Here is a 72,089-nt window from a genome sequence, read left to right on the forward strand (position 1 = left end):
CCGGAATGCTTGGTGGTAGCCCCCCGGGTTGCATCGGGACCACAGGCATGAGACTTCGGAGCTCAGCCTTGTTGGGCTCCGTGGCCACCGCCAGGGGGAGTGGCACGGCTTCCTGAGCCCGTCTGGGTTGCAACACAGCCACACCCGGAAGTGCAGCCAGATGCAGGTTATCAAACACCTGCAGCACTTCCAGGTGGACTATAAAAGGAACCAGCAGCCACCACTCAAGGAGTCCAAGTTGGGAGGAGAAGGAGGAGGACAATGCTTGCCGGGAGGAGTGGTGGTGAAGAGAGTAGTGTGCCTTTAGTTTTGGTTTGTGCTTATGGGACTGTGCTGTGGCTGAGGGGCATGGGGAAGAGGTGTCCCCCAGCTGAAGAAAAATAAATATTTGTGTTATTTTTACACGTGCCTCCCTGTCTCTTTGTGCAGGGTCGGGCGCCTATAAAGCGCCATTTCACAATGTGGTACACTTCTCAATCTGCAGTGGCACAAGGATTAACGGTGCACAAGGTTGCTAGTACCGTACTCGGCCATTCTGCCTTAGGATTTGTCTTTTTGTAATTCCCCTTCACAGAGACCATCCAAAGTCCTCAATTATGTACCTGTTTTGCCACTCTTACAGTTTTGCATGGCTATTTCTCAATTGATATTTAAAAACAATGCAACAGCCAGTAGCTTTTTAAATTTTGGCTTTATTAATCTATTAAAAAGACACTGGGCGTGTATTGTTATCAATTCATGCAGAGACTTGCATTTTGAAAGAACTGGAAAAGTTTTTTTTTATTGGGAAAACCATAAAAAAGTTTGAGGAATAATAAATTAAACAGCAAAGATACATAAAGTGCATTGTTTCTGAGGGTTTTCTTTAATGTTCATTAAACATACTTTTAGCAGCATGGAAAAGACATACCTCTAGAGTCTCATAAGGGTATGGCAACTTGATTAGGAACTTTATATTTTAGCACAAATGCAATACTTTGAGAGTTACTAACCTTATAAAAATATCTTCAGTGGTTTGTTATTTAGCTCTTTTCTCCCTTCCTACACGCACTGCACTTCTCCCAGTTTGAGAGTTTCTCTGCATGCAGAGGCATTCATCAGAAAAAGCAGCACAATATATGAAACAAAATTCACTATATGAAGGTGTGCCAAGTGAATCACAGCAGAACTGCAAGAAAAACATTATAGAAATGTAGTGCAGAAAATGCCTTACAGCTGCTTCATATTAGTTAATGTGTGCAATATTAAAAAAAAAAAAGCAAACAAGTAGAGGTCTGCGAGGCAGTCTCAAAAAGGGAAACAGAGTCAAGAGTTTTACTGCAACTCTCACAAATTAATGTCATGTAGTGTTTTTCTAGATCATACAACCAGTGTCATTTCTTGAGTGACTAGCGGCCCTGATGCAGATACTGCTGGGTAAACATATTGAGCTCGCTATCCAGCCAACCAGCTTTGTTCCTATGAAAGAAAAAAAAAATTGCATTAGTATAAAAAAATGATTCAGTGGACGTGTTGAACTCTGGAACATGCTAATTCTATAAATACTTTTTAGATCTAAAAATGTACTTACTTGACTGACGCCTTTATCCCAGGTGACTTACATTTCAGATACAACTGGTTACATTTCTTTTGGATTTGAAGTGTAAAGCTTTAACCACTATGCCATACTGCTAAAAACAACTCCATCATTGGTCTCTAAAGCAAGACTACCTTTGTTATGCTAGTTAAAGAAATGCCAGACTTCCTTAGGAACACTATTTTAAGCAAATCATTTGAAAACAACAGCAAGGGAAAGTTTACATGCCAAGCAAACACTGGCATCAAAGGGGTTTAAACAAGATAGAACAATCAAGCTGGCTATGTTAATTTACCCCCTCCCTCAGCAAAATGCCAAATATCCTTATCTCAGTCCTTTTTAACTTCAATTTGCAGTCCTCCTTCATTGGTTACTGTATGTCTCACAAATCACATTCACTATAGTTTTCCACTTGGAGGAGTTAACAGTGGCTCAACCTCTGAGAGGCTACTGTAGAATAAGCACAAGGGGCTTCATGTATAAAACTTGCTCACACTTGTAAGCAATTTCTAACACAAAAGTCAGGAAATATAAAACACAAACCTGACATGGAAATTGACCTAAAGTTATAGCATGTTTTGTAAGCCCTACATAGACTTTTTTGACCTTGGCATTTTAGTGACTCCTGGTGGGAGGACAATAAACTGAATACAACATCTCATTTCGCTGTGCATATCAATGACATGTCCATCATATTATGATGTTCTTGAACTAATTATATTACAGGTAATTGACACATTCTCTCACTACAGCTGCCTTCAGTGTTGGCAATGATGCCTAATGAATATGCTTAATGTTGATTGCTTTTAGTGCGAAGCCTATTTTGTTTATTAAAAAGGGTGTGCTGTGTGTTGTAAAACATAACTGGAAATGGCAGCATTAGCTCTTTTGGAGAATATTGCTAATGACAAATTAAAGGAAGTTTTCCGAGATTGCAATGATTTTTTGGCTGCTGATGATGATGTCAGGCTAATAAGCTGATAAAGACGTCCTAGAGCCATCCTCTCAGAGTTGTGTGCTGAACTTGAGACTACATTACAGATGGCATCACACAGAAATTACGCAATCAGTGTTCCCTTTCAGGTTTCACCAACCAATATATTTGGCGATGAAAAATATTCAGCATTAACTGACTGACTGGTCAGGAATCTCGCAGTCATCCCTGAGCATGCCATCTGTATGATATACTTAAGATGCTACCCAGATACATGCAATATCCTTACACACAGTATGAGCAAGCCGACATCAAAAGGCAATCTGCAGTGACTGACAATTTTTCTTAAATAATCAGTGCAATTTACTGCACACATGCTGTGATAAAGGTACCATCACAGAATGAGTTTGCTTTTGCAAACAGAAAGCACTTTCATTCAATTAGTATACAATTAATACAAGATGCTCAAATGTGTCTAACTAATGTTGCTGTGCAGCTTAACCCATGATTCCTTTATTTTATCACATAGCAGTGTGGGAAACAGAGTTCAGGGTCATGCTGTGTGTGATGGTTGGTTTCTTGGAATGTAAGCCTAATTGATAGTATTATGATTGTTTTTTACATCACAGGCAAGGTATAACCTTTCTTTCAAGTGATAGTGAGTACATCATAGTAAAGGACACATAATGAAAGGCATTAATGCACACAATCTGTGATAAAATGGACCGTTAGCTCAATAAAAGTTAGATGATAGTGTTTGGACTCATTGGGTGGCATGCTGGGGTGAAGTCCCACAAAGGTTTGCTTCATTGTGATGACTTGTGCAATACTGTATAGCACAGCACAGAAACATGAATGGCCCTATGACATCAATGCAAAAGCATATCAAAGATGTCTGAATGTTTTACTTGACAAAACGATTCTTTTTTTTTTTTTAAATAAGTTCGATAAAAATGTTCTTAATATCTCACAGTTCTGCACCTACAACCTGTGACAATTCACACTGCGTATTCAGTGGCCTGGGTGCTGCATGATGGCACATTGCCATTGCTGTCTTTTTTTTTTTTTTTTTTTTAAATTGTGACTCCCATAGAGAGACCAGCAGTAAGAATGCTTTTGTGATTCTCACAAGTATCTTAGTAATAACTTAGGCTCACAGAAGTTAGTTTTGTTTTCTGCCTTTTTTTTCCTCTGTTCCTCAATGATTTCTAGCACATGGTATACATATGACTTTCTAAATCCAAATTTTTTTTTTAAGTGCTCTGCTTTTTATTTTTAGAGCATAAGCAAAATTTTAATATGAAATCTAATCATAGATAGATCCCCTGCTTTGAATTTTTCACTAAACATGTTAAACTACATTTATGTTGCTTTCAACATATGATTACTGCCACACACGGCTGAAAGTTAACTTTGTCAGCAACTGTGCAGATATGTAGTCTAAGCCATGGTTTGGTGAACAGAATAAATACAGCTAAGTATGAAGACAGAAAAATACTTCATGAAAGAATACCACCAAGTTGTTACTCTCATTACTTATTGTAGTGTTAAATTCCTCAGCTGGTAACAGTCTTTCCTCACCTGAGCAATTTGGCTTTGCTTTGCAAGGAGTCCAGCAATTCAATCTTCTTATTTAGATCCTTGATTTCATCATCCAGGTTCTGCCGGGTCACATCCACTTGCTGGCAGAGCTGACAGAAGGTTCCTGCAAGCTCTCTAAAGAAGGATTAAAAATAATCATATCTAAATTCTCAATTTTTCCTGTTTTCTTTAAAGCATTACACATTTTGAACGAGATCTTAGAATGCTGCAAGTTAATGCAGCATAGGACTTTTACTACCAAGCAATTTTTTTCCAAAAAACAAATCAGGCTAACATTTGTAAAGCTTTGACTTACTATGTTTTCAGAATGAACACTGAATATAAACCCATGAGACAACTTTTTTGCTATGGCTTTCAACATGCTCTAAAATTTTGCAAATACATTTATGGAGATTTTTTTTTGTTCTTGCATGGATACTAGCTCTCTATCTAAAAAAAAACAAACAAAAAAAAAAAAAACACCTCTGCTCTTGCTTTCTAAGTCTGCTCCTCCACCAGTAATTCAGTAAAGTGAACTATACCTGGCTTTGCACAGTTTCTTTATGTTCGGTTGATGCCCGTTTCCTATTCTGGCCCTTCTAGTGTCCAATATTATCTTCTTGTTTCAAGCTACATTTTTGTATGTGATTGCTGTAATTTTATTTGCTCTGTAGGCTATATATTGTATATATATAATACATGTTTTCACATAAGAAAAACACACATTCAGAAGAGATGAATAATAATAATTCTTTGCATTTTTATAGCACTTTTCTCACTACTCAAAGCGCTCAGCAATTGCAGGTTAAGGGCCTTGCTCAAGGGCCCAACAGAGCACAGTCCCTATTGGTATTTACGGGATTCGAACCGGCAACCTTCCGATTGCCAGTGCAGATCCCTGGCCTCAGAGCCACCACTCCACCACTCTGATCTTAAAGCCCAACCCTACAACCACTGGTTATTTTGTCTGACCCTAGTTTTTAAAATATACTATTTTCATGAAAGCTACATGTGAATAAGGAATGGCAAAGTGGCTCTGCTGGTAGTGCTTCAGCCACATATATAGGGCTCTCGCCTCAAAACCCTGCCCTAGTTATCTGTGTAGAACTTGCATGTTCTCTCCAAGTATGTAACATTTGTTTCTCCTCATGGCAATTCCACCACTATTTACTTAACATTTATTGAGATCATATCTTCAATATATCATGCAAGACTCCATAGTGATACTTAAATTAAGCTTAAAAGGATTCGTACACTATACTGTACCATAGTATTATTTCTGTGCACAAAGTGAAAATGCCTACTTGCTTCACCGTTTAGAAAGTCCAAACAGTGAAAATAAGTTAGTAAAGCAAATGGAAAAATACTTCACATTTATTTCTTTCATGAATTATTTTCTGGGATCTGTATATATACACTATTGGTTTAAAACAGATGATGTTAAAATATTTTAATGATTTTATTCCTACTTTATACATTTGTAACATATAACAATAGAGATGAAGTGGTGTTAAAAACAAAATCATTTGATCTCTAAAAGAACTCTGGCTAAAAAAAATTCTTAAAACAAAGGACATTCCCTTAGAAGAAGAAGAAAGAAAGAAAAGAAAAAAAAAAAAAACAAAAACATGCAGATACATACTGCTGGACCTGGTGGCTACAGTTTGAGCCAGTATAGCTAACAATAAGCTGCAGCTTCTCTGTTGCATAATCTACAAATTGGCGCTTGAAGGCTCGCTCCTTGGCTTTCGTAGTCCATGTGAGGCGCTCATAAACATAAAGGAGACCGTACAATCCAACAGATAGAGCAATTAGTCTCCAGCCCACTGCCTTCCAGATCTGAAGAGGAAGGAAAATTAATCACTGGGACTAACTTTTATCTATGGTACATGTACCCATGTCATATCCTTTTTACAAAATTCTTATATGTATTATTCATAATAAAACCCCTCATTAACAAAGCAATAATTGACCTTTCAAACCTTGAGGTTTAACTTTTCAAATAAATAACTTCTAAGTAAGAATGAAAGACTACTTACTACTCCTCCAACCACAATTATTCCCATAGATGTTCGGGAGGTTAGTGATGCCAGACCAGTTACCATGGACACCATCAGTTCCTCTTGTGTCATTGAACCTTGAGGGAATGGAGGCATGCTGGCACTAACAGGTGTGATAGCAAGAGAACGGGGTACCTATGGGTTCAACAAACAAAGAAGAGGGAGTGATAAAATGCACTTTAGACAATGAAAACAAGATATTAAACCAGCTGGTAACCCTATTCATTAGTGATTTATTGGCATCAGATCGGAACCAGATGGTTTTTCTTCTCAAAATCTGACCAATCACCTCCCCCCATAAAAACGGCTTGTGGGGGTAAAATAAGACATGTGCATTTGAACTACACTTCTAAATCTCTGTTTTTGCCAGTAAAGCAAATGAAGCAATGTCTGCAGTGCAAAAGTATTTTAAAGTGTTTAAAGATTAAAAATTTGCCCACTGTAAAGTATGCAAGGAAAAGTAAGTAGTGCAACTCAAGTTTCACACTACTAATTTTGTAAGACATTTAAGAGTACATAACGCAGCAGAATACGCAAATTATCAACAACTCAGACTGTCAGGCAAAGTGACTACACTACCATAGCTAAAACATAAAACTATTACAAAGATGGGGCTTGTATTACAAGTTCTAGTGTGAGTGTGTTGGCAGATAAAAAGAGAAATTGTCAATTCTGGATATGATAAAAGCAGAACATTCCATTGCGTCTGTGGGACATACAGTAAATATGGCATGAAAAAGTCCAAGGTTCACTACATAATTAGGGATGTCAAGTATACCGATACTGAAACTACCAAAAAAATTTTTTAAAAAGAATATAGTAGTTTTCAAACTCAGTCATTTATTAGCATACCCTCCCATACCTCAAGTGTATGAATTTGTGGGGTATGGGGCTGCAAATAGGTTGGTGGGATGGGGGAACGAGGCAGTTGTGAGGTTATAAGTTACATGCCAAAGTCAACTAGTTATTTACCGAAGTCACATTTTTTTGTACTGATACACCACCAGTAAATAACAAATAAAATGAAGGTTGTTAAAAATTTTCCACTGGAGCAACGAAAGCCGCAATGATGATATCTCTAGTGTGAGACCTGATAGCATTAAAGCCGATCAAGTGAACAATATGTATTGACTAAGATAATATCTTATTTTTGTTTTAACAATGTGCAAGCTGAAATAATTGAGTATGTCACTCACTTTGCAAAAACAATCAAAAACATGCCTTGAGAGTCCATTTTATTCACGGTCTCATGTAACCTAACAGGATAGACTACTGCGCGTGCATGGACAGCACACCACAAATTAAGTTAGCGTAACTGGCTAAAAATGAGTACATAAACAGCGGCAGGGGATAAAACAGCCTCATATTCTACATTGTTAAATTTAATTGCAACATGTGGACCATCCACACTCAGGGGGAGGTGGTTTGGCTTTGAAAAGACTGATGTTGCTAAAAAGATGACAATCTGCAAACTTTGGAGGTGTCTTGGTTGTGGGTCCTCAAATGCAAAGCACATTTTTTTTTCTTTCATTATTTAAAACACTCGCACAGATCCCCACCTCCTCACCCCACTCCACAAGGGAGGGAGCAAAAAAGGTAAGTCTTTTAGCTGTTATTTAAAAAAAAAAAAAAACACGAAATTTAGGGAAGGCTCGTCTCTGCATACATCCACTGAAAAAGAGATCAAGAGCTACATGATGATACCTCAGGTGGACAATGAAATAAACTGGAGTGGTGTAAAACACATTAAGCGTATTTCCCCAAATTGGCGAAACTTGCAAAAAATTACCTGTGCATCCCTGCCTCAAGCAGCCCTTCTGAGAAGGCTTTCAGCACTGGAGAAAATGTTGTAACAGGTAACCATGCTGCTATGAAAAGAGATGCTGTGGACAGACTGGTGTTTCTGTCATACAACTTGAAGTTTCCGCAGTAGATTTTTACAATTGTTCTATTTTTTTCAGATATCTTTGGGCAATTTTGGACAGAACTTTAGGTTAGCAATTTGGTTAAAAACATTACAGGTTTGTTTTTTTGTATCTTTGTGCAATATATGACAGAACTTGTTTACAAATCCTAATTTTTCTTCCTGTGCAGTATTTAACAGAACTTTGGATTTTTACTTTATAGGACAGTATGTTAGATTTTTGTTCTTGCTCGTATGCTGCACAATTCACCTTACAGCTGGGCAGTTTGTTTATCCAGACTCTAATGTTCATGCCCTGTAGTTAAATGATTAGTATTTTATTCTCTTTGGATTAAGGATAAGTGTTTGTTTAAAATATTCTCATTATAAATAGTTTTGCTGGTCTTTTTCTGCAATTTTTTTCATAAATCCTATAGGCCACTTTGAAATGGTTTACTCAAACTTGCACCATTTGATCTCAGTAATACTTTGACTGCTGATTTAAATGCCTATGTTATTTTACTACAGTTTTAAGTAAATAAAGTTTTCCTTAACTGTTATTTCCATTAACCTCATTAGTAATTTACAATGAATATCCTATTAACAAGACCAAGCTAGATCAATAAGACTTTTACAAAACACATTTTTAAAGGATGAAAAATATCATAGGGTGGCACGGTGGCGCAGTGGGTAGCGCTGCTGCCTCACAATAAGGAGACCTGGGTTTCCTTCGGGTACTCCGGTTTCCTCCCACTGTCCAAAGACATGCACGTTAGGTGCATTGGCGATTCTAAGATGTCCCTAGTGCGTGCTTGGTGTGTAGGTAGGTGTGTGTGTGTGTGTGTGTGCACGCATGCCCTGCCCGGGGTTTGTTTCCTGCCTTGCGCCCTGTGTTGGCTGGGATTGGCTCCAGCAGACCCCTAGTGACCATGTAGTTAGGATATAGCGGGTTGGATAATGGATGGAAAAATATCATCTAATCATTATCATGAAAGTCCTAGAGATATATTGAGATATGTTTTGCCAATATCGCACACCCTACAAAACATTCAAAACCACTGCAGATTTTGTTTCAAGAAAGGTGAATACTCCATATAAATGAGAATTTGACTTAGGAAAATCTACATAAAAAGGATATTAAACTGATAAACACCACATACACAACTCTGGGTGACATAATTAGGTATGTCAACCTCTTCATAACACCTGAAAATGAGTGGGTTGAAAAGCTGATTAAATGTAACTTAACACGGCAAACTATACCTGGTCATTGTACCCCAAGAGTGCTCTCCGACTGCTCTTTGGCCCTAGGAATCTATTCACCAGCATGGTCCAACCCAAGGAAAAATGGAAGCTGATATCCTCTTGGAAATCACTGCACAGTTTATCACAGTTTAGGTCATAGCTGAGGCTGAAACACTTCCGAGGAACTAGCATATCCACCTGAGTCCACACATTTGCTGGAAGAAGAGGTTTCATTCCATCTGCAAAGAAGAGTCAAATGGTTTCTTTATTAATTATTTAAACTAAACACCCATCAGCTTCAAAATGAAAGCCCCTTTCTTCAAGCAATACTGTTGTCATATTTTTTCTGCCACCTAACTGTAAGGATGTTTTGCTATTACAATGAACACTGTTAAAAAATATTAGTTGGTGAAGGTAAGCTTAAAGCATTAGCAGATTCTGTTGCCAGTGAAGCAATTTGATTCAAAGTTATTCAGGATCCCACTCAAGACTGACTTTTCTGGTAGTTCATGATATTTAAAAGCAAAGTCACTCACCTATCATGTCTTTCTGAGTGTTCTGCAAAGCTGAAGTGATAGCATTGGAACAGCGGTCAGACATATTACGACCTAAGCCTTCTTCAATGTGCTTATGTAACTCCTAAGAAAGACCAGACACATCTGCATAATTTACATGAAAAAGTAAAATGCTTGCTTACGTAAACAAAACTATTTCAAGCATAATCCTTACATTTTTGTACACTTTGAGAACCACTTGTGAAGAATGAAAATCCATATGGAATTCATCAACTAAAACATGAAGCCGTCTAATTTCTTCTGCCATTGCATTGGAGACCTGCACAATTAAAGCTCACAGTCATAAGGCAGTTAGATGAGCACACTGTACATCTTTTTTACATTTATTTGACTCACACTAAAAATTCAGAGGCTAATTGTTTCTCTTTTACCTGTTTCTCCACCTCCTCAGTGATTTGCTTAATTTTCCTCTTATAATCTTGGGCCAGCAAATCTAGCTGTTTATCTAGAAACTCTAAACGATCCTGACGCTCCTCTTTCATTTCAAGGCAGTGAGCACTAAAGGTGAAGAGTGTACATGAGCACCAAAGTTAAAAACAGTGTCAATTGTAAAGGTCCTCAAAATTAAATTTTTATATTGCTACAAACCTCTGATCTTGTGCAGCCACATGAACCGATTCCATTATCTGCCTCAAGGCTTCAGATATTTGCTTGGCCCTCACAGTATGCTGCTCAAACTTTGTCTTTACGGCCGATTGTGAAATGCATTCCTGAAAAATCAATTTAGAAGAGATGGCCGTGACTTTTCTTCTTAAGAATACATGATTTTTAAATATCAGTTAATAAAAATATTGAACATACAGAAAAAGTGTTTTAATATCATCATGTTTATGAGCAACTACTTAGCAAAGGTATTATTATTATTATTATTATAATATCTAATAATAATACATTTTATTTATATAGTGCCTTTCCCGTGCTGAAAGTGCTTCACAGAAATTCAGAGAAAACAAATCATAATATTTGGGTCCAAGTTATAGTAGTTCATAACAAAAAAAAAAAAGTTAGTATAAGGTAACTTTAGGATTTGTTACTTTTTAGGGGTGTTTGGGTGATCCAAAATATGGCCCCTTTCCCGTATTCTCAAATATGAAAGCCAATCACCTGCTCTTGCACTTTCAGTCTTTGTTGAAGCAAAATGGCCAATAATAAAGGCACAGGAGAATATCAGATTGCTGGTATGCTGGTATATTGGGGTAAAGAAGACATTAACAGAGTTTGCACACAGTAGTGACAGATAGAACGAGAGATAGAATCATGGAGGGAAGCACTGATGTTAGACATTTTGAGCAAGCTGCTTGCCTTAGCCGAGTGTACAAGAATTTGGATAACTCTCCAGAGCAATATGCATTGATATTGATGTTTCATGAAGGAACAGAGACGCCAATGAGTTCAAACTAAAGCAATGTATTGTTAAATACAAACAAGTAATACCAGAGTAAAAGGAACTGAGTTTTGGGTACTCTCTGGAGAAAACAATTAATGCAAATCAGCTGTATAACATGTAATGTATATTTAACAATAAGTGAAGCTGAAAAGGGGGCCTTTGTCAGGGGTTTTGCTGCTAGGGATTAGAGCAACACCTTGGCCGATACCATGAATTGTTAAGTGTATTCAAGTTTACAAAATAAAGAGGGCTATATATTAGAATTATCTCTGTACGTCTGAAATTACAAGCAACTGTTTACAGTCTTGTTGTAGGTGTGAAAACTTTGTTAGGTATATAGTTGTTTTTTGTGTATTTTCCCCAAGATACTTTACTCAGCATTTTAAAATACCAGTTTTTGATAAGTTATATCTACAATACTCAGAAGAGGCCTCATTTTTCATCTATATACAGAGTTTACAGGGGAGGTCGATTTTCATTAACATGTAACCTTGCACAAAGAAACTGGGTAATGACTAAGTTTGCATTGTTTTGCAGTTTCATATCTAAAAACAATACAAACTTACAAAGGTCTAATAAGCAGCACTAGTGATTCAGATCGAGATACTTACATCATTTGGTAAGTCCCATCTGCAGTTTCACTTAAACCTTACTTATTTGCTACTCTTCGGATGCAGTTTAATAGATGACGGTATGAACTACTTAAAAACTAGACCTGTACAGCTACTAGACTAGCTACAGCCTATATTTAAGTAAGCAGGTCTAAATCAAAAAGTTACCAAAATATATAAAGGTAAATTGATAAAATTGAGAAAAGGTGGTTTGGGCGTTCATATGTATGGCCTTTTTTGCATTTTACCATGAGACTTTTTTAAATGCTACATGTGCCTGCAAAGAACCCTATGAAACCCCACCTAATAAGTGAGTGTTAAAACACTCGATAAACTCTACGTGGCCTGCCCTATATAATTATAAGAGACAGCGATGAGGGGTTTAGTACAATATATCCTGAGACTAAAAGAAAGGCAATATTCCTTAGCCATGATAGTCCTGGAAAACAGTTAGCCACTAAATGCAATAATTAATACATTTTGCAGTGTAGATAATTCACTGACCTCAAATCTTCTTTCAAAGTTTTGAAATTCAAACATTCTTGCTTGAAAGCCTTCAGCTAATGCACCACCTATAAGCAGAGGAGCAACAATTACTGTAACGTAAACCAGAATTTAATCATGCAAACACCCTAAATGGCCAAAATGTTATTCACACCAATTGGTTTGTAGTTTTTTGAATTCTATTAAAGCATTTGCTTCTTTTGGACTACATGAACTATTTATTTTATCTTTTTGCTTACGCGAGTGCTTCTAAAAAAGATCCACTTCTTCTACATAAAACAAACTTACTTTTTGAAAAATAAATATTGAAGACTAAACTCTTTTTTATCATTTAAAAAGGTTGTTTTCTGATGTAAACCCCATGTATATCATATGCATGGTTTCATTAACAATTACCTAAAATGAAAAAAAAATGAATTGTGGTACCATTATTGGTGCACCAAAACCTTAATGCTGAATAACATGACTACAAACCACAAAACAAGGACTGTTATCTCAGATAAATACATTTATAATTCGAAGTTATACATCATAATATGAAAGGTCCAATTTCAATAATTCAACACAGGGGAAAAAAGCTTTCTACACCACATATTTTTTTCTTACTCATATTAAGTTTACTTTGCCATTTTAGCACTTTGTAGTTAACTACATTTTGGGGGAACTGTTTTATTCCAATACTTTTAAAATAATTTTATTTATTTTGTAATTGTTCAGACAATTACAAACTACAAGCCCAACCCCCACAGCAGCGATGGTGATGCCACCATACTGGATGAGAGGAACAACTTCTTCGCACGGTTTGAGGCGCAGAAGAGCCTGCAAGAAAAGCAAAACCTCGCTCCACTGACCAGGTACTCTGTCTCTCCATAACTGACATGAAGAAGACTCTATCCAGAGTCAATCCACACAAGGCTACAGGACCTGACAACATACCTGGTCGTGTGCTCAAAGAATATGCCAGTCAACTGGCTGGTGTCCTTACAGACATCCTCAACACATCTCTAAGCCAGTCGTCAGTCCCGGTATGCTTCAAGTCGACCACCATCATACCAGTGCCGAAGAAGTAATTAGTGACATGCTTAAATGACTACCGACCAGTTGCACTCACGCCAATCATAATGAAGTGCTTCGAAAGGTTAGTCATGTCACACATAAAGACTAATCTCCCTGCCTCCCTTGACCCTCTTCAGTCTGCGTACCGGTCAAACAAGTCAACTAAGGATGCCATATGCTCTGCCCTTCACCTCTCCCTGACACATCTGGATAAAAAAGACACGTCAGGATGCTATTCATAGACTTTATCTCCTCCTTCAACACAATCATCCCTCAAAAGTTGGTTGTAAAACTGAGCAGGTTGGGCCTGAACACCACCCTCTGCAACTGGGTCCTGGACAGAGAGGCCCCAGTCAGTTTGGATGGGCTGCAACACTTCCAGCATCATCACACTGAGCACTGGAGCGCCGCAGGGCTGTGTGCTTAGTCCACTACTCTTTACCCTGCTGACTCACGACTGCACAGCCGCGCACAACACCAACCACATCATCAAGTTTGCGGATGATATGATGGTGCTGGGACTGATGAGCAGGGATGATGAAACAACATACAGAGATGAGGTGGAACGGCTGTCCGCATGGAGTGAAGACAACAATCTATCTCTCAATCTCGACAAGGCAAGAGAGATAATCGTGGAGTTCAGAAAATCACATCCTGCCCACATCCCACTCAGCATCAACGGTTTAGTACCAAGTTCCTCGGTGTGCACATAACTGAGGAACTTACGTGGATGCATAACACCTCATCACTAATCAAGAAAGCCCAGCAGAGACTACACTTTCTGAGGTGGCTGAAGCGAGCAAGTCTTCCCCCTTCCATCCTCACCATGTTCTACAGAGGCACCATTGAGAGTGTTCCGACTAGCTGCATCACGGTCTGGTATGGCAACTGCAACATTTCTGACTGCAAGCGCCTGCAAAGGATAGTGAATACAGCAGAGAACATTATTAGGGTGCCTCTCCCTTCAATACCGGACATATTTTACAAACGCAGTGTCCGCAAGGCATTGTGCAGGACCCCTTATACCCCTCACATGGAATTTTCACACTTCTGCCATCCAAGAAAAGATACTGCAGCATCAGAGCCAGATCTGCCAGCCTGCAGGATAGTTTTTACCCCCAAGCTGTCAGACTCCTTAACACCATGCTGCCCACTGGGATCTTCCATACTGCCTCAACCACCTCTAAAAACAGAACTTTTATACATGCAAGCCACTTTCCTGGAAAGACTAGTGTGCATGTAGAAAAGAACTGAAAATCTCATACTGACCTTTAAGTATTTTGACATTCTTGACATCCTTCTGCTGTGAAACATTCTGACCTGTCATTGTTTACACATGTCTTAAACAACTATTATCATACACTTATAATTTCTGTATTAACTATATCTTTTATTTATTTATTATATTACATATCTATTGACTATACTTATGTATCTAGATTACAAATACCATACATTGCATCAATGTTCATATCGCTTACTACACATCAATATTGCTGCTAGTTCTTTGTCTCATCTTTGCACAATGTCCTGTCTTGTTTGTGTTTTAAATTTAAATTAAAATTTTAATCCTATTTGTAATTTATTATTTGCACTTCAGGTTGTTACACTGTGGACCCGGAGCTTCACAATTTCGTCCATCTGTCCATCTTCGTCCATCTTGCCTTTGACTATAATTATAGTAAACTATGTAAAAATACTGCGGTGGGTTGGCACCCTGCCCAGGATTGGTTCCCTGCCTTGTGCCCTGTGTTGGCTGGGATTGGCTCCAGCAGACCCCCGTGACCCTGTGTTTGGATTCAGTGGGTTGGAAAATGGATGGATGGATATGTAAAAATAGGCAACAGCCAAGATAAATACAATGGTCAGAAAATGCTTGAAGTCTATATAGCAACAAACACAATGAATGCTTGCCTGATGCTCATTCCTACAGAGTAAGACATAAAAACTAATACCTGCTTCTGGCATCCCTTGTGCTTTCTGAATCCTTGCCTGCAGTACCTCTTTTGCCGACACAAAGAAGATTCGATCACTGGCTTGAGCTCTGTCCACCACACCAAGCTCATCCACCAAGAAGCTACTACAACGGTCCATGTGTTGCCGCCGCACCTTTATACAGAATACCATAGGACACAGAAAGTCAAAATCCAGGTGCCATACAAATACTAACAGACACAGAGGTAAAACTGTCTTCACTCACTTCATCCATATACTCTGGCTCTGATGCTGACGCATCCCATCTGTTGTTCAAGATGAAGATATTTGGCCGGGACAAGCGGTCATTCACCTTGTGGAAGAACTGTTTCTCCTAAACACCAGTGGAGGGAAAAGCAATACTGCAATTAGAATGAAAAAACTTCTTTCATGTTAATTGTGATTTTCTTTATTAAAACCTGTTGTATTATAGTGCCCACTTGAGGGATGATGTTAAAGCTATTTAAAGTCTGGTGTTGAGCAGAAATTTGGAACAGCGTGGGGGAGCTGCTAAGGAAAAACCTTAGAAAACACTGGTCTACAGTGATCCCTCGCTATATCGCGCTTCGTCTTTCGCGGCTTCACTCCATCGCGGATTTTAAATGTAAGCATATGTGAATATATATCGCGGATTTTTCACTGCTTCGCGGATGTCTGCGGTCTACAGTACGTGTGCTTCCTCAGTTGATTTGCCCATTTGAATTCAAACAAGGGACGCATTTGAATTCAAACAAGGGACGCTATTGGCGGATGGCTGAGAAGCTACCCAATCAGAGCACGCGGTTAAGTTCCTGTGTGCTGCTGATTGGCTCAGCAACGGAGTGCTGCATTAACCAGGAAGTATAATCTCACTCATTCAGCATTAATGCACGTTACTGCTAATGCTTCAGGATTGCAGAAAAGGTAAAAGTTTTGGATATGTTGAAGGAAGGAAACAGCTACACTGCTGCAGGACACAATTACAGCATCAATGAGTCCACGATTCTTTTTATTTAAAAAGGAGGAAAAGCATATAAGATCTACGGCCGCAGTGTCCTTTAATCAGGGCGCAAAACGAGTTGCAAGTGGACGTGATAAGGCAGTAGTCTGGATGGAATCTGCTTTAGGGATTTGGATTGAAGAGTGATGGAAGAAGAACAACGGCGGTGCTAAACAGTCGCCTGAAGAGGCTCCTTTAGAAGAGCTGTAACGCTATCCTTTGTTCTGCAGTAAAATTAAACTCATCGTTATCGGACAAGTCGTCGTGTCATTGTTGGTGAGTAACCATAATTAATTATTTACGTACAGTACTTATTACATGTACATAGTTTAGTGTCGCTGTACACACATTTTACTGTATACAATTTTTCTTGCATTGTACGTATTTCTTGCTGGTGGCCTGTCTGTTGTAATGGCTGTAACGTATGTGATATCGGAGACGCTCGATATCTTTAAAATAATATTTAGGTGTGTTTACATACATAATTTCAACGAATCTTACCTAATATCTAAGAGAATACAAAGGGTTTATGCTGTATAACTGTGCGTGAAATGTTTATAATAGTGTGGGAGAGTTTATAAGGGCTTGAAATATATAAAAATAACCATATAAACATATGGTTTCTACTTCGCGGATTTTCTTATTTCGCGGGTGGCTCTGGAACGCAACCCCCGCGATGGAGGGAGGATTACTGTATACTGTTTTAGCCGGAGTTTGATGGAGAAGAGCAGAGATAAAAACAACATGGCAACAGAAGCAACAGTTGCTGCAAACTCATAATTCTGGTTTCACCAGACACTTTGTGCATGTATTTATTTTAATTGCATAGAAGCATTCGATTAGGTATATTATTTATTATCACAAAAAACATATAATCAGATTAATACACATGCATGTTTGATGAACACAACATTCATGTATTATATTTTTGGAGGGGTTGCATTTTATGCTCCTTGTATAAGTATGAGAACACTAAATATTTAGTCAATGTATAATCCGGGTGTTTCAGTTCATTTAGATTTTCAAAGTTTCATTGTTAAGACAGAGCTTTACATGAAATCATATAATTTGCAAAAATTGTCATATTAAAATGAAATTCTCCAGCATACTGTAGACTGGAATCGGTCTGTCTAACTACAGCTTTTATGTACATTTCAATGCTGATTTACAGTTTAGAATACACAACATTATGTACTGAAAGAGGAAGCAGAAAAAGAAAAACAGCTGAAATTACATTTCATAATCTATCTCTTGCAGAAGCTGTCTTTATTTCCATCCTAGGCCAAACGTGTTTGCCATCAGAGCTGCAACAAGGCTCAATGAGAAAAAAAAAGTAGACACAAAGCATCAAATGATTTTTTCCTGCATGATTAACTGTCTTTGTGTAAGGTCAGTTTTCACAACATAAAAACCTAATTGTCATTCATTTAAATGGTAAGCAGTTTTCAGAGTTCCCTGGCCCCAAAAAATGATCCCCTTGTTTGTTCAAACTAGTGCTGGGTGGTATGACCAAAATTCTATATCACGGTATTTTTCAAAATTATACCGGTTTCACGGTATTGGACGGTATTTTTTTTTCCCCATGCATGAGTGGATGTTAACCACATTTTCCACTGCAATTACTGGCTAAGAATAACCTATTCCACTGTCATGAGAATTGTACATTGTACAAAAAAACATTGTAATGTGCACACAATTATTAATACAGGTTTGCATGGCCCCATAAAGTGATAGTTTTCGAGGATAGCACTAATGAAGAGAAGGAATCACAATGCATGATAGATGCAGTCAAAATATAGAGCCTTTTTATTGAACAAAGTTTGCAAACAACTTAAACTAAAATTTTGACAACATATTTTCAACCATCCAAAGAGGCATTTAGACTTAGTAAAATATCCAGAGGTGCTTGTCAAAAGTTGTATTGCACTGAACATGTCTTAGAAAAGGAATAAATAGTAAATATTTTTTGTAAACCAACTACACTTTGTTAATGTTAACAATCTCTGTCCACTGACACGTTAAAGTGACTTTTTAAACAACTTTACAATCATTAAACTGCATAATATTTAAACTAATAAATAATAAAATACAATAAATAATAGTGCAACTTCCAGTAATAATACTATTACTTCCAAGACTTCAAAGCCCAGGTGCATTACACAGTATTCACCAAATTAAAATAAAATAAAACAAGTGCAACTTGGTGATGACATCTTTACCAACTGAACTATCATTAAGGCAAACTGCATTAATATGGACCTTGCTTCAAGCTAAGCTATATACATAAATAATAAAAGTACAACTTGCATTTATAATGCTATTTATGGTATAGCCCTAAGGAAGCGTATTAGGGCCACGATGAAGAAAAAAAAAAAATACGGACACAGTGAAGAAGTAAAAAAAAAAAAAAAAAAACACTATGTCGAGATTAAAGTCGACATTTCCACTTTATTCTCATAGTTTATTTTGTCATTAAAGTAGAATGTCGTAAACTAAACTTCATCCTAAAATCAATGCTTAATTTACTAGATTTTCTCAAACCCCATCATAAGTTATGTAGCACATTAAATGCTTTGTGTTAAGTGTTCCCCGACCCAGTTGTTAAATCGCTACAAGCTTCATAAACTGACTTCCTCTGCGCTAAGAGGAGGCGCCAGCAGTGATCGCCGCACAGAATACATTCACTTCATGATATTCCTGCTCTCTGAAAATGTAGAATGCCAAGATAAATTTTCATGATGAAATGCATTAAAGCAGGTATTAAACATGTATGGTAGTGCTGCTCCCTCGCAGTAAGGGGTCCCCAGGTGTACATTCAGTGTAGAGAACTTTATGGCAGGTGTGACGAGGCTGCAAAAAACTGGATGTATGAATGGGTATCGCACAGGTTTAACTTAAATACTGTGTAAATATTGGGTTTGTGATCTGGTGGTCGGAGACACAAACACAGAATTCAATGCATGTTCTTCTGAGCGGGCTTTCTTTATTGCATGCGTGCTGTCTCTGTCTGACGTACCAAACCCGCAGTTCCTATCTTTCCTTTTTCTTTCTCCACATAACCAATCACCACATGATAAATGTCTTTGTGAAATTAAACCTAGTTATAAACTTAGACCACTGAGTGTTCAGAACTTATGAGTGTTACATGTTTAATTATGCCATCCATTCAGGGTTGCACCCATCCCAGCAAGCATTGTGTGCGAGGCAGGAGCAAATCCTGAACGTGGCGCCAGCACATCACAGGGTGAATACGAGCAATGTATACACTAACAGGATCAATATAGCCTTATAAATCCCCACATCCTACATGACTTTGGAAAAAAAACAAACAAGCCGAGTAAAACCACCAGAAATACATGCAAATTCAAGGCAAGAAACACCAGGGACCCCCTTACGGCGACACAGCAGTGCACCCTTAACGCCACCGTGCCCCCACATGATTAATACATGCTTTAATGCATTTCATCATGAAAATGATATCAAGTATTTATCTTACCATTCTAAATGTTCAGGGAGCAGGAATATCATGAAATTAATGTATTCTGTGTGCTGCCTGCGCCTCATCTTAGTGCAAGAGGAAGTCAGTTTAAGAAGCACGTAGCAATGAATATGGCACAGGGAACACTTAACACAAAGCATTTAATGTGCTACATAACTTATGATGGGGTTTGAGAAAATCTAGCAAATTAAATATTCATTTTAAGATGAAGTTTAGTTTACGACGTTCTACTTTAATGACAAATTACGAGAATAAAGTCAATACGTTGACTATAATCTCGACATAAACGCCGAGAATGAAGTAGAAATGTCGAGAATAAAGTCAACATGTCAACTTTATTTTCGTCATAAGCGTCAAGATTAAAGTGGAAATGTCAAGAATAAATTCAACATGTCATTATCCAGTAGTATAGAAACAGTATTCACACATTTGAACATAATGGTCCACATTAGGCCTTTTAAAACCAAAGTATCTACAGACAACAGACACGGCTCCTTTATTCGGCAAAAGTTCTTCTGTGTCATCATGTTCAACTTTATCGTCTGCTACAGCTTCAGTTTCAGAATGTTCTCTGTCCGTTTTCACCGTTCAATATCTCCATTAGAGTATGTACTCCACTACATTCGTGTTAAGTGGTGCAGCAGTGAAAAAGGTCCCCCCTTAAACAGTTTCCCGCTGAGCCACGTTCCAAACGTTGTTTAGGCTATTTAAACCGGTGTTGCGGTATAAGAAAAATCCATATCATAACAAAAATAAAAAACAGTTTTTGGTATGAACCGGTATACTGCCCAGCACTAGTTCAAACAACATCAAAATACTTTAAAAACCTACAGAATCAGTTTTTATAATATTAGTTACCACAACAATCCCCAACAAGACACTACCCTATATTTAATATTGCATAATAAGACTGTTTACCAATGCTTTGTTGATTTATTTTACATACAAAGGAATGGCCTTTCTGTCTTTCTTAGGTTTTTTTCCAACAATCATGATCTTTTTTGGAGCAGCTATGCTCAGGATAATGCACAAGGACATGTGAGCAATAAATATGGCAAACAGATTGAATAATAGCATTTGAACACACAAGTATGTCTCATTGCAGTCTGCTGAACAGGCTCTATCTGATTCAATAGGGTTTCAACAACAAGTTTTTATATAACACATTTTCATACAAATGATGTAGCTCAAAGTGCTTTACAAGATGAAGAAAGGAAAAAGTTTAATAAAAATAAAAATATAGAAGTCTGAATGCAGCATCGACTGTGAGAATAACTCAGATTATGATCTTGTGTCGCCAACATCTAGTTCAGTCCCAAATATTCAGCCATAAAATGATAAAAGGTATCAAAAAACTTTTCTGGATAAACAAATTTTCATAAAGTGTTTTTGTAATTTGGGGGATGCCTGCACAAATAAAAACTGAATAGTATTCAACATGTATTGTTTAAGTATGAAAGCTTAAACAAGATTATAAAGATGAAAAAACCTACATCCCCAAAAATGTGCATAACAGAATAACTGGCTATCCTCAATTGACCTCTTTACAATCTGGGTATGTGTAAGTGGGCCCTGAATTATTATGGTTTCCTGCCTTGTGTCCAGTTCTGCTAGGATAGGCTTTGGTTGCACTGGATTAAGCTTGTTTGAGAACAGTATATTAACAGTTCACATCACAAAGGTTCACCCAGCAGAAAATTCATGATTATGTAACAATGTGTTGTGTGTGTGTAAATGAATATTATTCGATAAATTTTAACTTGAACTATAGAAAACTAAGATAACTGAAATCCATTTAAGCCTCTAAAAAATTTAAGTGGGGTGGATTGAGTCAAGGACTTTCCTAATTAGGTACAACAGATTGATATTTTTGTCTTTAATGATAGGACTTCAACTTAGACTTAAGTCAAAACCTATGCACCTAAAAAATGAGTCAGTGCAAAAGCATTGCTGAATAATTATCATTTTACTCACTGCTATAAAGAGTCACTTTTTTGTAAAATATATGTTGTGAAAGATACTGTATATATCCTTGCAATATTGTGGACAAAAATGAAAAAGAATTACATTGGCTTTGTGACATTGGCCAATGTAGCATCTAAATACAGGAAGTGCTTTCTGTGAATAATAGGTTTCAGTTCAATCAACATCTTTAGGAAATACTCTTTGATTTTCATGTTTGTAAAAAAAAAAAAAAAAAATGTTAGTGCAGCCTAAATAATTTGAGTGAGAGACATTCTTACCGTCTGCATCAGTGTTGATTCAGAGTTTGCCACCAGTACAAAAACATCAGCATCAAGACAAAATTTATCAATCCAGCTATCTAGCTCTGTAGTTACATCAATGCCAGGACTGGAAGAGAACAGACAAACATATACATTAAATTAACAAAGATAATTGTGTCTCCTAACAGAAGGTGTACTAAAAAAATGCAAAACAAGATAACAGAAGGAAACATCTTCAAGATAAATCCACTTACAACAATCCCATAATTACACTTGCAACTGGTTGCAAGTCATAGAGAATTCAAGGAAACTACAGTTGACATAGCCTGTACAATATTTAAAATTTGAAAAACATTTTACAATTTTTTTTAAGATGGATAGTAAGTTCAAGTTATTATCTCATAACCTAAGGGAAAAAAAAAAATCAGATTCATGCAACTGAGTTAGGAACCAAAACTAAATTACAGTAGGATTTATATACCTGTCAACCAGAACTAGATCATCTCTCAACAAAGCACACTTTGCTTTTGGCCACATTACACACACTAAGCTGCCAGCATTCAGATTTTCATCCTGATGGAGGGCGTGAGCCAGCTGATTTACTGTCTGTAGATGGGAAAAGAAGAAATCATAAATTTAATACTTCAAACTTCAATTTGTGCTTTAAGAAAGAAGAAATACAACCGATCTAAAGTTTTTTTTAGCATCAATGTCTAATAAGGGCACATTTTACACGAAGGAAAGATGCTAATTAGATAATACATTTTGTTTAGAAAGACTGCTTCAATAATAATTGAATTGCCAAACACATTGAGCTTGTTGATGAAAAAACTAAAAACCCTAATCCATGCACCTGTCACTATTGGATTACTGTCCCTTACTTGATCACAGAGAAACTGACATAAATAGGCCAATTTAAGCACCTTAAGTGGAAGAACACATCTACTTAAGAGATATCCTTTTAAGGGTTTAGAAACACCTGTGGAATCTAAGAGGTGTGAAAACAGTATCTTGAAACAAGCACAAATGGGCAGCAAATCTTAAGAAAGAAACAAATCAGATTATTGATTCATTAGATATTTGGCAGAAGACGATGGTCTTGATATATGAACAATATGTAATATTTATTGCATATAAACTAATGTTTATGGTTCTTTAATTTACAGTAATTTACATTTTTCATTGAAAGTGTTACTGTTGACTGAGGTAAAATGTATTTGGGGAGCTGAGAATTATTTAATAAATCAGTCTTTATTTACCATAATGCCTTTCAAAAAATATAGTAATACAAGATGCTGTAGAAAGTGTGCCAAATACAATTTACAACACAAGATAAAACTGCAAAACAAGATCATTCAAAATATATTTTAAAGCAGTGGGAAATGCACAATAAAAAAATCCTGCACAAGAGAAAAATATGGACTTTGTAGTATATAGAAATGAAATGACAGATAAGTGTTAATAAGGAGCCTAGGAAGAGTTAGCATTACCTAGGTACTGAGCAAATAATGAATTATCAAGATAGAGCTGGACTTCATTTATATTAATCTGTTTGAAAGTATTTTGTATCTTTTATCTTTGCATCTTCATGTGCTCCATCATATAATTAACTCTTTTAGGGCGGATGTCGACTTTTGTTGACAGGAGGGGTTGAAGGCGAATGTCGACAAAAGTCGACATCCAGGGATAGGGGGCGACAATCAGCTGTTAATGGCGACAAATCTCACTGTCACGTCACAGGCATTCCCTCTGTGCTTGGAGGAATGCTAGACTCGTTGACTCGGCAACTAAACCTTGCGTGTGCGTGAGTTGCGAAATGTAAACAATGGCAAGATGGCACCGACATGTGAAAAGGCAGCGAAGCGAGTGCAGAAAAGAAAACACTCGGCAGACGATGTTTTGCGCATTATCGCGGAGTCGGACTCTTGATTTTTCAGAATCGGATTTTATTGGCAGTGATCAGGAGATCGAGCAAGAGAGTGAGAAGCAGGCATCAGCTGATCAGACACCAGACGCGCCAGCGGATCAGACGCGCCAGCGGATCTGCTGCCAGTTGAGTGCCTTCGCGCAGCCGATGCATCTACGGCAAGGTTTGCATGGGTTAAATACACAGACATTGATCCGTTGAGAGCCGATCTGGCTACCGGAGTTTACAAGACGGCATGGCTTGCTGTTGGACACGACAGATCACCAGCTGCTGTACTTCAGGCTGCTCTCTCCTGATGCTGCTTTTCAGCTACTGTCAGACGAGACAAACAGGTAGGCAGAGATTTTTTTTGAATCGCGGGCTGCGTTTGCATCGCATTCTCGTTTTTCAAAGATGGAAACCCACAACGAAAGACGAGATGAAGCGCGCTGTAGCATTACAAATAGAGATGGGACAGAACTGATGATATAACTTCAGGGAGCATTGGTCCAAACGTGTTTTGTCCCCTGGTGGCTTAGGTACGTGCTGCTGCAAAGTTTTATTCACTTCTGTAATAAACAGAAGCAAATCCCATGGGGTGAGCCAGGCTATAATGCCATACATAAAGTTCATAAAGTTTCAGAAGATGAAAAGAGGTGACAATACGGTTTTCATGCAGGCAGAAAACTTGGTGGCAGTGGCATGGCACGATGGCAAATGGGTGACTTGTCTCTCTACAGTACACACTAACAATACAGTGGTGTGAAAAACTTTTGCCCCCTGCCCGATTTCTTATTCTTTTGCATGTTTGTCACACAAAATGTTTCTGATCATCAAACACATTTAACCATTAGTCAAATATAACACAAGTAAACACAAAATGCAGTTTGTAAATGGTGGTTTTTATTATTTAGGGAGAAAAAAAAATCCAAACCTACATGGCCCTGTGTGAAAAAGTAATTGCCCCCTGAACCTAATAACTGGTTGGGCCACCCTTAGCAGCAATAACTGCAATCAAGCGTTTGCGATAACTTGCAATGAGTCTTTTACAGCGCTCTGGAGGAATTTTGGCTCACTCATCTTTGCAAAATTGTTGTAATTCAGCTTTATTTGAGGGTTTTCTAGCATGAACCGCCTTTTTAAGGTCATGCCATAGCATCTCAATTGGATTCAGGTCAGGACTTTGACTAGGCCACTCCAAAGTCTTCATTTTGTTTTTCTTCAGCCATTCAGAGGTGGATTTGCTGGTGTGTTTTGGGTCATTGTCCTGTTGCAGCACCCAAGATCGCTTCAGCTTGAGTTGACGAACAGATGGCCGGACATTCTCCTTCAGGATTTTTGGTAGACAGTAGAATTCATGGTTCCATCTATCACAGCAAGCCTTCCAGGTCCTGAAGCAGCAAAACAACCCCAGACCATCACACTACCACCACCACATTTTACTGTTGGTATGATGTTCTTTTTCTGAAATGCTGTGTTCCTTTTACGCCAGATGTAACGGGACATTTGCCTTCCAAAAAGTTCAACTTTTGACTCATCAGTCCACAAGGTATTTTCCCAAAAGTCTTGGCAATCATTGAGATGTTTCTTAGCAAAATTGTGACGAGCCCTAATGTTCTTTTTTGCTTAACAGTGGTTTGCGTCTTGGAAATCTGCCATGCAGGCCGTTTTTGCCCAGTCTCTTTCTTATGGTGGAGTCGTGAACACTGACCTTAATTGAGGCAAGTGAGGCCTGCAGATCTTTAGACGTTGTCCTGGGGTCTTTTGTGACCTCTCGGATGAGTCGTCTCTGCGCTCTTGGGGTAATTTTGGTCGGCCGGCCACTGCTGGGAAGGTTCACCACTGTTCCATGTTTTTGCCATTTGTGGATAATGCCTCTCACTGTGGTTCGCTGGAGTCCCAAAGCTTTAGAAATGGCTTTATAACCTTTACCAGACTGATAGATCTCAATTACTTCTGTTCTCATTTGTTCCTGAATTTCTTTGGATCTTGGCATGATGTCTAGCTTTTGAGGTGCTTTTGGTCTACTTCTCTGTGTCAGGCAGCTCCTATTTAAGTGATTTCTTGATTGAAACAGGTGTGGCAGTAATCAGGCCTGGGGGTGGCTACGGAAATTGAACTCAAGTGTGATACACCACAGTTAGGTTATTTTTTAACAAGGGGGCAATTACTTTTTCACACAGGGCCACGTAGGTTTGGATTTTTTTTCTCCCTAAATAATAAACACCATCATTTAAAAACTGCATTTTGTGTTTACTTGTGTTATATTTGACTAATGGTTAAATGTGTTTGATGATCAGAAACATTTTGTATGACAAACATGCAAAAGAATAAGAAATCAGGAAGGGGGCAAATAGTTTTTCACACCACTGTATATGTGAGAAAGTGCAGCAACAGACAACTGAAAAATAGGCACCAAAGCAACACGTATTGTAAGGAGTGTAATGTGGCAATGACTGAAATTGGCTGCTTTGAGCGAGATCAGACTTTGCTGTGTAAAATGTATGTGATATGTATGTGAAATCATAGAGTATGCAGGCTCATACAACATGCAAGACAGTAACATTTGTCAAAAGTAAATATTTTTTGTTGATTTGATATGTTAAACAATTGCTTTGTGTTCTTTTTTAAAAAATGTTAGTTTTTGGAAAAATATTCAGCCCTGGGAGAAAAGAAACAAAAAAAAAATTAGCCCTAAAAGAGTTAACAAAATTTATAATTGAATTTTACCCGAGAACTTGCTGAATGCACTCACCACCTGCATTCAATGAAGAGAGCTGTACAAAAATAACCTAAGTTGAACTGTACATACAGAGGAGTCAGAGAACAAGCTAAACTATAAAAGTGAAAGGGTGAACTTTCAGGCAAGATGTTAACATTAAATAGGACAGAGCAGTTATTGAAAACAGGCCAATGTTACAGAAACAGAATCTGACTTTTTGCCCTAAAAAACCTGGTGCATTCAATTCGCACTCACTTTGATGCTCTTTTTCTCTTCAGAACCCTCTGTCAGAAGATACGATTCCCTTCCATCTGTCCCCTCCACTCGCAGGAAGCAGTTAGTCGTGTGCCCAATTCCAGATGGGAGAACTTTGTCCCATAACATTGCATTAATCACTGAGCTTTTGCCATTGCTTGTCCTATTAAAAACATAAAATTTAATTTTTGAAAGAATCTCAAATATCAAGCATTTGGGCAATGTAATTTTGGCCAAGACACTAATGAATCTGATATATTAGACACACACACAATATTAGAGGAAGCACACTTGAGAAAGGGAGACTTGGATTATTAACTTTATTGACAGTTAAATTGATTAATGTTTGTTTCAAAAGGATACAGTGAGACATAGTACTTGTCATCACTACGATTTATCTGTTCCTAGTTTTGAAATCTTTGCTTGAGTACTGGTACTAAAAATACGACATTCAGTTATACAACTATGTTAAATATGAGAAAAAAAAAACATCTCTGAGTTTTGTACAGGAATTATAATTGTCTAAGGCTATAAAAAATTGTCCACAATGATTACATTTTTCCGACTTGATGACGTTTCACTTTCTTGATTTTCATGTAAAGACATTTTCTTTTCATTGCTAGACAGAATATTATAGGTCTGGCGTCTGTCAGAGTTTAGTCTACTGACTAATCCTAGCATACTTGTGTGACAGTTTTTTATTACTGGAAACCTACTGGGAGCTTCTCTATCATTTCGACTTTGAGTGGGCCCTTACTAAAGTGTTTATCAAAATTGGATTCCTTTCAACCTTTGATGCAATCATAAAGTAAAGGAATCAGAAACAGAATTTTGATTCTGTGCCACAACAAACTGAAATTGGAGGCATAAAGCTGTTCATTATGCTAATACAGGGCGAGTATTTTTAATCCGAAATGCCCAGGACCAGAACTATTTTGGATATTTTTCAAATTTTGGAATATTTGAACATACAAGTAAATCAAACATTAAAGACAATAACCACAAATAATAGAAGATGACGCAGTATAACACGTTTGCAACGGCCTATGTGTAGTGTGAACACATGCAGTGTAGCACTCACCTTTAGTCTAGTTGAAGCGCAGGTCAAATGAATATGAATGCTCTACTGTGGGATTAGACCACTGTTGAACAATACATCATAGTAATCTTCCTTTGGGCAGAGGGCATGAAACCTGCTGAAAGGTGAAAGCTGTTTCGATATGTGCCATGGTATGTACAGATCCATAGCTGGTATCCACAGTGGGAAACGTAATCCATCAGTGTTCTCTAATGAAGTAATTCGCTATGTTGATGTGGGCTTGTGTGCACAATGTTTATGGTTGACCAGATCGAACATCGTCAGTTTCATTAGTTGTTCCTGTTTAATCCTTTTGACCCATTCAGAAACTTTCCATTGAGTCATGCTGTTTTCACTTTTGCGCTGAGCCAAAATCTTTCGATGAATTTCAGCAGGTTTTACTCCCTCTGCTCAAAAAAATCTCACAACAGCGTGTTGTTCAACAATGGTGTAATCCCACAGCGAATCATCCATGTTTATTCAACCTTGGCTTCAACTAGACAAACAGCACTGTGCGTGTCTGAACTAACAATAAGCCATCACAAACCTGTTGCACTGTATCGGCTTCTGTCTGTTGAGTTTACCACATAATGTTCAAACTCTCGGATATACCCTCACACATAATGACATACCTTGAGAATACACTTGATCAAGTACACAAATGCAGTCAAACCAGCTAAATGCCAACTCACACATACAGGGAGGTTCACTCAAAAGATCCCCAAATATTGTGTAATAACTCTCACTAGGACGAAGCAATCTGAACGAAACAATGTGCTACTCAGTAAATGGAGCTTCGAACAAGCCAGGATGCCCCTGCGTTGGAGCGACTAGGTAGGCGCCAGACAGCCGTTGCAACGTTTAACCTTTGTTTACAATGTCTGGGTGCATACCGCTAGTACCCCTTCACTTAGTCACTCGACTTCTCATCAGAATGGTGGTGTACAGTATTGAGCAACATGTCTTCATGGTGCAAACCTACTGGGTCACCAATTCATTTAAGCGATGTCAGAATCAACTTGATGATCGTGAGTTAACAGAAGGTTACTTCCAGCAAGACTGAGCAATGTGTCACACATCAGCAAGGAGCATGGCAGAAATTGAGCCCTTCTTCGGCAACAGGGTAATTTCAAAGGGGCTTTGGTCACCATGGTCACTGAATCTTGACACCACCAGACTTCTTCCTTTGCGGTATGCTCAAAGGAAAAGTCTATCGGAACAAGCTTCGCACTGTGGAATTTGCAGTGAAATTGCTATCCCCCACCTCCCAAGAGATGGTTGCTGATACATTCAGGAACATGGGGTGCAGAGTCAAAATGTGTCTGGCAGAAAACGGAAACCACTTCCAGCATCACATTTAATGCAATCAATTACACATACATTAACATATATAGCTTATTTTTTTGGTTCAGACTGCTTCATCCTAACGGGAGTTACAACAGAATATTCAGGGCCTCTTTCAAGTGAATCTCTCTGTAAAATTCTTATCACTGAACTGTTATTATAATGTGCGTTAACATGAGAAACTTAATAAATCTCATAACTGATAAATATGACGCATAGTCTGCATTTTAGTTTCCTTTCAAAAGGGTCAATTCTGTATATTTGCACTAATTTAAAGCAGTGTCTGCTTTTCCTAACATGATTGGAGCAATTTACTGCATTCCTATTGCAATAAGGGCACCTAGTGAAAACGGAGCTTCTTTATTAACTGTAAGCAGTGACATTCCATTAACGCAAAGTGCAGGTGTTGTCATCTTGCTCCTAAATCCCCTGTGCTCATACTGAAACTACACACAATATCTATAGAGCATCACAACATCTCAAGGGGAACAAGAACAACACCCCCATTTAGTCAATCGAGTGATGGTGCATCATGGTGCTCACTGCTTCACTTGGGACCTTAGCTGTCTTAGCTTTGTGGCACCCCACAAAGGACAACCGTCCCTCCCAAATGAGAATGAATAAATTATAATAATAATTCATTACATTTATATAGCACTTTTCTCAGTACTCAAATTGCTATCTGCGCTTAGAATCTGCACATAAAAAATAAAAAATTAGACGAAACATAGTTGGCATCATATTGGCGCTCAACAGAGTTTTGGATTTTGGACCGTTTTAGATTTTAGAATTTTGGATTAAGGAAACTCAGTCTGTAATTGGCTTTGTATTGCTCTGTCAGCTTGAAATATCTGTAACTAGAATGTTAGCAGCACAATGAAAAAACAATTTTAAAATACAGAAAGCTTGTTTCTGAGATACATAGCATAGCATAAAGAATTCAAGAGCCAAAGTAAAGGCGCTGCACCTTTCTGCAGTCTTATTAGAATTTTTGGTTATGTTCCAAGTGTAACACGCCAAACTTATCTCACAATGTGGCAACTCCCCAGGGGCCTCATGTATAAACGGTGCGTACGCACAGAAATGTTGCGTACGAACCTTTCCACGCTCAAATCGCGATGTATAAAATCTAAACTTGCCGTAAAGCCACGCACATTTCCACGGTAACTCATTCCTTGGCGTACGCAATTTATCCGCCCGGTTTTGCAGACTGGCGGCACCCAGCGTCAAAGCAGTGCTACTGTTCCTGTGTGGTTACTCTTTCTTAGATCCACATCCACGGCGGCGGCTTTATCAAATACACTGAAATTAACCGCATATCGTTCATAAATTTAATGCATCTGATTGTAATTAACCTGTAGCAATATAATGGTCCACAGAATGGTCAAACTACTGTTCCTGTGTGCTCATCCTTTCTTTCTTAGCTCCACATTCCTGACGCGGCTTTATAAATACACTGAAATTAACTGCATATTGTTTATTAGTGTAATGCATCTGATTGTAATTAACCTGCTGCAATAGAATGGGCCAGGGAATAGCCATAGTATTCCAAATACCAGAACTGCTTTAGCGTTGTTACGCTCACTGCATCTTGTTCTTCTTTTTGCTGTTCCCGTTAAGGGTTGCCACAGCAGATCATCTTTTTCCATATTACTCTCACTGCACCACTCGGAGTATTTATATCACTGTATTTGAGTGTGAATCACAGATCTACATCGATCAGAAAGAGAATTATCGGTATACAGTTTCAAGTACACACTACCTCAACCACGGCAAAAAGCGTCAAAGCCTTTCCTGTACGGACCTCGCGTTTCAGAAACAGTTTCATCCCAAGAACTATAAACGCACTCAATCACCTCACTGTAAACTTACACTACAGTTATAATATTGCACAACCTGCGCTACTTTATAAAGCGCGTATGATGGCAATATCATTTTTAAGATGAAATGCAGCAAAATGTGTTGCTTATAGTATACAGATAAAACTTTAACTTCATTTAAATAATCTGTATTGCTAATAATTAAACATGTGAGGACACGGTGCCGCAGCGTATAGCTAGTTCAAGGATAGCTCCGGCCTTGCGCTGTATTCTTGCTGGTGCTGACGCGACACTGGAAGGATTGACGAATAGAATAATTAAACATGTACTATTGTACGAAGATATTTCAATGTTCCTTAAAAGTTTTGAAGAATCGGCATTCTAAGCTTACAAATGGCTTAACGTCTATTACAGAGCTGATTGTGTGGTGATTGGAGAAAGAAAAGTATGGACAGGAATTGGAGGTTAGTACGTTTGAAAGAGACAGTACTTCTGTAATAAATTATTTCATCGAAGATCACACATGGTGCAGCAAGCCTCTTGCGTGAGCTATGAACAATCACTGCGCCACTGTGTTCCCATGTTTAATAACATGCTTTCATTCTGATCATCATGAAAATGATATCACGTATACATCTCAGTATTTTAATTATTCAGAGAGCTGTAATATCTCGAATGTAATGCATTCTGTGTCCTGTCGGAAAAAGAGAAAGAACGGAAGCACGTAGTGATTCACACACATAGAGCACATAGAAGATCAAACACAGAAAAAAGCATTTAACATGCTACTTGAGAAACTAGTAAAAAAAACGATTTTAAGATGAAGTTTATAATGTTCTACTTTAATGGCAAAATAAACTACATGATTAAAGTGGAAATTTCGAGATTAAAGTTGACATTTCGTGCTTTTTTCCCACTGTGTGCCTGTTTTTTGTTTGTACCCTAATACGCTTTCATATGACACTCAGACGGTGGGCTACAACTCGCCTTTTCACAGCGACTTTGATATGTGACTTCTTTTTTATTTCGGGCACTGTGCGACTTTGTGAAGTTGATCTTTCGAGTTTTTCCGACACTCTGTCACTCGATCAACTTCCTTTTGTTGATTATACCACTGTTTAAACCAACAAATAGTACGTTTTTCCTTTGCCTCCACTTGGTATTCGCTGAAATTCTTATATTTTCCCCTGTGCTTTTCCCATTGTCTTTTCACAGAAGGCTATTTATATTGATTTGCATATTCAAAGAGGCGTAATTCTGGGAGGAGTTGGGGCGGGACAGAAGGCGCGTGCACGTGCGTTACTTTTCACGCAAATCGGGATTTATGTAGTAGAAGAACGTGAAAGTATGCGTGCGCACAGATTCCTGCATCTGGATTTTTCTGTGCGTACGCACAATCCCGCTTTTGTGCTTACGCCATGTTATAGTGTGAGTTCTACGCACGGCGTTATACATGAGGCCCCAGTTGTTTATGTGAATTAAATTTTGTAGTTTATAATTTTCAGAATGGTTTCACTATATAGGATTCGTCACCTTCATTCTCTCTCTTTCAGGCCACACCTCTTTGGAATAGCAGCGAGCAGAAGCACAGAGCAGTGGCATCTCCCACAGGCACCTAGCCCTTCCAAACACCTGAGTAAGTTCAACTGAAGTAAAGCAGACAGCTGACCAGGAGAAATAACCAGCAGTGAGAAATCAAAGTCGATCACTCAGCGGGTGGTGGAAACTTAAAGCCCATGGTCTCTTAGTGATTCAGCTGAACGCGGAAAACGCTGAAGCACCGAAGTTATTACAAAAACAGAGAAGATGATATCAGCGTTAAACGTAAGTTCTATCTGTTCTCTGCCCGTTCAGGGCACGTTTATATGTTGTGTGTTCTGCAGCATGTACAGTTCAGGTTTTCCAGCCGACAGTGTAGACAGTGTAGAACTTCTTCAATTAGAAAATTAAAAATATAAGATCCTAGATCTCAGCATCATAGTACAAACAGCATACTAGCTTAGCAGACTCTGCCTCACATTGCATTCAGCACTTTAGTAATTTTAATCCAGTAACTAAGCAGGAAGTCTTAACTTTAATTTTTAAAATGAAACTCACTACTTGTTCCCTAGATACAGTGCCAACAAAACTAGTAAAAAGTACAATGGATGTTCTTGCAGCGCCTATTCTAAACATTATCAATAGTTCATTATTTCATGGCACAGTACCTGATGCACTAAAAGTGTCAGTCATTAAACCATTATTTAAAAAGTCAGACCTAAACCCACACATACTAAATAATTATAGGCCTATTTCAAATTTACCCTTTCTCTCTAAAATACTAAAAAAAGTAGTCGCCAATCAGCTTCTGTCACACCTTATGCATTACAATTTATTTGAGAAATTCCAGTCTGGTTTCCGCACTGGTCATAGTACAGAAACGGCACTAACGCGGGTTGTAAACAATATTCTGATATCCTCTGATGAAGGAAACTCCACTGTAATTATGTTGTTAGACTTAAGTGCAACATTTGACACCATTGACGATTCTATTTTACTGCACAGGCTAGAAAATGATGTTGGGCTTACAGGCACTGTGCTTGCTTGGTTTAGTTCTTATTTATCAAATCGATTCCAATATGTACAGAAATGTGTTGACAATACTCCATCATTATACACAGAAGTGAGATATGGTGTCCCGCTGGGCTCAGTACTGGGACCTTTACTGTTTTCACCTTACATGCTTCCACTGGGATCTATCATTAGGAAACAATGTTAATTTTCACTCGAATGCAGATGACACCCAGTTATACCTTTCATTTAGATCAAATGAAGTTTCTCTGATGTTGTCTTTAATTAGTTGTGTTAATGAATTAAAGGAGTGGATGGATGACAACTACTTGTCTTTAAACACAGATAAAACAGATATGTTAATTGTTGGAGGGAATGATGCTGATCACAACAACATTTTGTCATCATTTAACTCAGTTGGAATCACCATTAATTTTACTGAATCAGCCCGCAATCTAGGAGATATCTTCAACTCTAGCATGTCATTTAAAGCGCATATTACAAAGTTGTCCAAATCATGTTTCTTCCATCTTTAAAGTGTTGGGAAATTAAGCTTTTAAATCCCGGCTGAAGACTCACTACTTCAGTTTAGCATATCCTGACTAGAGCTGCTGATTAACTGTACAGAATGCATCTCTGTTGTTAGTCATTAGCACTAAAACATAAGTAACATGATAGTTATAATTTGTTACTAACCCTCACCTATTCTGTTTCTCTTCTCGGTACTCAAATGTGGCACTTGGTGCCACGGCCGACCTGCCCAGATGTTTTGCCTGCCTTGAGCATGGGAAAGGCACTATATAAATAAAATGTATTATTATTATTATCCCTGATGGAGGATCACAGGAATCATGGGGTAGAGGGGTCCTTTCATCGAACTGGCTGGCCCAGCGCTGTTTCAGTTGTGGAATGGTCAAATGGGGGAGGCAGCTTGATGGCTGAGGTCTCCAGGACTCTAAACAAATCCAAATCATGTTATGTGATAACATCTACTGTTAAATTCTGGTCCGTACTTGTAAAATTTTTATTTTTATACCGTATTGTGGATTTGTTCTGTTATGTGTATTGTATTGTATTGACCCCCTTCTTTTTGACACCCACTGCACGCCCAACCTACCTGGAAAGGGGTCTCTTTTTTAACTGCCTTTCCCAAGGTTTCTTCCATTTTTTCCCAACAAGGGTTTTTTTGGGAGTTTTTCCTTGTCTTCGTAGAGAGTCAAGGCTGGGCGACTGTCAAGAGGCAGGGCCTGTTAAAGCCCATTGCGGCACTTCTTGTGTGATTTTGGGCTATACAAAAATAAATTGTATTGTATTGTATTGTATTGTACTATGTCCCTCCATCTGCCTTAGCCTGTCTACAAATTGAATATCACTGGAACTAATTAAAAAGTTTTTCGGATTTTTGGTGTCGGACAGAGGAAAGTGCCTAACTATACACTCACACTTTTTTCTCCAAAAGATAACATTAAAGTTTGCAAGAAATTCAAAAGTGCATTGTCAACTTCACAATATCTAAAGAGTGCCTCACTTGTAAGCTTATCAATGAAATCTGAAATAAACACACTAAGACTCAACCAACACATCTTATTTTACATCTGTAGTAGTGACAGAAGGCTGTTGATAATTGGCAACAGTTGTGAGGTCATTTCTTATTTTTGTGATAGGATATTGGTTTAACCAAACAGATAACAATTGTAATTAACACTTCATAAATCATACAAATTAAATATTCACACGGAATCATGGATTATCTCATTCACAGCATATGTTTTGTACATCCCACTTGCAGTGTTGGAAATGATTAAGGGAAACAATGAATAGGACTGCAACAAAACTACAAAGTTAACCTGGTTACATCTAGAAAGTGCCAGTGCCTCATGCAAAAAAAAAAAAAGTACACACCTGCCAAAAAAAGCCACTTTCATGTGCCGTCTTGCTAAGACCTCCGCAATACCTGCCACATTAGACAAGAACCCTTTCACCTCTAAAACTTGCTCCTCTGTTGTGACTGGGTCCAGCTCTTCATTTTTGTAAGTTTCTGTAGAGCAAAGAAAAAACATATACATTATATGTCCATTAATGAAAAAAATATCTATAAACAGCCGTCAACTTTAAAAAGTGGGAAACTGAGCTGAAACGTACATGTAGAACTATTATTATTTTTGATTTAACAGGAAGATCACGAAAAAAATATATTTTATAACTTTATAAAACTGCTTCCACTATATACTTAAGACACATTTTTAAACATTTCAAGAAACACTATGTACCCGTCAAAACCAAGCTAATCTGGTTTCTGTTTTGTTTTCACCAAAGAATATTCCATAGGTCCAATTTCACAGCTCAGTTGTCAAGCAGTCATTGATTTTGTTCTCATATAACATGGAAGCTTTGATCCATTACAAATAATATCATACAGATAAATATCTAAGAAGATAGAAGAAACAAACACTCTGTGCATTATAAAACTTCCATCCATTTTAAAATCTGTTTAATGCTATTTGGGACAAATGGGGTCAGGTCTTATTTCAGTAGTACTATGGCATCAGATAATCTACAATTCTTTGGAATGTGTAGTTTTGCAATAAACATGTAACAAAAAATATACGGTTCAACCCTACTTTGAGGCACAATAAATTAATTACTAAACTCAAAATTATTTTATGCATCTCCTGTAGAAAATGCTACTAGGGCTCCTTTATACCAACAATTTCTTCTTATATAATACACTACCGTGGCTGTCCGTTTGTCTGTCCTGGATTTGAAATCACCTGTAGCTCGCAAACCATTTGAACTATTGACCTGGAATTTGGTACTAATATACTACGTGATGTCTACTATCCGCTTTCGGGGTGATGATTGACCTCCAAGGTTATTCCTCTTTTTATTTTATTTTAATGGAGAATCAACTCTCGGCAGTGGCCAGCAGGGCGTCCGTGTGCCATTCTCATCCCTACCACCTTTGCTATCAGTTCCTCTACTTCTTCATATCTTAAATCATTCTTGAGGCAGATTGATGACTTAAGTGCCAGCTTAAGTGAAAAATTAAGGAAAATGTACCAAGCAATTGCAACACAAACACTGACTTAATTTTAACGCAAAAAGATGCTGACGAAGTAAGAGAAGAAGCAGGCCGTTAGGGTGGAGAAAAGAGCCGCCGCTCAGGAAGCAGCAAGTGCATCAACCTCTGAGCAAACGAATTCTAAACGTACAGAGAAAGAGTATGAAAACTATGAATGCTCAAGTTAAGTGTATTCGCAGTGCACCGTTACTGGTGCCTTTATAATGCCTCACTATGACTGTCAAGTAAGAAGTTTTCTTTTAATTTTTCTTTCCTTTTAGGCATTCTGATCTGTGTTCAGACCATATATTTACTTATTTATTTATTTAAAGTGCCAAATTTCCACCAGGGGTCAAATAAAGATCTATCTAGAATTGTAAACAAAAGTAAGAATAGAGTAAGATGTACGTACTTATTTCAGTGGTATGACGCCACTGTCTGTCACCATATTGAACTTTCCAACGGTCTTTGTTACTTATGGGCCCATCTACAAGAAATTTGGTACGCGGGTTCCCAATGCTAACTGAATCCTACTTACGTACATTTATATGTCCATAGCCCGCAGCTCGGTCGCCGTGTGAGGCGGCGTTGGGTCCCCCATCCCCACACCTCCCACGTAGTTGGCTGCCTGCCTATATAAGGCCATCCGTCGCTCCGGTCTCTTCATTCCCTTCCTTGCTTCGCCACGGTATTCACGTCTCCCTGCTGATAACTGCAGCCTTTTTATTTAATCCACGGCTTCTCCGCTGTTTTATTGTTCGTTTATTACGATTATAGCTATTGTGTAGGTATTTTAGACTTAGTTTACATTGTTCAGGTACCCATTTCCTTTATCGTTCCAACTGTACCCCCATTAACATGTCTATCGAGGTGATCACCATCGATCAAAGAACTGTCACTTACCGAGTGGTTTCCATGCCCAGAGATGGCGTCTGCCTTTTCCACTCTCTGTGTTACATACTGCACAGCCATATCAGGCTCACTCTTGATATCCGGAAGAACATTGTGTCTTATGTATTGAATGACTGGGACAGGTTCAAGGTGTGGACTGATGACAGTACAGGAGATAATTATACTACACAGGAGCACTATAAGAGTGAAATGCTTAAGCCCTTCACCTATGGTTCTGCATGTGAGTTGATGGCTGCCGCTGAATTGTTCGGTTGTCGCTTTCAAGTGTACTGAAAATATTTTACACCTTTGGACAACCGTCAATGCCTCTTACAAAGCCTTCTTCAAAATGTTTACCCCAATCTACGAAATCTCCACGAAAATGACATGTCATGGTTGAGGGAGAGAGCTATCCCGACACCAAGAAATGACATGACTACGACTATAAACCACATTTTACTTCAAGAACTACCTTTACAACCGAAAACATATCAGTCTGTGGATTCACTTGTAGAAGTGGAAGACGAGGTGCACTATCCGGTAGAGTTTCTCCACAATCCTACAGGCACTCCTGAGCATAATCTAATTTTGAAGGTTGGGGCACCAATAATGTTACTGAGAAACTTACAGCCACTGAAACTTTGTAACGGCACGAGACTTTAGGTCACGTGTCTGCAAAAGAACCTAATTGAGGCAACTACTTTTACTGGCAGTGGCTCAGGGGAGAGAGTTTTTACTCCTCGCATCCCTGTTATATCCTCTGATCTCCCATTTCAATTCAAACGCCTCCAATTTCCAGTAAGGCTCTGCTTCGCAATGACAATTAATAAGTCTCAGGGACAGACCCTACAAAAGGTTGGCATTGATTTGAGGCAAGATTGCTTTTCACATGGCCAACTGTAAGTTGCATGCGAAAGAGTAAGCTTAGCGCACAGCTTGGTCATATTACAACCGGAGGGCTGAACTGACAACGTGGTATACAAACAGATCCTTAACAAATAATTATTGGTATATTTTCCCTCAGTATAAAAAGGTTTACTTTTCTTCTTAATAAAAATTTTAAGGCAGTACTTCGCCGCTGCGAAGCGCTGGTATTTTGCTACTTGTAAATAAAAGTAAGAATAGAGTAAGATGTAGGTAATAAACAGAAAGAATCATAAAGTGAGGATTTGACAGCCTGAAGTAACTGCAAACCCAGTCTTCACCTGTTGCATTCACCTGCACTCACTCATCAGTGGCTGCCCATCTAAGTGCATATTTCTCTCAACAGCAAGAGACAAATCAAGTGTCCAAGGATTTAACATTTATATACAGGAATTTCTTATGTTATGTTTACTGTTGTCTTGTATTATTGAGCAAGGAAAATAATTAACTAATTTAAAGAACCAGGACACATTTATGGTGAAAAGGAAGTTTACAAAATTTTGTCCTAATATTAGTATAACAACTATTATCTCAATTTCCTTCTACAGTAATCCCTCCTCCATCGCGGGGGTTACGTTCCACACTCCCCCGCGAAAGGTGAAAATCCGCGAAGTAGAAACCATATGTTTATATGGTTATTTTTATATTGTCATGCTTGGGTCACAGATTTGATCGAAACACAGGAGGTTGTAGAGAGACAGGAACGTTATTCAAACACTGCAAACAAACATTTGTCTCCTTTTCAAAAGTTTAAACTGTGCTCCATGACAAGACAGAGATGACAGTTCTGTCTCACAATTAAAAGAATGCAAACATATCTTCCTCTTCAAAGGAGTGCGCGTCAGAGAGAGAGAGAGAGAGAGAGAGACAGAAAAAAGCAAACAGTTAAAAATCAATAGTGCTGTTTGGCTTTTAAGTATGCGAAGCACCGCCGGACAAAGTAGCTGCAAGGAAGGGAGCAAGCATTTTTCAGCATTTTTTAGAGGAGCGTCCGTATCCTCTAGGCCAGTATGCGAACAGCTTCTCTGCTCACACCACCTCCCGTCAGGAGTAGAGAATGTCAGAGCAAGAGAGAGAGAGAGAGAGAGAGAGGAAAGCAAACAATCAAAAATCAATACGTGCTGTTTGATCTTTTAAGTATGGGAAGCACCATGCGGGAAGCATATCGCTTGCAAAGCAGCCACATGTAAGCCCAGCAAAGAAGGGAGCACTGTGAAGGTAATCTTTCAGCGTTTTTTGAGGAGCGGCCGAGTCCTCTAGGGGTGCGAACAGCCCCTGTGCTCACAATATATTTGAGGAGTTTTATTTAATACATAATACGCGCTGTGGTTGGGTAGCTTCACAGCCATCTGCCAAAAGCGTCCCTTGTATGAAATCAACTGGGCAAACCAACTGAGGAAGCGTGTACCAGAAATTAAAAGACCCATTGTCCGCAGGAATCTGCGATATATATTTAAATATGATTACATATAAAATCCGCGATAGAGTGAAGCCGCGAAAGTCGAAGCGCGATATAGCGAGGGATTACTGTACTTTAAGAATATTTTTTAACAGAATAATTTAACAAAATGCATGCAACTTTTCCCCTTCACGAATATTGTTTCCATCAAGTTGTACAAAAAACGTAAACTTATGATTATGTATTCATTTGCAGGAAGTAAATCACAATGTTTGCTCTATTATATAAAATTGTTTCAATCATCCATCAATGGTGACCTTGTGTATTACCAATTTTCATTCAAATGGGACTGAGTTCTTAACTACTGAATAAAGGGGAGCTGTGAATCTTCAAACAGAACCAAGCTTTAAAATTAAACACACTTCATATTCATACGCTACTCCGATTTTTCAGAAGCATTACTTTTTAATAATAATTTTAAAAAATATATGTATTTTGGACATTGTGAGCATATGACTTGAACAACTAACATATTGATTATGCAACTTGGGTAACCTGAGATTTTCTTTCATGGACATTTTAATGTTCTTTGCTGTTGTTCAGTACGGTCAACATAGCAAGTAAGCATTGAAGACTGTGGTTTTAAAAATTTTAAGATCTCTATTCTCCATGAAAGCATTAAATTAATTTTCTCGGCCATCACTACAAACACAGGGTAAACGAGAAGTTAGGGGTGTATGCCTTCAAGAAATTGTGCTGTTTCATGACAGACATTCAGTTCTTTATATATTAAGAGTAACACAAATTTTACAACAAAGCTAAAATTGCCTCCTCTTCATTACCATATTTCCTAGTCTTAATGGCTATATAGTGTATTTTACCATGAACATATTTCCAGGGAAAGTGTGGTCTAAGCTGGATACAAAAAACAAAACAGATCGTTACTACATCAAGGGGTTCAGTATTAATTGCACTGCTTCATTATCCACAATACATTGCATATATTCATTGTGCATTATAATAATCATCAACTTTTAGTCCAAAATACTTTATTTAAATTTGGGATAGCACACAATATTGGCTTGCCTCCAGTAATCAGCCATTGAATTGCGACACATATCTGAAACATAATTACAGTATATATGTCCTATTAGCAGTAGCATAGCGTGGGTGTCAGCCGCCCGGGGTGGAGGAAAATTCTGCCGCCCCCTTATTTTGGTATGGTTCAAATTTTTACAAGATATTATTATTATTTATTGTGAAATTTTGCCGCCCCCTAAAAGTGCCGCCCGGGGCGGGCCGCCCCTACCACCCCCACTACGCTACGCCACTGCCTATTAGAAACTCATTCTCACTGAACCAAATAATTGAAAGAAGGGGAGTAGGTTAGTACTATTAACCTTTACTATGGAAAGAACAGCAATGGCTTTACTGGGGTGAATGTCTGTAGCACTACAAATATTTAAAGTCAACTTTACTTCTCTGCAGATACAGTGATGCATGCACAGCATGACAGTTGCTACTTTCAAATAAATCTTTCCACTACAGGGTCCAAAACTTTTTTCTCCTCCAGCACAGAAAACATATACAAAAAACTACAATCCACCAATCCACTGAAGCCTTACAGGTCCTCATTCAGCTGCTTCCTTATACAATGGAAAGAAAATGATAAAATGAGCAAACAATACAAACTGTGGATGATGAATTTCTGGGTGACTTCAAACATTTGCCCATTTAAAATTTTTCTTTTTATTTGGCCAGTTTACGATATGGCTTTTTCTTTGAAAATCTGCTTTACTAAGGCCAGTATGCCAGTATCTTTTCATTGTTGTAGTTGAGGCTGTTATTTAGCAAGTATCATTTAAGGAAGCAGCCAGCTGAGGATCTCTAAGGTTTCAGTTTCTCAAACCACAGACTCAAGTATATATTATTTTATGCAGTTGTGAATCTGGGCTTTCTGCTTCTTTCTCTATCCTGGTTAGATTCAGTTTTCCCTCTTCCCTCAGGACAGTAGTGAACACCTTCATAGGAAATCTTCAGTTTCTCAGTAATCTGCTGCAAAACAACAGATTGATGCATTTCTTGAGAGTGTAATTTCCTTTTGACCATTTTGAACCCAGGATTGAATTTTAGAACATTAGAACAATCTAGACAAGAACAGGTGATTCAGCCCAACAAAACTTACCAGTCCTATACACTTAATTCTTCCAAAATAACATCAAGTCTACTAGTGAAAGTCCTACTGTTTACCACACTACCTTGTAATTTTTTTATGTGTCTATGGTTCTCTGTGTAAAGAAAAACTTCCTGTTTGTGCTATTTTTTTTTTAATTTTATTGTCATTATTACATACAAATAGATCAATTTTTACAAAAAATAGGATTGAAAACAAATCAACCCATCAATGTTTGTGCTAAATTTGCTCTTAAGTTTCTAACTGTGTCCCTGTGTTCTTGAGGAGTTCATTTTAAAATAACGATCAACTGCCCTAATTCCTTTCATAATTTTAAACACTTTAATCAAGTTTCCCCTTAATCTTCTTTTGCTTAAACTTAAAAGGCTCAGCTATTTTAATCTCTCTTCATCATTCATCCACTGTAGCCCTGGAATTAGCTTAGTGACTCTTCTCTGGACTTTTTCTAGCACTATGTCCTTTTTGTTGCCTGGAGACCAAAAACTGTTCACAGTACTTGAGATGAAGCCTCACCAGTATATTATAAAGGCTGAGCCTAACCTCCTTGGAGTTGTACTCTAAACAATGTTCTATATAACCTAACATTCTGTTAGGCTTCTTAATAGCTTCTGAACACTGTCTGGAAGTTTATAGTGTTAAGTTTACTACGACTCTTAAATTCTTCTCATAAAGGTGTTCTTTCAATTTTCAGATATCCCATTGTGCATTCAAACCTAACATTTTTACGTCCTACATGTAATACTTTTCATTTACTTTCATTAAATTTCATCTGCCAAAAATCTGCCCAAGTTTGTATGCTATCCAAGGTCCTCTGTAATGATTTAACAGAATTGAGATTATCTGTCAATCAACCTATTTTGGTATCATCTGCAAACTTAACCAGCTTATTACTTATATTCCTATTCAAATCATTTATATATATTGACAATAGCAGTAGCCCTAGCACTAACCCCTGTGGAAAACCACTCTTTACGTCAGCCAATTCTGTGTTCCTCAAACCATAATCCTCTGCTTCCTGTGTCTGAGCCAACTTTGTACCAATTTGCAAACACTCTGAACTGCCACTTCATTTTGTTTAGGAATATAAATACTTTACAACCCAGGGAAAAATAATGCACTTACTTTACTGAACACAGTAACAGATTTCAGCTATGCTAACACAATTACAAATCCTTCTCTAATAATCAATTAGTATTTAAACATGATGAATTCAAGATAAGCTATGAGAGTTTTTTTAGGGCACAGAAGTAAAAGTGTGGAAAGTGGGGATTTGCAGTTTTATGAAAATAATAAATTATAAAATGAGTAATTTCAAGAAGCTGTAGCCATTTGCAACATTAAAAATACAGCAAAGACATTGCGAATCAATTTAATGGTACCTTTATAAAAAGTCTGAATTACTAGGGGTGGGGGTTGATTTGTTTTCAATCCTATTCTTGTAAAATCAATCTTTTTGTATGGAATGTTGTGTGATTTCAATAAAAATCAATAAAATTAAAAAAAAATAAATAAAAAAAATAAAAAGTCTGAATTTCTATCAAAAACAAACATTCCTCATTGATTCCAAACACTAGCACATGACTATTAGGCTAAACCTGTTTTAAAATATTAAATGTTTCCCAGTTTGACACCTTTTCCGCTTTCTTATTTTTTCAGTTTGGGAGCTTCTAGATTATTCAAATTTTTTGTTTTGAGCCATTCATAGTCCTTTAAAGACAAAGTATGCCCAGGAGTATGGCAAAAAGTGTGCTATATTTGACTCCTAAAAATAGTATTTAGCTCTGATAGATGTTTTGTCTGTAGCATTTTCTCAGGAATGCAACTTCAACCTCTGGCCTAACACAAATTTTCTATAGTTTCTTATAACGTATAGTCAGATGGTTGATTACTGTATACAAGTGCAATGAGGTATTGCTTAATTTTTCTATAATATTCATTATCGAACACTTGTAACAGTACAAATATTTTATCCAACTTTCTCCGTTTGCACAAAGTCTTTGAGCATTTATATGTGCTTTGCTTTTCATTACTTTTTCCTTGTAACTCTCTATATATGTGAATTTCTACTGTGTGTGATAGTTTTGGATTGGTTGACTTGAATGCTTTCTGAATTATTCCCCTCTGAAAACTGCTATAAGAAAAATTAAACTGTTCTATTGGTTATTTTTACATACTGCATAACTATTATTTTAATGAAAACAACTATACAAGCATTTTAATCATACAGTTTATTATACCTTCTAGAAAAGTGGAGCTTTCCTTAATGTAAGCAGCAAGCTGTTCAAAGATGCCATTGATCTTCTTCTTGGCAGTGACAAAGTGCTTAAGAGGGGAGGCGTTGACCTCGGCCATTAGTCTTTTGTCCTTTTTGCTGACAGATGTGATGTTGGAGCAGGAAAACATCAGAGACATTGCGCTAAAAAAAAAAATAAATAAATAAAAAATAAGAAGAAGAATAATACTTGTTTAAAATGGCTGCAGAAATAGAATCAAGCATATCAACTGCTTTTTATGCATTAAGCTTCCAGTTCTGGGTAGCTCACCGATAGAGTGAATTTTTGTACAAAAATGTAAATCTCCTAGTTGGGGAAGCCCAAAACTTATCCCCATTAAGGATCTGTTGCATGATATGAAAATTACAATTCAGACTGCTTTCCTAGACACTTGAATGAGATCATGCAAATCCATAAAAAGGAACTGTGAAAAATAATTTTTAACTGAAGTGCGAATCCATTGGATACCTAACCAAAAAGATTAACAGCCGATATTGAGGTAAAGCTATCACATAATAAATCTACTAGGTACGAATACTTGGGCAAGCAGCTTTAATGGAAGTTTTAAGATTTAAGCAGACAAATATGTTAGAGTAATTAACCTTTATTTTTCCTTCTATACAAACAGAGACTGCAGCCACTCAGGCAAGTTTCACTGGTACTCCAGAAAAATTGGCAAGGATTAACGGACAAGTTCCAGTAAGAACAGTACGCTGCTATGCTAACAACAAGCCATGGATTACAAGTGACATCAAAGGCCTTTTGAACCAGAAGAAAGGGGCTTTTAAAGGCGGTGATCAGCATTAGCTCAAGTGCGTGCAGAAGGACCTCCAAGTCCAGCTCAGGGCCGCGAAGGAGAAGTACAGGAGAAAGCTGGAGAAGTTGCAGAATAACAGCATGAAGGAAGTGTGGGATGGGATGATGATTATCATTGGCTACAGCTTGAAGCGGGGTGCCACAATCGAGAGAGACATGGAAAGAGCAAACCAGATGAACAACTTCTTTAACAGGTTTGACCACCCTAACCCACTCTCACCTCGGAGTACTGCACCATCCACCTATCCTTCTGCTGATACCAGCATAGGGGAGTCCCTCACCAACCCCCCCCCCCCCACACACACACACACACAATTACAGAAGCCCAGGTAAGCAAAGAACTGAGGAGACTTCGTGCCAGCAAAGCAGTGGGTCCAGATGGAGTATCACCATGACTGCTTAAGGCCTGTGCGTTGGAGCTGGGGAGTCCACTACAGTGTATCTTCAACCTGAGCCTGGAACAGGGGAGAGTCCCGAGGCTTTGGAAAACATCTTGCATCACCCCAGTCCCAAACGTATCACGTTCTTGTGAGCTGAATGACTTCCGGCCTGTCGCTCTGACGTTACATGTGATGAAGATCATGGAGCGGCTGCTGCTTCACCACCTGAGGCCACAGGTCCGCCACGCCCTCAACCCTTTGCAGTTTGCATACTAGGAGAAGGTGGGAGCGGAGGATGCCATCATCTATAAGCTACACCGATCCAACTCCCCTTTGGACAGAAGCAGTGGTACTGTAAGAATTATGTTTCTGGACTTCTCTAGCGCCTTCAACACCATCCAACCTCTGCTCCTCAGGGGCAAGCTGACAGATGGAAGTAGATTCATACCTGGTGGCATGGACCATGGACTATCTTACAGACAGACCTCAGTATGTGCGTCTCGGGAACTGCAGGTCTGACATCGTGGTCAGCAACACAGGAGTGCCGCCGGGGACTGTACTTTCTCTGGTCCTTTTCAGTCTATATACATCGGACTTCCAATACAACTCTGAGTCCTGCCACGTGCAAATGTTCACTGACGACACTGCTATCGTGGGCTGCATCAGAAGTGGGCAGAAGTAGTATAGGAACCTAATCAAGGACTTTGTTAAATGGTGCGACTCAAACCACCTACAACTGAATACCAGCAAAACCAAGGAGCTGGTGGTGGATTTAAGGAGGACCAGGCCCCTCATGGACCCCGTGATCATCAGAGGTGACTGTGTGCAGAGGGTGCAGACCTATAAATACCTGGGAGTGCAGCTGGATGATAAATTGGACTGGACTGTCAATACTGATGCTCTGTGCAAGAGAGGACAGAGCCGACTATACTTCTTTAGAAGGCTGGCGTCTTTCAACATCTGCAATAAGATGCTGCATATGTTCTATCAGACGGTTGTGGCGAGCGCCGTCTTCTACACGGTGGTGTGCTGGGGAGGCAGCATTAAGAAGAGGGACGCCTCACGCCTGGACAAACTGGTGAGGAAGGCAGGCTCTATTGTAGGCATGGAGCTGGACAGTTTGATATCCGTGGCAGAGTGATGGGCGCTGAGTAGGCTCCTGTCAATCATGGAGAATCCACTGCATCCACTAAAAAGTATCATTTCCAGACAGAGGAGCAGCTTCAGCAACAGACTGCTGTCACCGTCCTGCTCCACTGACAGACTGAGGAGATCGTTCCTCCCCCACACTATATGTGACTCTTCGATTCCACTCGGGGGTAAACATTAACATTATACAAAGTTATTGTCTGTTATACCTGTATTTTTATCACTATTTAATTTAATATTGTTTTTTATCAATATGCTGCTGCTGGAGTATGTGAATTTACCTGTGGGATTAACTCTTTTAGGGCTAATTTTTTGTTTTTGTTTCTTTTCTCCCAGGGCTGAATATTTTTCCAAAAACTAACATTTTTTAAAAAAGAACACAAAGCAATTGTTTAACATATCAAATCAACAAAAAATATTTACTTTTGACAAATGTTACTGTCTTGCATGTTGTATGAGCCTGCATACTCTATGATTTCACATACATATCACATACATTTTACACAGCAAAGTCTGATCTCGCTCAAAGCAGCCGATTTCAGTCACTGCCACATTGCACTCCTTACAATATGTGTTGCTTTGGTGCCTATTTTTCAATTGTCTGTTGCTGCACTTTCTCACATATATTGTTAGTGTGTCCTGTAGAGAGACAAGTCACCCATTTGCCATCGTGCCATGCCACGGCCACCAAGTTTTCTGCCTGCATGAAAACCGTATTGTCACCTCTTTTCATCTTCTGAAACTTTATGAACTTTATGTATGGCATTATAGCCTGGCTCACCCCATGGGATTTGCTTCTGTTTATTACAGAAGTGAATAAAACTTTGCAGCAGCACGTACCTAAGCCACCAGGGGACAAAACACGTTTGGACCAATGCTCCCTGAAGTTATATCACCAGTTCTGTCCCATCTCTATTTGTAATGCCACAGCGTGCTTCATCTTGTCTTTCGTTGTGGGTTTCCACTTTGAAAAACGAGAATGCGATGCAAACGCAGCCCGCGATTCAAAAAAAATCTCTGCCTACCTGTTTGTCTTGTCTGACAGTAGCTGAAAAGCAGCATCAGGAGAGAGCAGCCTGAAGTATAGCAGCTGGTGATCTGTCGTGTCCAACAGCAAGCCATGCCGTCTTGTAAACTCCGGTAGACAGATCGGCTCTCAACGGATCAATGTCTGTGTATTTATCCCATGCGAACCTTGCCATAGATGCATCGGCTGCGCGAAGGCACTCAACTGGCAGCTGATGCCTGCTTCTCACTCTCTTGCTCGATCTCCTGATCACTGCCAATAAAATCCGATTCTGAAAAATCAAGAGTCCGACTCCGCGATAATGCGCAAAACATCGTCTGCCGAGTGTTTTCTTTTCTGCACTTGCTTCGCTCCCTTTTCACATGTTGATGCCATCTTGCCATTGTTTACATTTCGCAACTCACGCACACGCAAGGTTTAGTTGCCGAGTCAACGAGTCTAGCATTCCTCCAAGCACAGAGGGAATGCCTGTGACGTGACAGTGAGATTTGTCGCCATTAACAGCTGATTGTCGACTTTTGTCGACATTCGCCTTTAACCCCTCCTGTCGACAAAAGTCGACATCCACCCTAAAAGAGTTAATAAAGTATCTATCTATCTATAAAAGGTATTGACACAAATACCTACATAAATGAAGGCTAAAGAACGCCTACCTACATAATGTTTAATGAAATCTGAGGGAGAAAAAAAAACAAATAACAGCATTAAAGATTAATTTTCATGTGTACTAACACATTTAAGTCAAATGAAGAGAAGAAAAACAAAGTACAAATTAGACTTGCAGAAATTTAAACATGGCAAAAAGCCTCCAAAGTAGGCTTGCTACTAGCAACCAGGAACCATGTACAAGGAAAAGCCTAGTTCCCATTTTGTTTACATTACCCTTTTCCCTGCAAATTTGTGCATGAAACTTTTCTTTTCTCTTTTTGTAAACGTTTGCTCTGTTAGGACTTACTTTCTGTTGTACTTTACAGTTTTATATACAATTTTGTAACAAGACCAACAACTGCATTTTCACACAAGCTTTCATCTCAGTTGAATTTAAACACTCCTTTCATCATATGATGTGATCATAGCTTAGCCCTTACCTTTTGGTAATAGTTTAAATCATTTTTTGTGGGGCATATCTAGTAAGAAAAATTTGATACTTAACCTAGTATTCCTGAGATTGCACATTTCTACCACTTTAGGATAACAAGTCAATGCCTGCTCAGTCCTACAGTGCTCACAATTCCTATCTTAACATAAGTAAATGTGTGCATAAAATCAGCCTAACATGTTTGAGCTGGGTTGTAAAAAAAGGCAGCAGACTTGAATTTTGTATTCATACATCAAGATTTTCATTTTAAAGTGCATCTGGTATTACACAATACAGTATGTTTAATATTAAATCTTTGCAAATACAGATCACAGGATAGATGTTTTTATTTAAAGAAATTCAAACATAAAATATATGAGAAATAAGATAATACCATTTGGTATTCTGGCTAGCCAATTGCTAAATTGCCACAATATCATATCCAGATACTTCATAAAAAACAGGAGGTTTTTTTCTGCTTCGTTTAAGTAAGCCTGTTGTTTGTTCCACATTATGACGACTCTGCATAACGAATGACTTCCTGGCTTCAGACTTAAATGTACCTCTATTATAATATCCAAAAGTACAGTATACAATTCACTAATTAATGGGAATGATTACTGCTGCATCAACATTATTAATGTCTTTGAAAATTCTGAAGACTGTCGTACATGGCTGGGGGTCAGACCCGGCCGGGACGCCTGGAAGGACTAGGTCGCGGCATATTTGTCTTCCGGGCCACAAGGGGGCAACCACCCTGGAGTAGAAGAGGCCCACGGAAGGAGAGCAGGGAGGCTCAAGACTGTTGGGGCCTCTGGTCACCGCCAGGGGGCGCCCCGAGGCTCATGGAGCCCGGGACTTATTTACCTCCACCACACATACGGAGGACGATCCTTCCAGGGTCACCCGGAGTGCTTCTGGGTGCTCTCCTGATGTTTCCGCCACACCAGGACGTGATGTCAGGTAGAACACCTGGAGTTCATCCGGGTGAGGATAAAGGGGGCTGCCATCTTCTCCTGTCAGTGAGCTGGAGTCGGGAGCAGGACGAAGCTCCTGGAGAGAGGAGACAGGTGGCCCAGGGACAAGGAGAGAGAAGGCCCAGGAGAAGGGTCACTGGGGCTAGAAGCACATTGTGAGTTGTGCGGGACTGAGTTGTGTTGTGTGGAGAAGAGAAATAAAGGTCTTGTGGATTAAGATGTGGTATCCGGGCAATTATCACAAGACCTAGATTAGATTCAAGATTTCCTTCTCAGTTAAAATATTGCAAGTGCAAAAAAAGGAAAAATGGACATCACTTGATAACTCATTGGACTGCTTCCTTCATTGTTTTTGGCAATGTTTTACAGCTGGATGCCCTTCCTGACACTAACTCTCCCAATTTATACAGGCTTGCAACCGGCACCAAGCTGGGCTAGTTTGGACCACTGGACAATCGTAAAACCAGCAATGATGTATTGAGCTGAGACATGGGCAATAAAGTGGGCACAGGAGAAGAAATTAGAAATGAGAATGTTGAGATGTATGTGTGGAGTTACAAAAATAGACAGAATAAGAAATAAAACAATCAGAGTTCAACAAAAGTGACAGATTTCTAAAAAAGTACAGGAAAGTACTTGAAGTGGTATGGACATGTGATGAAGAAAGATAATGAATATGTAGGAAAAAGATTGATGGGAATGGAAGTATAGTGGAAGAGAAAAATAGGCAGACCACTGAGGAGGTGGATTGATAAAGTAGAAGAAGATGTGAAAGAAAAGGGTCTGACAGGAAAGGAGGTACAGGACTGGGTTGAAATGGAGAAGGCTGAGCAGACATAACATTACATTTTTTAAATTTCTATCCTTTTAGCCTATAATGATGTCCAGCCCCTACTCCTGTAACTGAGATACCAAAGATCAGAATGAGTAGTTCAATGTGGACAGTTTGTAGTGCGTAAATGAAGAAAAGCCGACAAAGCAGGAGTTTAACAACAACCCTTTGATTCTCCAGTGTGTTCTACTCTCGATCAAGCCTTACCCAACACTCCCCTAAAAGAGTATAATACTCCATTTTATATTGCAGTAGATAGATACAGTGTTGCCTGTGTATGTATTGTTAAGCTCTGGTCATTTTGTCTGCTAGTCTGGCTTCTGTCTGCTTGGATGTGCCACTTGCTCTTAGCCAGAAAATGTCTAAAGGTGTTTTTTTGTTGTGAATTTTACTGCAGTTTTATTTGGATTATTTTGAGTATGCAATCCAGCATCTATATATATAATTCACTAAGCCGCCACCAGCGCAAGCAAGACACCCATGAAAGCACGCAGGACAGAGCCACGCCCACCAACTCTAAGACCATTGGATATGATGACAACTCGCAGAGCCACGCCCACCATCTCGCATGCAGCAATTCACAAAACACGGCGTCATTGGATACAACGACAACTCGGTGAGCCACGCCCACCAACTTGGACGCAGCAACTCACAAAACAGGGCGTCATTCACGTTCGTCTCTGCTACACTCCACATGCACCTCTGAGCCACGTTGACTTTTCATTATTCTTTTCGGTTATGACGCACGACCGCGTCCACCATCGCAAACTGTTTTACACGCCATGGTCTTAAGAGTTGGTGGGCGGGTCTCCGTGAGTTGCTCTTGCGAGCGGGAACATGACCAGGCAGTGTGTATGCTTCGAGAACGAGGGTGAACGCGGCAGGACCATCTAAGAAGAGGCATGTTTGTCGCGGATGTGAATCACTGTATGCAGCGTGTAAAACAGTTTGTTTGTCGCAGATGTGAATCACTGTATGCAACGTGTAAAACAGTTTGCAAGAGGTATCCCATGGTCTTAAGAGTTGGTGGGCGGGTCTCCGTGAGTTGCTCTTGCAACTGGGCACATGACCAGGCAGTGTGTATGCTTAGAGTGCGAGGGTGGACGCGACAGGACCATCTAAGAAAAATCATGTTTGTCGCGAATGTGTTCCGCCCTCTGCGCACGCCCACCATCCAGCCCCATCCCTCGCTCTGGGAGGTGGGGGCGCGGCGGCGGTCCTCCAGTTTTCAGTCACGGACAATTGTATGTTGCTTTCTCCAGAGTTCCCTTACAATCGTATCCTCAAACCCACCCCATAAGAAGAAGCATGTTTGTCGCGGATGTGAATCACTGTATGCAGCGTGTAGAACAGTTTGCAAGGGGTATCCCATGGTCTTACAGTTGGTGGGCGGGTCTCGGTTAGTTGCTCTTGCGAGCGGGCACATAACCAGGCAGTGTGTATGCTTCGAGAGCGAGGGTGGATGCGACAGCACCATCTAAGAAGAATCATATTTGTTGTGGATGTGAATTGCTGTATGTAGCGTGTAAAACAGTTTGCGAGGGGTATCCCATGGTCTTAGCAGTGTCTATGCTTCGATGTGAATCACTGTATGCAGCGTTGTAAAACGCTGTATTGTATGTTGCCCTCTCCAGAGTTACATCTTTTCATTCACCTACAGTCATATCCTCAAAACCAACCCCATTTGGACAACTGTGTCTTTCAGGAAGTGTTCACCTATCAATACATAATAATGCGGCGTATGCTACGCCGCGGGTTGGCTAGTATTGTATATTAAGGCTAATCAGCATCGGACTTGGAGATATAAACAACACTGCAAACCACAACATCTTCATGAAACAGAATGAGTAGTGCCTTTGCCTAAGATAGCCGATCATCTTTACTATTTTGATAGAAGCAGTTAAAATATTTGAAGATAAAGTAAGGAGATCCCATCACTCTCTTTCTGAGGTTTAATAGCAGGCATGCCTTGTGACATCTTCCAACAGGACAATGTCCTACCACACAAATGGCTTCCATATCATGAGAGTACCTTACCTGCATTTTTACCTGCATCTATTCTGTGTATAGTATGTATGGTGCATTCTATGACACTAACTAAAAGTCTGTTCTACATCTCTAAATATCACTGCCCCTACAGAGGAACAATTGCACAATGCTTGGTTGAAAGTTCTACTGAGCATTATTTAGCATTTCTATGACCAAGTGCAACAACTTGGAATGGAATCTACTTGTATCATAATAAAACCATTGAGAGTTTTACCCAAAAAACTTGATCACCTCAATTTAAACTCTCAAATGTTGTCAAAGAGATATATCTGCTGGTTAACTGACAACTTTAAATTAGTAACTGAGGATGGGTATGGTGTGTATTCAACAGTGCCCTGCAATTAGACTGGTGATCTGTTAAGTGTTATTTATTGCCAGGTGCCCAATAAAGACACCAGCTCCCTGCAACCCTGAGCCATAGGCAAGTTAGAATATGGATGGAGAGATGTTGATGTTAGGCTTAACATTTACATTTCCAAGATCTAAAATCAATACATGCTTTTAATTCCAATGCTACTAAAGTTTTGCATTATAAAATACAAAGCCTGATATGGACTGCACCCTGATTAACCAATGAAAGAACAGTTTACTAATGGAAACCAAGATATGGAAAAGTACTGCATCAATGTTTTTTCTTTATTGCCTTAAATTACTATATTTGCAAAAATAAAAAATTACTTGAATTCCCTTGAAATAAACAAATATCCCTCTTGAGATAAATGTAGCTGTCTACCCACATGCAACACCGAGCCAACCTGGACCAATAAATTTTTCCTTTGCTCTAGTTTTAGAATATATTTTTGACTCTTATCTGAAATGTTCAATATACTAGTTTTCAGGAAAGGTGAAGCAATGCTTCTAAGTGCAGCAACTATTTCCTCTATTAATTTGCCTGAAGATAACATGCACTGCTTATTCTGCCTAAAGTGTCACATTACTAACATAATTTATATCCATGGTTTCTTGTGTTGTTGAAGACAGATACATCGTGCAGTTTAGGTCATTCCAGAACTTTTGAGGAGACAGGAGCAGATACTCTTTACAATAAACTGATACATTAATTGGTCACATTTCAGTTGCTTTTCTGTCACCTGATAATATGCACTTTGTTGTAAATATTTAGTTTAAAAAGTTAATTATCTTTACACTTCAAAAGGCATCTGGGTACTATAAAGGCATTTGATCAAATTGACAATGTATGTTATTAAATTTGTATTGCTTGCAGCTGTTCCCTAATATTTCACATTGCTTGTTTAATAGTTACTAATTTTTAAAATTACCTTTAAAGTAAATTAAAATAAAATTTAGTTTTACAAAAGCCTACTATTACATTCAAGTGTCGAAACTATCATACTAATTCCAATACAAATTAACAACATTAATTTTCCAATAGCAAACTAATATTGTACTCTACAGATATTCCAAACATTTTGTATTTTTGCAGTTATCTAACCAAACAAGTTTCTGATCTAAAAATATCTAAACCTATAAAAAATCAAAGAATGCTTAAAGATATCCCTTCCTCTTTAATTTGCAATCATCAACATTAATATATAACATAAAAATACAAAGTTTTATTATGCATACCATTAACCATGCAGCAAAACCATAGAATCAGAAGACAAAAAGTTACTTGCCTCTTCAACCTAGTCATACCTGTCTGGGGACAACTAAGAAATAAAAATTTACAACAAAAAGTTTTTGATGATCCCTGTGTTAATAATGCTCCTTATTCTAAGTTTAAAATGAATGTACATGTGAAATTTCTTCTCTGTGTGATGAATGATAAATATCTTACCTGGCTGGCTTTCTTTGAAGATGAGAATGAAGTATTTAAAAGCTGCTTGTTTGACTTCAGCTAGGTTGGGATTTTCCTTCCTCCGTGAAAGAGTCCAATATATTTTTTTCTGTGTGAGGTTTATTTTTTTAATTCAGATGCCTGAGTTGTTAGGCACAGGGTGCATTAAGCATTTCTGTACTTCCTTCCTTGAGCTTCAAAACACTTTGTAGATTGTTTGTTATCAGTGCAAGACATCTTTATACTATACATAAGCAAAGCAAAATAAAGACATAACGCCATACATAAAGTGTGGTTCACACTCCAATTTTCATTCACATGAAAAAAAGCTAATGTGAAAAAAAATTAAACAACAAGCATTGGATCACACTCATATTTCTTAGTTAAAACACCAGAAAAAGCTCTTTTTCAAGCTGTTTTTATGCTTTTTCAAAGAATCGCAAAAAAAGTGAAAAAGCAAAATACTGCATTTTCCATTAAATTTTGTTCTTTAAATCAACATTCCACCTTTCCACAGCTGTTATGTGACTTTCTTTCAGCATGTCATAAACCTTCACTAAGCACAGCTCAGCTTGTGTACACAGTGCTCCTCTCTCTGCTGCTTCTTTTCAAGGACATTACAGGGAAGGACATGTGTCCTTCTACTTTGCCTATGGCGGCAACCTTTCACCCATATTCAAGAAGGCAGGAACATGTAACAGAAGCACCCTCCTATTAAGGTGTAACCATTTAAAGATGGTAATTTGACACTACTGGTAGAAATAAGTACTGTACAGACCTGACAGCTCTGTTTCTTTCTTCAATCCAGCACAGATTTCTTTTTCAGTATTTTTTGATTTCCTCTTTCCTTCAATAGTTCACAGAACTGAAATATAACTATTTTCAGCAACATGTGTCTGCCATCACAATTCCTGAATTTCGTGCTGATTTATGGTGCTGCTTCATAGTATGTGAACCACAAAATATATTTCTAGAAAATTACACATTTCTATCATTAAATCATGGTAAAATCACTTCATGAGAAAAAGAGCGGCCTCTATTATAGTAAATGTATAAGAGCCCAAAAGAATCTGTTAGGTAGTCCTCTAATTGGTTTTTAGTGATACTTATGAGTGACAAAGTGACTGTGACTGCTGACATCTTAATAACAAAGGTGTTCACATTGCAAGAGAAAACTGCTGAACATATCAATACTCATACAGACCAGAGTATTTTCAAAACAAAGTGATGGGATTAAAAAAGCAAAAACTGAACTTTCTAACTACAATTAGCAAAGATGATACATGTGCATAAAAGCAGGTAAAGCAGTTGAAAAAATGAACAATTTGCCAACTGTTAACCATAGGGTTTTGGGGATGGTGCAGTAGCTGGTGGCAAAAGAAATATTTTGCAGTCGGAGGGACGATGGTATATAAACTAAGAAGCAAAACAAGCTGAAGCTAATGTCTTATGATATTATTAAAGAATTTCAAGCTAAACAGAGGTTGAATATTTTCGCAAAACATTGCTCAAAACTTTCCTTAAAGTCAAACATGCAATACTTTTAAAGGCCTACATTTTCAATTCTTGAGTAGGGAAGATTTCACAGATGCAGTGCATGCTAGAAGACCTTGGGATATTTCATTTATCTACTTTTTATCTCTTTAATCCATCACAGGCTAACTGGAAGTTAATGTTCACCCCAATAACACTGTGCAGGATACAAGTATACTACGTGCCAGGCCAATTTCTAAACACCAAATTAAGCTAACCTGCAAATTACTCAAATGTGGAAAGAAATCAAGTAGTTCTTGGGAAAACCCACATCAGCCCGGGGAGACAGGCAAACTCCAAACAGCATCAAAGAAAAAGACTAAGAAATGGTATACTTTAAAGATGCTTTGCAAACACCAGTGATGCTATAATAAGCGACTACTCAAGCAGTTTATGGTTTTACAATCCAGTCTAGTTTCTGTTGAGATATGGTTGCCACTTTTTCAGGTATTTAGCTTCCAGACAAGAGTTTTACTTTTAAAATTACTTCTTATTTAAAAGAAACTGTGTAATGCTATTCAAATAAACAATGCAAATACATCCTATAAATTATTATATAGTGTGGGTAAATTTTATCTCAAATATATTAACCAATAATTTCCAAATACTCCCCAATAATTTCTAAGATTTACAAATTAAAGATTACATTTTCATTAAAACCTATGATGTGAAAGGTGCGATTGTAAGACTTAAGTAATATATAAACTTTTCAGAACTAAACAGTGTAACTGACTAAATCAAGTATAACACAAGAGTGCATAGCGTACTTTTTGACACCACTCCCTATAACCTTCATATACCAATTAATACTGTAATGAACAGTCTTCGGATCTTATTGATTTTTACGTTCATTTGCCCCTCATCAATACCATGAAAAGGCAAAAAAGCTCTCGTATAATACATCCCTTCTATAGCAGTGATCTTATTGCTTCGCACTCACCCCATTTCACTGGGCACCGTAAATCGATATGCAAAAATACAGTTGCACTTTTTGGGTACCTGTACATTTGACTTCCCGTTTTCCAACCTGTTACTGCCTTTCAGTTCCGATTTCGTTTCCTCATCAGTAATGTGCTGTAATGTTGCGGATCATTTGCCACCCTAACCTTCCTTTGCCCTGCCAAATATAATCAGTGTTTTTATGAGCTCAGTGGTTCTTCTGCCTCTTAAAGAGTTTTTTTTTTTTTTTTACAAACTGACGGAATCACATGCTTCAAATATGAACTGTGAGAACTGTACTGCCCAGCTTATAACAAAACACACATTGCAAATTTGTAAGATATTTATATCACATAAACCCCTTTCGCGCTCAGCCCCAAGATGTGAGGACTTGACGGTCACAGACGTCACGGGCACGGCTTGGCTCGGCCACTGCTAACCACCCCGACTGCCGTGCATCTCCATCGAACCCATACCTTGCAGACGGAGCCTTGTTTCAGATGGACGGCATCCTGCACACCTGACACCTCCGTCTGTTATTTCGTTGTTGCCAAGGTCGAAATGTGAAGCAAATGGTGGAATTATATTATTGCTGGTTTCTCTTTCACAACGTGCGTCACCACAGCGCTTCGCTGATCTTCTTTCGCTTTAGTCTCTTCACTTGTTTCACTTACTTCAGGTGTTTCACTTGCTTCTGTTACAAGACAAAATGTTCCAGTTTATATTGTCTTTAGAATATGAATTTTAGTTGACATCCTTCGCTTATATTTTTTATTAATTTTATTTAGAAAATTACCCTTGGTGTTCTTTGGATCCCGGCGTGAATGACGTCATATAGAAGAGGACGTCTAACTAGGAAGTGACGCGAACAGATTGCGTCTCCTTAACGAGAATCGTGCGTGCACGGTCACGTTTTAGACAGAGGCAGATTTATTTGTATGCCACACTTTATCTCCTTGTCACATCCACAGTATTTACTTAGGTGACTCTGAGTAGAAGGGAAATTGAGAGTTGCTCAGTGATATAAATGGTGGGCCGACCTGGACTTGGCTTATGCTATGCATACCATGCTTACGGGATATGCTTGTTAGGTTTATACTGAAGAAGAAGAAAAAAAACAGACGGATGGTACATTGTATAATCCTCGCTTTATTTTGATATTACTATTTGTCCATGGCGACTTACAAAGCAAATTATATATATATATATATATATATATATATATATACACACACAACGAAGACGCAAGCATTAAAAGCAAGAGAATAGGATTAACAAGCGAGCAAACGGGAGAACTGCTACATAATCATACCTACAACTAGACCAGGGGTATCGAAACCCGGTCGTGGTGGGCCGCATTGGCTCCAGGTTTTCATTCTAACCATCATCTTAATTAGTGACCAGTTTTTGCTGCTAATTAACTCCTTTTGCCCAAATTTCAATTAACGTGACCAATGCCCCTTTGTTGTTTCTTTTTCCTTAATTAGCAGCCAAACAATAATGAGACACAAAACAAGCCACCACATGACTAGCTAACCTGTGCACATCACAAAACAGCTGAAAATAAAGAATGGTGAAGGTATCAGTGAGGATGATCTCCCAGGTCACCAAAACATTTTGTTGGTGTTGTTAGAAAAAACAGAAAATCAACAATTTGGAAATGTCAGTTGTGGCAGAATGCGCAGCAACAAGCCATGTTATTAAATAACAAGTTTAATTAACAGCAGTAATCAACATCTAATTAAAGTGGCTGGAGTGAAATTGGGTGGAGTTTGAAGCCCTGATTTAGCTGGTCATCTTTTGGCACCTTTCTTGTCTCATTTCTGTTTGGCTGCCATTTAATGAAGAAAAGAATCAATTCAGAGGACCGAATCCTTAAAAACATGGCCATTAAAATGAAGGGGAATGAAGTTAATTATCAAAGAAAACTGGGCACTGATTAGGAAAAAGAGTATGAATGCAAACATGCAGCCCTCTAGGCCCGGAGTTCGACACACCTGAACTAGACTAAAACAAAAATCTGTATACTTTATGGTGACCTGGAAGTGCAATGCGCAAAAACAAAATAAATCCTGCAAAGACAAATCGGAAAACATAAAAACAAAATGAATACGCAAAAGCAAATTAAGTACACAAAAACAAATGAGAAAACGCAAAAAACAAATCAGAAACAACAAATGCAAATGGTGCAGCAAACTGAGAAGTGTGAAAACAAAATGAGCATCGCGTTAGGCCAGCGAAAGGCAACCTTTTTCGAGTTGCGGCACACTAAGTTCAAAAATTTTCTTTCGCGGCGCACCTGTGGGACTGCCCATAAATAAAGTCGTGATGATACAATCTATGGACAATCGCCAATAAAAACAGCTAATTTTACAAGTTTGAAAGACATTTTATTAATAAAGGAATCAAAGGATAAATCTTAAATTTAATTAATGTGAACGTTGAGATTGTTTTTCAGCACATGAGATTGATGTGAGGATCAATTTTCGAAAGACAGACGAGCATTTCCTTGTCGATCATTTGAAGTCTCTCGCGTTTCTTAGACTTAATTTCCGTAAGTGTTGAAAAACCTTGCTCACAGAGATAAGAGCTTCCAAATGGTAAACTGGAAAAGGTCACTGAGTTTACAAAGTTTACTGTGTTGATCAGCGGTGTCAGAGCGAAAATAAGGTTAATTTTTCCATAGTAATACTCAGACGATTAAGTGGTGAGAGCTGCAGCTACAGCGATACTCTGTCGTCGGCAAGAGCTGAAATGTAGCGTTAGTATTTTCTCGTTCTATATTTGCTCCGCCTTCTTCTATCCGTACAGTGAGCGAAATCTTCTAACAACAAGACTTTTTAAGTCTCACGAGATGCGTTTTTGACACCGCTGGTGTTGATATTATGATGAATGGTGAACAGCGAAAATTTTAACTTGCATTCAAAATAAATACATTCGTTTATTCAACAATCTGATTAAGTGTTATCTGTTTTTCCAACATAAAATATTTTTTTTAAACATTATCTTTTTAATCAACCAAAAGTTCAAAAACACTGGCAATTTTAAATATTTTACAAAAGTTTTCGCGGCACCCCCAGAAAATTCCACGGCACACCGGTTGCTCAACAGTGCGTTAGGCAAATGAAAGCAGGAAGAAATTGTGAAAGCTAAACGTATATCAAAGGTTTTCAATTAGTGGTGTGGTGGAACACAGAACGCTGAAAGGTAAAAGGGATCTCATCTTTTTTTAGGTATTTTTATATACTGTACTTTGGCAGAAATTATAACGTCTGCATAACTTCGAGCATTCTCTACAGAGCAGTGTTTAAAGTGTTACAAACATATTTCAGTATTTTAATTGGTAGTGAAACTATAACTTAATGCCGACACAGCAGCACTCCGCATTGAAAAACATTTGATATTGGCCCTTTTTATTGCTTTAGTATACATGCTGCTGACATGTATTATATAACCTGTACATAGTGTTTGTATACTGTAATAAGCTCTGGTACGTGCAGTCAGAAGAGGCAGGTTAGGGTCATCGTGAAAAGTAAAAAAAAAAAACTAATAATGATAACATAAATGTGCCCACTGGTCTGTGCTGTAAACTTGTTTTCTGTATGATTCTAATAATTTTGATAAAATTAATAGTCAAAATCGTTCCCTGTTCAAATACTGCGGAGAAACGTGAGGTGCAGCAGCGACGAGTGGAGCCTCCTCTCGGATTGGGCTATCCCTCACACATTGGGTTGATGCAAGCAATTGGCGCGTGCCTGTTGCAGTTTCTCTGTATGTTGCCAATATAATGTTTGCATTTTATTATACACCCTGATTTTCCACAGTCTGGCAAATATCTTTAATGAATGAGTGTGACATATTTAGTGTTGCTGATTGGACATAAAACTGCAGTGAAAAGGCACAAGGTAAGAAAGACAGTACCGTACTGCATCGAAGGGGGCGGATGTGAGCCAAACAGGTACAGTACTGTATTTGTAAACTAGACAAAGAGCCCGTTTCGACAACGTAAGATGAAACGAGCACGAGTTTGTGTCAGCAGTGTATGAAGAACAAATGATAAGTAACGAAGAAGTTATTTTGTAATGATTGTAGTCCGCTTTACTCATTACTGTACAGGCTTGTACTGTTAGTTCATGAATTTTCCAGGCGTATAGTATAATATTGAATGATGAATGTTCCAGTACAATATGGAATAGTAATAAGTATAAGCACCACAAACCTGATATAGGTGTATTGAGTGAATGCGTAATTGAATCAGAATGCATAATTAGGCCTCGAGCCTTTCGGGCCTCTAGAGCTTTAATCGAAGTCTCCTTTCTCTTTGAATTTTTGCGGCCGTAAATCTGCCGCCTGCCGCGATGTTGGGGTTGGATGTCAGTCTCGTAAGGTTTTTCGGGCAGCTGCGCAGAAGGCGACTGCGCATTCGGCTTCGGATGTGCGCAGAAGGCGACTGCGCATTCGACTTTGGACGGACATGAGTGAGTGAGTGAGTGAGAAGGCGAGAAGGGTCCGGCTGCAGGTCGCAGACTTGGCCTTCCACACCCCCGGCCTTCCACGACACGCCCCCAACGTTTAGCATCTGTCCTCTGACACATTGATTTACTTGCAAGAAAGTAACGTTGATTAACCCTGTAAACCTAAAAGATGATAAAATCGTTATTAATATGCCTTTGTCCGATCATGAGATCAGAATCCGAGTTTCTGTTTATATTATTATTGTTGTAGTTCTTTTTAGATTGAAAAAAATCAATTTCATAACACGATTCAGGGTTCGATAATTAAAGAAAGAGAACATATTTTTTTAGATTAAGGAAACACCATACTAAATATGCATGTGGTTGTTCTAACTTCTATTATAGTGAATTCTATCATTTAAAATACTTGAAATTATTGTTACATTATTTCTGGAACCTCCTTCAATAAAAGGGAAAGTTCCGTTAATGACATTAATTTATTATGTTGCAAAATGAGTGATGATCAAAGCCATGTAAAAGAAAAGAAAAACAAAAATGCTTTTAAAATTGTTTGTATTGTACAATGTTTAAAATAATACAGCATATGTGGGGACCTTCATCCTCTATTGTCTGTCTTGAAATGTGTTTTCTTAATTTTATTCTACGCTGCAGTTACAATACTGATACATTTCAAGTGGTGTTGTTAAACATTCAGACATTTTCCTGGTTTTTAACTTTAATGCATAATTGTTTTCCCTGTGAATATTAAAGGAGCTTCAGAGACATACTGCATAAAAATAAATGCTTGTTTTGGTAAATAGTTTTAAAATTATATCACATGAGTGAGTAAGGTGTTTAATACTTGACGTACCAACATTTATTAAATGATTCTGTATTTTGAAAACCGTTGGTGGCATCGCTGCTGGCTCGCAGAAAGGAGACCAGGTTTACGTCTCTGGTTCTCCCTGAATGGAGTCAGCATGTTCTCCTCGTGTGTGCATGGTTTCCTCCTGGTGCTATGGTTTTCTTCCTCAGACGTAAAGGTTAGGTGTATTGGTGTTGCTAAAAATTGGCACTAGTGTGTGTGTGGTGTGTGTATGTCCGCCCTGCAATGCAAGGGCTCCCTGATGAGGGTTGGTTCCTGCCTTGCGCCCTATGCTGGCTTAGATAGGCTTCAGCACCCTACCCGGTGACCCTGTTCAGGACTTAGTGGTTTAAACAATGAATGAATGAATTAAATCTTCGTTACCCTTAAACAATTTATTATGGTTATATATGAATTTTTACAGAGTGTAAAAATATGTTTTAAACTTTTGGTTAAAATGCCTCCATTCAAATACAAGAAATATCCTTTTCTCTGGAATGGCTTGCCTTATTATGTTAGGTCTACTCCAATACTGACCATTTTAAGTCAAAGTCAATGAAGTCTTATCTCTTCTCACTAGCACTTCACCCTGTAAGACGCTGACATTATGTTTGTATAAGTTAGGTCATGTATATGCATGATTATAAATACAGGATGTATGTATGACTATGGACATTTAGAGTTTATCTTTTATGTAATGGTTATTCTTGCAGTTATGTGATGTGTACATACTGTATATTTTAACTGCTTCTTTTACCATTTTTTGTACAGCATTTCAGTTCAGTTTTGGCTGTTGAAAATGCTGTTTATAAATAAAATTTGCCTTGCCTTAAAAACATTATTTTAATGCATAACAATAATAAATGCAGATCTGAGACAATAGCTTAAAAAATGAAGCTGGTTTGCAACATTTATTAGCAAAAAGTTAAACAAATATAAAAAAAGAACTAGTATAGGTAATAGAACAATGAGGGACATGTACGTTCATGTTACATTTTCTTACAAAACACAGTAATTTTTCTTTTTCCTCTCATATTATCTAAAAACAGATGCATATCTTCCATATCTGAAAGAAGGTAAATGGTTCAAGGACATATTCCCCCTCCTCTTCTTCTGGAAATTCAGTTAACAAATCAAATTTTTGAAGGGCCTCCTCTATGTCGTCCTTCTCCATTGAGAGTAATGAAGGGAGTGAGACTTTCCCTTTGAAGACAGAATTATTCTTAGTACACCACTTCTCTGCCTCCAGAAGATGCTGAAGAATTTTGTGTTGCTGTAATATTTAAGAAAAAAAATCTGTAAATGGTCATCATAAAGCTTAAATAGAAATTAAAACTATAAGTACATAAAGTCTTAGTTCTTGCAATAGGTAGTTTCAGCACATAAAGTGTAATCAATAGCTTCAGGCAATGTAAGAGTTAAATATTAAAGGCTAATGCCTATACCTTCTCTCTAAAGTAATCTGTAAGGCCACCAATATTTACAAAAGTGAGGTTTTGGAAAGAACCAAGTAAATAAGAGATGAAGACTCCTGTGGCTAGAAGGCAGCAATATACTTCTTACATTGTAAGATAATGATGGAAAGGTAATCATGTACTTTAGGAGATTACCTGTGCCAATAGACTCAAGGACACACTAGCGGAATTTACAACTCAGAGGGTAGGAACGGGACAGTTAAATACACAGATAAGTGGAAGATGGGGTCACTCCTTTGGCCAGATGGCTGATATGACTTTTGGATCAAGGTAATGGCAGCTGATGATGGGGCAATTACATCCATTAGAAACTTAGCAATGTTTATTAGGTATTAGGAAATGTTGGTGACTAGGCAAAAACACAGGAATGCTGAGTCAGATAATGATGAGAAAAATATACAGAGTGAGGTAATCTTGTGATACATTATTAACATTGCTGTATTGGATCACTATATTATTAACCCATCCATCCATCCATTCTCCAACCCACTATTTCCTATCTACAGGGTCTGCCAGAACCAATCCCAGCCAACACAGGGCACAAGGCAGGAAACAAACCCCGGGCAGGGTGCCAGCCCACCGCAGGGCACACAAACACACACACACCAGGGACAATTTAGAATCGCCAATGCACCTAACCTGCATGTCTTTGGACTGTGGGAGGAAACCCACGCAGACACGGGGAGAACATGCAAACTCCACGCAGGGAGGACCCAGGAAGCGAACACAGGTCTCCTTACTGCGAGGCAGCAGCGCTACCCACTGCGCCACCGTGCTGCCCATTATTAATACACAATGCATTTAAAATTTTCTATTTTAAGTGTTGTATTTCTGTGTTACAAGAAGTACTAGGGTGTTGTACCATGTTAGCCATTATGAATGTAGTGAGAAGTCAAGCAAAATGACCCTTTTTTTATTGGCAAACTAAAAAGATTACACTATGCGAGCTTTTGAGGCAACTCAGGCCCCTTTTTCAGGCAAAATGTAATACAGAAACTGGAGTTCTCTGTATATATATAGACACCAGGACAAATAACAACATTAAAAAAACCTTTCAGTGAGACATCTTAGATATAAAAAATAAACAGACCACTCCAGACTAAGATTCATTTAATTAGAGAGAAGAACAATGTATGGTCAAGATCTTTGAATAAGATAACTGTCCAAGAAAGTCTTTTGAAGTTTCTCACAGGTGGCGCAGTGGTAGTGCTGCTGCTTTGCAGTAAGGAGACTGTGGAAGATTGTGAGTTCGCTTCCCGGTTCCTCCCTGTGTGGATAGCGCTTTGAGTACTGAGAAAAGCGCTATATAAATGTAATGAATTAATTAATTAATTTCTGATGAGTTGAGGTAAAACAAGCTTTAAGTTTTTTAGGCTATGACTCCTACTGGTTAATGATTAACAGTATGCATCTGAGACAAGCATTACAAGTTTTTTTCTTACATTTTATTCACTATATAGTCAGCATTTTAAGCCAACATCAACAAAATGTAATCCATCTATTTTATGTAAGTTTATAAAATGAGGTGTCTGAACCTGCTCATTGGTGCCCTGTGCTAGATGTTGGAGAAGAGAGGCTGATGCTTCTTCTAAAAGAAAAGATTTGAAACATTCATTAACACAGTGCTATGGAATAGCGAGACATTTTGTTCACTTCAGATGTAGTTCAAGTCTTTACCCGTCTTCTGTTTTTTCATTAATGGCTCCATATAGTCTAGACCTGAAAACAGAAAAAAGCATAATATTTACCTAGGGAAATGTTACTAAATGAACCAAAAGAACATACACAAAAATGACACTGTCCAAGCTGTGCATCATTTCTGTACCTTCTAATTTTTTTCTTATGTTCTTGGTCATCATTTAGAAGGGCATTGGCTAACTCAGTCCAATCTGAGTATTTCCTTCAGTGATTTAAAAAAACAGCATTCAATATAAAATGGTAAACCTTCTCATTATTTGTTTTTGATTTACAACATGGGTAAGCATAAATGCGACATTACCGCAGAACTGACAAAAAAGTTATTAAAGGAAATTTAAACTTCATTTACCCCTTGGGGCTTGAGTTCTCAAGCAACATTATACACCACCACTTCCTCAAAGCTGGCATGTCATTCTAAAGAGGATCAAGCATAATCAAGTTATTAAAACTAAGTTTTATGTTATAAAAATATTTATGCAAACCATTACAAACATGCATTTAAAATAACTGGATTTTGAAATGTAGGTGTTTCTGGAACATCAAAACCACTAGGGCAGCATGCTTAAAGTAAAACAAACAAACAAAAAATTATATAAATAAAATTTAACGTAACTCAACACAATACCCAACACAAATTGTAGAAGGTTTCAAAAACGGGTACCCACAACCAGATACAATCCTGCCTCCACAAATACTGCAATGAAAGAAGAGAGAACTAAAGTTGAGACATACCTCATTAAAGTCAAAGGGGGCCTCAAGGATGATATACAGCAAATTCTACAGAGAAACCACAAAATGTTTATTTGGAAACCTGGACACAACATTATATACAGACATACACAAAAATAGAGTTAAAATATGAAACGGTCATACCATCAACATGAAAATTCCACAGTCATTGCTATTCATCTGACTTGGAAGGCCCTAATACAAGGAGCAAAAAATGAATCAAAGAAAAAAAAAATACTGATCTAAAATATGTCTTGGTATCAAAGAAAAAAAAGGTTAATTATGACATTTACATTGTCAAAACCTGATCGTGATTTCCATTGTCCAGGGGACACATGTTGGGCAATTCTCCTGCAGGAAAAAAATAAGTAAACATGCGTAAGGCATTTTTACATTAACACTAAAAGTTTTCTTCATGAGTATATTAGTAAATATTAAATTACTATAATCAAATAATATTAATATATTATTATATGAGTAAACAGAAAGTAAATTCATACAAAGGACTTTTTAAAGTGACAAGATTATCTAAAGTTCTGCAACAAGAAACACGATTTTTGAACTGAACAACATGCTGGAGTAGAACCTTCACCAGAACAGAACTTCATACTTCATTTGAACACCAAAATTCTCTTGGTCGCAACCACAAATGAGTCAAATAAAAAACCTGCACACAGCGACATAAGATATGTCACCAAATCCTTCTGGGTCATCTCTCTTCTCATAAAAAGAATCCAGAAAGTATATTTCTTTCTGCTTTGGCTTCAACACCTATTATGTGATAGGCAGAGTTTATTGAATCAAACAGTAAGTCGCAATCCATTCTCTTTTTTCATACATTTTGCAGGTGTATCTGTAGATGAGGATATGTCAATAAAAAATTCTCTTGGCAATCTAAAGCCATAATTATGGGAATAATACAGTTTACAGCTTTGTAATAGGTTTGTATGTTAATCTTAATTGCTATAATGGGGATTATAAATGTTCTGAAATTTAAATGCGCAATGGAGAAATTAACTGATTTAAGGACTGATTAAAGTGCATTTGTTTTAATATTCTTCTGCTGCCACCTGAAACTACATATCTAGCATTATTAGGTGATATAATATTGGTTTGCAATGTCACATTCTATTTGCTTGTATGACACTAGTACAATAAAATGTATTGCCTATAATTCATATTTGTAGCTGTTTCACCTGCTTATTCCTATATCTGTTTAATTGCCCAAGGTTATATATGTAGAAGGGAAGGGGGAAGGAAGTGCTAAACTGCTGTACCTGACAAGAGTGAAGAGTGTATGGGTTTTGAGGCATTCTGTTAAAGTTTGTGTAATTAAGCATAAAAGGGAAAATAGGGTCACATACAACTATATGCAGCAAAAATGTCTAGTCAAAAAGTTTAAGATTAATTTCAAAGAAGGTGAATACATAGAAAAAATATATTTACTGTAAACATACACATAGTCTGTAATGTCTTGAAGGAGTCCAAATTGGTATTATTAGTGCATCCTTCATGTGAGAATTGGCCTAAAATGAGAACAAATTGGTTAGTATTTTGAATATTGCAAAAATGATGGTCTCGTTATATATGAAATGATAACTTCTTACAGGTAAACTTTGCAATGGTTCAAGATTTCTTGGAGGCCCCCAAGTGGCAGTGACATACAAATCTCCCATGTAAATGTCTTTCCCCTGCACAGAACAATTCAAAACCTAAATGTATAAATTTAGTTTCTTCTGTATATCAAAATATCAGTACAAACATCAAAAATAGAAATATTTCACCATCCTCAGTGGAAGTGTATATTCATTAACAGTAGGAACATACCTTTAGACTCGAAATTTGTTGCACCAAGTGTAAGCATGCATTTCCAATCTATAAATCAGAAGCTAAATGTTAAGAATTATTTATAACATGCCATATAATGCAGTAATTACTTGACAACTTACAGTGGATTCCATCCAAGATTCTGGTCCAATTGTCTTAAAATCTGATCTTGTCAACCAGACTCCTCCCACTTCCAAAAGTCTCTCAGTCTGTGACAGTTTGGTATCCATTACAAACCTGATCTGTGGCAAAATAGCAAATGACCATTGTACAATTTCCATTAAACATACAAATTTCCTTTAACATAAACTGCCCACATCTTAATATTACGCATATGCTGTGGCATAGCATGCTTCAAGTACATACCATTTTCTCCTGCATGGGGTGTAACATAAATCCCCAAGATATTCTGTTTGCTTTCACATTCTGCAGACTTGTGAGACCTTCACAATGAATTCCACATTGACCTGGAATACACACAAAACAGTATTAGTTTAGGTTGCAACACACACTTACACTCACAAATTTGTCATTTTCACCATTAAATGCGACTGCAGTGGCTGGACAGGCTGCTTGAAATGTTCCTGGGTGACTTATTGAATGCACTGGGGATGTGATTGCTTGATGAACAGCTGATGGAGATGGAGGAGAAGGAGCTAAAGAACCTGCTTGCAGAGCTGCAAAACAGTTTTTTCAAGTAAAAGAGGAGACATTTCAATGCAATATTTTTGAACATGACATGATAATAGATAAATAGATAGATACCTAGAACTGCCTTTCCAGTAGAATCGAAGGCAATTTTAATTCCTGGACAAATCTTTCTCAGCTCAGCCAGTGCCTTCTGATTGACACTCTGATTGTGTTGATGTATAATGGATCTCATCAGGAACACATGAGCAGACGGAGAGAGCATATTCAGAAAATAATTGTTTTTCCGCATCTCTGCAAAAAACTGCTCTGCCCTCTGAGAATTTATCCACCCTTGCAATTCTGGAACCAATGAAATTCTTCTCAGCACATCCTTCTCATCCATTATGTTGTATTGGTGGAATGTATCATACAGAGCATAGTGCTCAGCGGATCCTGTGACAGGATGACAATTTGAATCAGGTGTGATTTTTTTAGCATTGAGCCAAGGCAAATTTATTTTTAAGTTTTCTTTAACTGCCATTTCAATGTTGTCACAGGTTGCCTCTGCTAGTTGTCCTTCATTTGGATTAAATAAAGGTCTCTCTGGCTCCCGCAACTTGCAGTGGTTTACCAAACCCCTGGCAAAGTCATAAACAACCATATTTGGAATATGCATCCAGTACAGCAACATATCAGCATAGTCTTTTGGACTTTCTGCCCTGATGTTGAATTTAACAGAATAGACTACTCCACATGGACACATGATCACTGCCCAGCCACCTTTTCAAACATAAAACAGAATCAACATAAGTACTGCTGTATATAAATTCATCAGATATAAATAGCTTTTAACACCAAAAACAAGACATATTAACAAACCTCCACTCACCTGATGCACCCCAAACCTTCTGAAACACCTTGTCATATGTACTTCGAGTTTGCATTTTTGACCTTAAGCGCATGACAAGATCCATTTTTGAGCCCTTAGAGTCAAGCTTGCATTGTCTACAAAGTTTTCTGATGGTGTTAACCTTTAGAAATGACAATAATGAGAAAGTAGCACCTTCTAATAACAAAAACTCCTCATACTGTTGTGTATAGTAATTTACCTTTAAATTCATGACTTCATCTGTGAGACGCTCCTCTGTAATATCAATGTCACCTTCATCTTGGGACTTATTTGACACATGTACTTTAGCATACTCTGTGTTAGCAACAATGTGACTTGCTCTGGTTTGGGGTCCTATCCAGGGTGCCCACTGATGGTAACTTGGCAAAATGACAAAAGGACTATCACGGTTGCCTGGAAAAAAGGAAAAGACTTCAAAATCGACCCTTTCAAATTACATTCAGGCAGCTGTTAACAAGTAAAAATGTCATGAGCTTACATTTCACAAAGCCACTACCAAGAATTTCTCTTTCCACAGACTTTCAATAGTCTTCCATATCCACTTCCCCTTTAAAATCTGGTGGGGGTTCTTTCACGTCACTTGCTGAAAAAAAAAAAGATTTTTATTATAATGTCTCATTGTTGTTTATTGCCACACTATCCCTCGAGCACAGAAACTCTGGGACTGAAGTCCTGCTGTCCTCTGCAAAGAACGGCTCAACCAGGCATGCATGTACTCAGGAAGTCCTTACCAGCCATTTTAAAGACACCCTTTTTGTGTACGTCCATGATAACAATAGGAGGATGATGCCCACAGTGCACACAAGAGAAATTGTAATCATGGGACATCAGTGCCTCAAAATGTAGGTATGCATACAATATGGCATTATGACTTGGGTGGGGCACTTAATTAGTTTTTTCAAGGCTGCTTATGACCCTTTCCACAGCTGTGTGACTCTAAATGTGGAGAAAAAAAAACATGTTCAGGCACTAAGACAAGAATATATATATATATACAGTATTTCAGAAACTTTTCTAAAATTCAGCAGTCACAATGTACATACAGACAGCATTCCCAGTATGAAATACAGTAATGCTAAAATGTAATGGTAAATTACATATATCTTTATTACATTGCTATGAGAAAAATAATAAAAATAAAACAATTTTGTACTCATAAAATCATCCAAGGTTGATATTAAATTGGACACTCCCTCTATGTTAAAAAAAAAGTACATGGGCCCCATTGATTTTGGCCCAGTGCATTATGGGTCCAAGTGGAGTGCACTTGTAATAAACCATTCAAGTTACAATTATGGGTAAAGGTATAATTGTAAATAATGTGTCTTTGCTTCCATCCATAATTTATCTACATCCTGTCTTATACTGATTAAGTACAATGTCTAGTATACATTGCCAGGTGAACAGCACAGGTGAGTGAGGGAGTAATCACAGTAAGTGATCAACACAGGAAAGTATTTCCATTACATTAAGAATGTAAAACTAAGCTATAATGTGTTTTGACTATATGGTTTTGGTTTTTATTATTTTTAAAATCTTCTGTGTACTTGACTCTACCTGGTAAAATCTACTGAGATGAATGCCTTTATTTAGATTGGTAAAGTACCTGAATTGAATTACGCAAAAAAAGACACAGATGGATGCTTATAATGATATGGTCATCAAAATTATGTAAGCCATCTTTCCATTCTTGATAATGGAAGAAACTGTCACAAAGTCCACATCGTCTGTAATATGTGGAAACATCTAAAAAAAAAAAAGAAAGAAAAGCGGGCAGAAATAATTCCAACAATAATAATAATAATAATAATAATTCATTACATTTATATAGCGCTTTTCTCAGTACTCAAAGTCACTGTAAAACTACAATATGAATAAGATTGATAGGTAGCTGTACACATGGAGGTGCTATAGTTTTGCACATCACATCAAATAAATAAGAAATCTTATTTTAAGAGATCAAAGACAACAACAGAATACAAATAATACTTAAAAAATACTTATATATTTGACAAAAAACTGTTTACAACATAATATGACAAACCTGTAACAATACCAGAGAACATGATGACCTTTCCTTTATGGGTAATAGGAACTGGATCAGACAAAGGAACCTTCCCAGGGCACTGGGCACAAAATGTCTCATATGGAATCAAGTGCATTGGGAAGTCACCCATTTTTGGTGTGGCACAAACTTCACAAGGCAAAACATCTGGGATTGTTTTATTCCTCTGAATGTATTGCACAAGTCTCACAAGTAAATGGCCTCTAGGAGGATAGCAAACATCACATGACTGTTGTTCAGAATCATAGGAGCCACTGTAAATGGTGACAGAGTCAAAAACATAATTTCCTGTTGTCTTAACATTTTTAAAGTGTTCAGGGCGTATTTGAAAT

At 38.0% G+C, this 72,089-nt stretch overlaps 2 protein-coding genes and 1 pseudogene across 3 annotated transcripts; all 3 read right to left on the reverse strand.

The window, feature by feature from the left end:
• Positions 1-676: 676 nt before the first annotated feature.
• On the reverse strand, positions 677-57,981 carry mfn2 (mitofusin 2). 2 transcript variants are annotated; one of them, XM_028807458.2, is made up of 19 exons: positions 57,901-57,981; positions 57,581-57,798; positions 44,491-44,669; positions 35,687-35,822; positions 26,993-27,155; positions 22,591-22,715; positions 22,128-22,236; positions 15,633-15,740; positions 15,388-15,541; positions 12,377-12,444; positions 10,463-10,584; positions 10,246-10,372; positions 10,029-10,133; positions 9,836-9,938; positions 9,318-9,538; positions 6,131-6,286; positions 5,734-5,930; positions 4,092-4,226; positions 677-1,458 (listed from the first exon to the last, which is right to left on the reverse strand). In XM_028807458.2, the coding sequence occupies exons 3-19, from the start codon at positions 44,663-44,665 to the stop codon at positions 1,389-1,391; spliced, it is 2,274 nt and encodes a 757-aa protein (XP_028663291.1). In that variant the 5' UTR covers positions 44,666-44,669; positions 57,581-57,798; positions 57,901-57,981; the 3' UTR covers positions 677-1,388. The 2 variants fall into 2 exon arrangements, with proteins under 2 accessions (XP_028663291.1, XP_028663292.1); XM_028807459.2 differs by lacking the exons at positions 57,581-57,798; positions 57,901-57,981 and adding an exon at positions 54,633-54,938.
• Positions 57,982-68,571: 10,590 nt separating this feature from the next.
• Positions 68,572-70,404, reverse strand: LOC114656598 (uncharacterized). Its single transcript, XM_051931255.1, has 6 exons — positions 70,325-70,404; positions 69,892-70,117; positions 69,672-69,813; positions 68,918-69,562; positions 68,669-68,829; positions 68,572-68,619 (listed from the first exon to the last, which is right to left on the reverse strand). The coding sequence occupies exons 1-6, from the start codon at positions 70,402-70,404 to the stop codon at positions 68,572-68,574; spliced, it is 1,302 nt and encodes a 433-aa protein (XP_051787215.1).
• A 173-nt stretch (positions 70,405-70,577) lies between these two features.
• The window catches only part of LOC127529015 (uncharacterized), a 2,177-nt pseudogene continuing 665 nt past the window's right edge, over positions 70,578-72,089 (reverse strand).

The sequence above is a fragment of the Erpetoichthys calabaricus genome, chromosome 8, assembly GCF_900747795.2.
Source record: "Erpetoichthys calabaricus chromosome 8, fErpCal1.3, whole genome shotgun sequence".
NCBI classification, from domain to species: Eukaryota; Metazoa; Chordata; class Cladistia; order Polypteriformes; family Polypteridae; genus Erpetoichthys; species Erpetoichthys calabaricus.

Excerpts from the sequence above, each read along its gene's own strand:
- mfn2 (XM_028807458.2), bottom strand. The coding sequence starts at position 44,665 with ATGTCTCTGATGTTTTCCTGCTCCAACATCACATCTGTCAGCAAAAAG. Across the intron at positions 15,741-22,127 it reads AATCAACACTGATGCAGACG|GAGAAACAGTTCTTCCACAA; the intron begins GTAAGAATGTCT and ends ACTGGTGTTTAG. Across the intron at positions 5,931-6,130 it reads TAATTGTGGTTGGAGGAGTA|ATCTGGAAGGCAGTGGGCTG; the intron begins GTAAGTAGTCTT and ends CTTCCTCTTCAG.
- LOC114656598 (XM_051931255.1), bottom strand. The coding sequence starts at position 70,404 with ATGCATGCCTGGTTGAGCCGTTCTTTGCAGAGGACAGCAGGACTTCAG. Across the intron at positions 69,814-69,891 it reads ATGAAGTCATGAATTTAAAG|GTTAACACCATCAGAAAACT; the intron begins GTAAATTACTAT and ends TCATTTCTAAAG. Across the intron at positions 69,563-69,671 it reads GAAGGTTTGGGGTGCATCAG|GTGGCTGGGCAGTGATCATG; the intron begins GTGAGTGGAGGT and ends ATGTTTGAAAAG.